The 72089-nt window shown below is 39.2% G+C and overlaps 3 protein-coding genes across 12 annotated transcripts; 1 reads left to right on the top strand and 2 right to left on the bottom strand.

Annotated features, from left to right (window-relative positions):
- Positions 1 to 19642: 19642 nt before the first annotated feature.
- LOC107778726 (membrane-anchored ubiquitin-fold protein 3-like) lies at positions 19643 to 24962 on the top strand. The gene is made up of 3 exons (XM_016599016.2): positions 19643 to 20284; positions 23314 to 23484; positions 24515 to 24962. The coding sequence occupies exons 1-3, from the start codon at positions 20155 to 20157 to the stop codon at positions 24568 to 24570; spliced, it is 357 nt and encodes a 118-aa protein (XP_016454502.1). The 5' UTR covers positions 19643 to 20154; the 3' UTR covers positions 24571 to 24962.
- Positions 20742 to 22045, bottom strand: LOC107778725 (uncharacterized). 2 transcript variants are annotated; one of them, XM_016599014.2, is made up of 2 exons: positions 21319 to 22045; positions 20742 to 20881 (listed from the first exon to the last, which is right to left on the bottom strand). In XM_016599014.2, exons 1-2 carry the CDS (start codon positions 21761 to 21763, stop codon positions 20871 to 20873), a joined length of 456 nt encoding a protein of 151 aa, XP_016454500.1. In that variant the 5' UTR covers positions 21764 to 22045; the 3' UTR covers positions 20742 to 20870. The 2 variants fall into 2 exon arrangements, with proteins under 2 accessions (XP_016454500.1, XP_016454499.1); XM_016599013.2 differs by lacking the exon at positions 20742 to 20881 and adding an exon at positions 21020 to 21202.
- Positions 24963 to 25381: 419 nt separating the features above from the next.
- LOC107778727 (uncharacterized) lies at positions 25382 to 38062 on the bottom strand. 9 transcript variants are annotated; one of them, XM_075232782.1, is made up of 13 exons: positions 37701 to 37937; positions 37163 to 37220; positions 36641 to 36717; positions 36388 to 36541; positions 35610 to 35810; positions 35356 to 35478; positions 34602 to 34639; positions 34403 to 34529; positions 28468 to 33910; positions 27408 to 27530; positions 27196 to 27294; positions 26841 to 26980; positions 25382 to 26048 (listed from the first exon to the last, which is right to left on the bottom strand). In XM_075232782.1, the coding sequence occupies exons 4-9, from the start codon at positions 36463 to 36465 to the stop codon at positions 29990 to 29992; spliced, it is 4488 nt and encodes a 1495-aa protein (XP_075088883.1). In that variant the 5' UTR covers positions 36466 to 36541; positions 36641 to 36717; positions 37163 to 37220; positions 37701 to 37937; the 3' UTR covers positions 25382 to 26048; positions 26841 to 26980; positions 27196 to 27294; positions 27408 to 27530; positions 28468 to 29989. The 9 variants fall into 9 exon arrangements, with proteins under 9 accessions (XP_075088883.1, XP_075088884.1, XP_016454505.2 ...); XM_075232783.1 differs by lacking the exons at positions 36641 to 36717; positions 37701 to 37937 and adding an exon at positions 38009 to 38062; XM_016599019.2 differs by lacking the exon at positions 36641 to 36717 and having other exon boundaries at positions 37701 to 37907.
- Between the last annotated feature and the right edge of the window lie 34027 nt (positions 38063 to 72089).

Here is a 72089-nt window from a genome sequence, read left to right on the forward strand (position 1 = left end):
CATTTGAGGGGATTCTGCAGTAAAATGAGAGGAGCCAGTGGGAAAGATGAGCTGTTAATGGTGTACTTTAGCCAGAGTCTGAGTGGCGCGACATTAGAGTGGTACACTCGTCAGGATCACAACAGATGGTATACCTTGGATGATTTGGCCCTAGAATTCGCTCGTCATTTCCAATACAACATTGAGATTATTCTAGACCGATTGTCTCTTACTAAGATTGAGAAGAAGCTTAGTGAAAGTTTCAGGGAATATGGTTTTCGCTGGAGAGAACAAGCGGCAAGAGTCAACCCTCCGATGGAGGAGAGCAAAATGGTGGAGTACTTTCTGCAGGCTTTGGAGCCTACTTATTTTTTCCATCTGATATCGGTCATAGGCAAGTCTTTCAATGAGGTAGTGAAGATGGGTGGCATGGTGGAAGAAGGACTCAAACCAAGCAAAATCATGAGCTACTCGGCCATCAAGGCAACTATCCAAGCCATTTAGAATGGTACTAGGGGAGTGATCGGAAAGAAGAAGAAAGAAGATGTGGCAACAGTTGATTCAGGATCGTGGTTTGGACCGAGGGGCCCGTCACACCATTATACCCAGCCCCCACCCCATCACCGAGCCTATACCCAAACCCCATATAATCTACCCCAGCATTACTTCCCATCACCAGACCCTTAGATTTCTATCCACCACGCCTAGTCATATACTCAACCTCCTGCCTACTCACAATGGCGTGCCCCAACCCCACAAAATACCTACCCAGATCCACAAAATGTTACCCACCCCCACGAGCCTACCGAAACCCTACCAGCCCAGGTTTTTGACCCAATCCAGCATTCAAAAACGAGAAGTTGTAGCGGAAGAAAACTTTCACCCCGTTGGGGGAGTCTTATATCGGTTTGTTCCAGAGATTGAGGCAGTTGGATATGATGAGGCCAATTAAGTCAAAATTGTCAAACCCTCCTCCAAAGAATCTTGATTACTCCTTGAGCTGTGCATATTGTTATGGTACTCCGGGTCATGATACGGAGAAGTGATGGCACTTGAAAAATGCTATCTAGGAGCTCATCGACATAAACCGGATTGAAGTCCAAACTTCAGAGGCACCCAACATCAATCAGAACCCATTGCCAACCCATGAGGAAATAAACATGATCAAGATAGTACACAAAGAGGGGGAACCCAAAGCCCTCATAATCCATTATGATGATTCGGTCTAGCGAGGTCAAGACAGTCAAAAAACTAACGATTGAAGGATCGGTGAACAAGTTGAGCATGACAAATAATGAGATATCTATGGTAGTTGAGAAAAGATCCCCAAGTGATGTTGTAGCAAAGCAAGAAAAGTCAAAAGTGGTTGTGCTAGGGTTGGCAAATAAACCTATCATAATTGTAGAGGGTGCCCGTACGGACCCTGTCATCATCAAGCCTGTAACCCAGTTGTCGATAATTAACAACAAGGCTATCCCATGGAACTATGAACGGGTGATAGTGACCTATAAGGGAAAGGAAGTGAAAGAAGAAGCCAATAAGGCCCAGGGATTAACTCGTTTAGGAGATGCTTTTCCTCAGAAGAGTTAAGGAAAGGTAAAACATCCAGAGATAATCCAGTTCTAGTAAAGAAAGCAGTCATTGAAGAAGAAGCGGAGGAGTTTTTGAGAAAAATGATAGGCACAAGATTACTCCATCATGGAGCAGCTAAGAAAGACGCCCGCTCAGATTTCCTTGCTATCATTGTTGATCCACTCAGATGAGCATCGTCGGTCCCTGAGGAAAATTTAGAATGAAGCTCATGTCCCCGACAAAATTTCAGTGAACCATTTGGAGAAGATCACCAACAAATATTTTAGGTAAACAGGATCACCTTCTCTGATGACGAGTTGCCTGTGGAAGGTACTGAACACAACAAATCTCTCTATCTTATGGTAAAATGTGAAGATTTTATGGTCACCAGGGTGTTAGTTCACAATGGTTCCAGTGCAAACATCTGCCCTCTCTCTACTCTGAACAAGTTGAAAGTTGATGATGAGAGGATTCACAAGAACAACATATGCGTTCGAGGTTTTGGCGGTGGAGGAAAAGACTCGGTTGGTGATATAGTGCTTGAATTAAAAATAGGACCGGTGGAATTCACCATGGAGTTCCAAGTACTGGACATAGCTGTCTCTTACAATTTGCTGTTAGATCGGCATTGGATACATGCTGCCAAAGCAGTCCCATCCACTTTGCACCATATGGTCAAGTTCGAGTGGGATAGATAGGAGATCGTCGTGCATGGCGAGGAGAATTTGTGTGCTCACAGTGATGCCTCCGTCCCGTTCATTGAGGCTGAAGATGACAAACGGCCTTGGGTCTATCAAGTTTTTGAAACAGCGCCGGTCGAGAAGGTTCCAGAAGGGAAATGTATTCCAAATCCAAAGATAGCCTCTGCATTCGTCATGGTGGCCTCTAAAATGCTGAAAAATGGCTTTGTGCCAGGTAAAGGTCTGGGTGCATCCCTACAGGGTATCATATTGATAGTGTGCCTCCTTGAAAATTTGGGTACGTTTGGTCTTGGATTCAAACCTACAGTGACAGATGTGAAAAGGGCTAAAAGGTTGAAAGAGAAGGTGTGGGCACTTCCGAAGCACATCCCGCATCTCTCTAGGTCTTTTGTCAAGCCCGGTGTAGGAAACACCCAGTGACGACAGTTCCAAGTTCTGTGATTGACATTAATGAAGAGTTAATTGAAAGGTTCCAAAGATTGTTTGATGATGTGAACATGGTAGAAGTTGGAGAAAGTTCTAGCAAAGCAGACATGCAGTTCGTCGGGTGGAATGTAAAGCTTAACAATTGGAAGGCTACTCATCTCCCTACTCGGAAGGAGTCTTGGTAGTTTGTTTTGTTTTCCTTTTTCCTTTCTATCTGGTCATTCCAGGGTTGTGACCCAGATTTTTATTTTTTGCTTGTTGATGTACAAACCCTGTTATCCTTTATTTTCAATGAAATGCAATTTCCTTTTTCCATCATTCCTGATAGTTCTCGTTTTTGTTTTTCTTTTCTTCTTTGTACAGTTCTTTTTATGCTGGTTTCAATGACATGACATGCATGAGGAATCTTCGGCCAAGTCTTAAAAGTCAATCTAATTCTGAATAATAATCCAAGAAATAGAGTATAATAATGAATCAGAGTATGATGAGGATGAGGCATTTGAGGAGATTAGTAAGGAACTAAATCATTTTGAAGAAAAACCCAAGCCTAATCTGAATAAAACGGAAGCAATCAATCTAGGAGATCCAGATAATGTAAGAGAAACTAAGATAAGTGTCTATCTTGAACCGCAAATCAGGGAAAAAATAATTAAGGCATTGTTGGAATATAAGGATATTTTTGCATGGTCGTATGATGATATGCCAGGCTTGATTACCGATTTGGTGGTCTATAAATTACCAGTTGATCCAGCATTCCCTCCCGTCAAGCAGAAGTTGAGAAAGTTCAAAACCGACATGAGTGTGAAGATTAAAGAAGAAGTCACAAAGTAGCTTGATGCAAAGGTCATTCGAGTCACACGGTATCCCATGTAGTTAGCCAATGTTGTGCATGTACCAAAGAAAGATGGTAAGACCAGAGTATGTATTGATTACCGTGGCCTCAACAAAGCAAGTCCAAAGGACAATTTCCCACTGCCAAATATCCACATTTTGATTGATAATTGTGCCAAGCATGAGACTGGGTCTTTTGTGAATTGCTATGCGGGGTATCATCAGATTTTAATGGATGAGGAAGATGCGGAAAAGACGGCATTCATCATGCTGTGGGAAACATATTGCTATCGGGTCATGCCATTCGGTTTGAAAAATGCTGGGGCAACTTACATAAGAGCAATGACTACCATATTCCATGACATGATACACAAGGAGATTGAGGTTTACGTGGATGATGTGATCATAAAATCCAGGAAGCAGTCTGACCACGTCAGAGATTTGAGAAAGTTTTTCCAGAGGCTCCATGGGTACAATCTCAAGCTCAAACCTGCAAAGTGTGCATTTGGTGTTCCATCTGGAAAATTGTTGGGGTTCATAGTCAGTCGGTGGGGCATTGAGTTGGATCCGTCAAAGATCAAAGCTATCCAGGTGTTACCACCGCCAAAGAACAAGACTGAGGTGATAAGTCTGCTAGGGAGGCTGAACTACATCAGCAAGTTTATTGCTCAATTCACGACAACTTGTGAGCCCATATTTAAATTGCTAAAGAATGATGATGCGGTCAAATGGACTGATAAGTTTCAGGAAGCATTTGATAAGATCAAAAAGTATTTGTCGAACCCCCCTGTGTTGGTCCCGCCGAAACTTGGGAGAGCTTTGATTCTTTATTTGATAGTCTTGGATAATTCATTTAGTTGTATGTTGGGTCACCATGACATCACGGGCAAGAAAGAGCAAGCCATCTATTATCTCAGCAAGAAGTTCATGTCTTATGAGGTTAAGTATACTCCCCTTGAGAGGACATGTTACGCCCTAACTTGGGTAGCACAGAAGTTGAAGCATTATTTGTCATCCTACACCACTTACCTCATTTCTCACCCGGATCCTCTAAAGTATATCTTTCAGAAGCCCATGCCCACAGGAAGGCTTGCAAAGTGGCAGCTTTTGCTCACAGAGTTTGACATCATATATATGACTCGGACGGCAATGAAAGCCCAAGCTTTGGCCGATCACTTGGCCGAAAACCCGATGGATGAAGAATATGAACCTTTGAGGACTTACTTTCCTAACGAAGAGGTAATACATATTAATGAGGTCGAGAAGGATGAAAAGCCCGGTTGGAAACTCTTCTTTGATGGGGCCGCTAACATGAAAGGCGCTGGAATAGGAGCTGTACTTATTTCTGAAACAGGACACCACTACCCTATCACTACTCAACTTTGTTTCTATTGTACCAACAACATGGCCGAGTATAAAGTGTGCATTCCGGGTTTAAGATTAGTTGTGGACATGGGAGTCTAGGAAGTGTTGGTTTTGAGAGATTCAGATCTGTTAGTGCACCAGATTTAGGGAGAATGGGAAACTCAAGATTTGAAGCTCATACCGTATCGACAATGTCTGCAAGATCTATGTCAGCGGTTTAGATTAGTGGAGTTCAGGCATATCCCTAGGATCCACAATGAGGTTGCTGACGCATTGGCTACTCTGGCATCAAGGTCACATCATCAAAATAAGGCTTATATTGACCCTTTGCATATTCAGGACCGCGATCAGCATGCTTACTGTAACATAGTGGAAGAAGAACTTGATAGTGAACCTTGGTTCCACGATATCAGGGAGTATATCAGGTTGGGAGTATATCCGGTACAAGCCATAGGGGATCAAAAGAGAACAATTCGACGTTTGGCAAGTGGGTTTTTCTTCAGTGGAGGAGTTTTGTACAAAAGAACTCCAGATCTTGGATTGCTGAAATGCGTAGATGCTAGACAAGCCACGACTATCATGACCGAAGTGCATTTTGGAGTCTGTAGGCCACATATGAGTGGGTATGTTCTAGCAAGGAAAATTCTCTGATCAGGTTATTATTGGCTCACCATGGAGCGAGATTGCATCAATTTTGTGCATAAGTGTCATCAATGCCAAGTACAGGGAGATTTGATTCATTCTCCGCCATCTGAATTGCACACAATGTCCACACCATGGCCCTTTGTTGCTTGGGGTATGGATGTCATCGGACCAATTGAGCCAGCAGCATCCAATGGGCACAGGTTCATTCTAGTGGCTATTGATTATTTCACTAAGTGGGTTGAAGCTAAAACTTTCAAATATGTGACCAAAAAGGCAGTGGTCGATTTTTTTCATTCAAATATCATTTGTCGGTTCAGAATCCCAAAGGTAATCATCACAGATAATGGTGTTAATCTTAACAGTCATCTGATGAAAGAGGTATGTCAACAATTTAAGATTACGCATCACAATTCCACCCGATACCGCCCCAAGGCGAATGGAGCAGTCGAGGCAGCCAACAAGAACATAAAGAAGATACTTCGGAAAATGGTGCAAGGTTTCAGGCAATGGCATGAGAAGTTGCCCTTTGCTCTGTTGGGTTATCGCACTTCAGTAGGTGCAACTCCTTATCTGTTGGTATATGGCACTGAAGCAGTGATACCTGCAGAAGTTGAAATCTCATCCCCTCGGATTGTTGCTGAGGCCGAAATTGATGATGATGAGTGGGTCAAAACCTGTTTGGAGCAATTGAGTTTGATTGATGAGAAAAGATTGGCAGTAGTGTGTCATGGCCAGTTGTATCAAAAGAGAAAAGAAAGAGCATACAACAAGAAGGTACGTCCGCAGAAATTTGAAGTGGGTCTGCAAGTATTGAAACACATCCTTCCATATCAAGCTGAAACGAAAGGCAAGTTCAACCCAAATTGGTAGGAGTCGTTCATTGTAACAAGAGTGTTGTCCAATGGTGCTTTATATTTAACAGATATAGAAGGAAAATGTGTGGATATGGCTATTAGTTTTGATGCAGTCAAAAGATATTATGTATGATTTCTTTGGTTTGTCTAATTGTTGTTTGTACTTGGCATATTTTGAAGATTGGAATGACGAAGGCATTTTATTCTGCTATCTAAACACTTTATCCTTTGATACCCCTTTGAGCCTTACTTATTTCCTTTCATACCCCTTTTTTGGAACAGTGGCAAAATTTAGAAACATGAACGCAAAAGGTAAGTAAATAAGAAAAAGAGAAAAGAGAAAGAGAAGAATGGAAAAGAGTGAAAAAAAAGAGAGGAAAAAGAAAAAAAAGGAGAAAAGAAAGAAAAAGAGAAAAGAAAAGGAAAAAGAGAGAAAGAAAAAGAGAAGAGGGAAGTAACAACAACAAAGCAATTCCTGTGACATGAACTACGTTCGACCTGAATTCTTTTAAGGATACGTAGGCAGCATCATAGTTCGGTCCCATCAAAATAAAAATTCAAAAGTCCCCCAAGCAAAGAAACTGGGGCAAAAGTTGTAGTTGTTGTAAGAGATCTGATTCCAAAAGTTGTAATTTTGAACTCATTCAAGCTGTTTTGAGCCTTTGTGAAATCCTTTCTTTCTAACCCTATCCAAAAGCCCAAATTACGGTCCAAAGAAATACCTTCCGATTAGCCTTCGAGAGATGTCAAGTCGAGCAAGTAGAGGTGTGATTCATATCAGGGGCAACACTTCGTTGTAAGTAGGAAAAATGAAAATGAGAGAGTCTTATTGGTGAAAACCCTCACGGGCACCATAAGGCGACGGAAAGCTGAGAGAAATTAAAAAAAAAGAGTCTTATTGGTGAAAATCCTCACAGGCACCGTAAGGTGATGGTGAGTTGAGAGATGAATAAATTAGAGAGGTTTGCTGGTGAAAACCCATTCAAGGCACCGCAAGCCGAACAAGGTTGTTGACTTCGCAAAAGAATCAGATTATGGGAGCCCCGGGCATAAATGTGAAGTCTAGAAGAGGATTGATGAATGGATTAGGATGACTAATCTGAAGTGCATGTCATGATCATTGATGCCAGCAGCCTCACTCAGATAAGTCCCCTTTTCTTTACTTCCTCAAACAGTCTTTTGTTTTGATTTCTCTTCTCTATTCATAACTCTAGAAGTCATTGTATTTCATTTCCTTTTGGGTCTACTCCTCTAAGGTTTTTTCAATGTTAGTCCTGCTAAGCAAAAAGAAAGGATTTCAAAGCTTACTACCAACTTCCGAATTGCACAAAGAAAAGTGCGGCCAAAGCATACCAGAAATAGCATGATGCAAAAGTGAAAAATAATGGGTTAACGAGAGTTCAAGCAGTCGAGTGGTTTGTGAATTTTGTGGAAGATACAGAGGTTCAAATGGGAAGGACAGAAATGTAAAACAGCGGGTTGGGTGTAGAACACTCGGATCATTCAGAGTCATGTGGTCGAAATTTAGTCAGAAAGGCAAACAATTCTTGGCCAGTTCAAGGCAGCCAGTCAAAGCAAAGCATGGCAGTGAAAGGGCCACCGTCAGCAGGAATGCCGCAAACTAACTACCACATTTTCAAACTGACAAGATTTTTCTTTGATTGAAACAGGGGCAGGAAATTTCATTTGTTCCGGAGAAACCCTCCGTGAGGGAAGTAGGTGCCAAACAGGTTCGGCATAAGTTTCAATACCCTCTTGGATAACAGGATTTAGTAAGTTTTGAGACCTTCGCAAATGACAAGGTCTGACGAGAGGTCTACTTTTGGAAGTATAATTCAGCATTTAAGTTCTTCACTTTTGAGATGAGGCTTGGTTTGAAATTTCGGGATAAAGGAATTTAGTTTAGAATTTATAACAAGAATCGGTTAACACTCACAGATGTTCCCAATATCAAATTGGGGCAGAAAAATTCTTTTGTTTTGTCTATTTTGTTGAAATCAGGTGCCCACTTGGAGAACAAGGGAAGACAACATGAGTTTTAAGAATAGAGGACAATTCAAGTTCAGCAATCAGGTCCCACCTAGAGAATAAGGGAAGACAGTTCAAAAGAAAAGCATTCTCCATAGAAAGCAGTTCAGGTTCAGTAATCAGGTGCCCACCTGGAGAACAAGGGAAAACGACACAAGTTCAAAGGAAAGCGGGTCAAGTTCAGCAATCAGGTGCCCACCTGGAGAATAAGGGAAGACGGCACAAGTTCAAAGGAAAGCGGGTCAAGCTCAGCAATCAGGCGCCCACCTGGAGAACAAGGGAGAACAACTCAAGTTTCAAAGGAAAACAATGCAAGTTTAGCAATCAGGTGCCCACATGGAGAGCAAGGGAAAATGGTGCAAGTTTCTAGGGAAAATAGTTCCAAGTAAGCAAGAGAAGATGGTTCGAGTGTCTGCAATCAGGCGCCCACCTCGAAAACAAGGGAAAACAATTTAAGTTTCAGAGGAAAGGAATACAACTCAAATGTTGGTAATCAGGCACCCACCTGGAGAACAAAGGGAAAGCAGCAATGATCAAAGGAAAACGGTTCAAGTTCAGCAATCAGGAGCCCACCTGGAGAACAAAGGAGAAGCAGTTCAAGTCTCAAGGAAAAACAGTACAAGTGTTCGCAATCAGGCGCCCACCTGGAGAACAAGGAGAAGTAGTTCAAGTCTCAAGGAAAAATATGCGCAAGTGTTGGGAATCAGGCACCCACTTGGAGAACAAGGGAAAACAGTTTAAGTTTCTAGGAAAAGCAGTGCAAGTTTTGAGGAAAAAATAATTCAGTGTTGGAAATCAGGCGCCCACCTGGAGAACAAGGGAAAGCAAGTCAAGTTTCAAATAAAAGCAGTGTAGGTGTTGGAAATCAGGCGCCACCTGGAGAACAAGAGAAAACATGTCAAATTTCAAGGAAAAGCAGTTCAAGTTTTGGCAACCAGGCGCCCACCTAGAGAGCAAGGAAATACAGTTAAAGTTTTGGCAATTAGGCGCCCACCTGGAGAGCAAGGGAATACAGTTAAGGTTTTGGCAATCAAGCACCCACCTGGAGAGCAAGGGAATACGGTTAAAAGTTTTAGCAATCAGGCGCCCACCTGAAGAGCAAGGGAATACAGTTAAAGTTTTGGCAATCAGGCGCCTACCTGGAGAACAAGGGAATACAGTTAAACTTTTGGCAAACAGGCGCCCACCTGGAGAGCAAGGAAATACAGTTCAGGTTTTGGCAATCAGGCGCCCACCTGGAGAGCAAGGGAATACAGTTAAACTTTTGGCAATCAGGCACCCACCTGGAGAGCAAGGGAGTACAGTTCAAGTTTTGGCAATCAGGCACCCACCTAGAGAACAAGGAAAGTAGTTCAAGTTTCAAAGGAAGATAGCACAAATTACAAGGGAAAATAGTTTAAAGTAAAAAAAGGGAATACAATTCAAGTTTTGGTAATCAGGCGCCCAACTGGAGAACAGGGGAATACAGTTCAAATGTTGGCAATCAGGTGCCACCTGGAAAATAAGGGAATTCACTTCAGAATTCAATTCAAGTCAGCAACAAAGGAAGATCACCTGGAGAGTACAAGTCAGCAGAGCAACAGAAACTGCAAGATCAAGTTTGAAGATAGGATTCTTGTAATTCATAGATCATAATTTAGTCTAGCTGATTTTATTTTGTCTTGGTTTAATAAGGAGTTCAGCAAGCAGTAGCAGTAGCAGTAGCAATAGCAGTAGCAGTAGCAGCAACAGTAAAATCACAGCTTCCTGGTCGTCCCAGCTACCGAAACCTCTCAAACTATACTGACTTGATTCCTTTATAGCCAAGGATATGTAGGCAACCTCGGAAGCAGGGTGCGGTCAGATCTTTCAAAAAATGCTTCTCATGGAGTATTCAAATGGGCAAAAATCTCTCGTATCCGCTCACTTTATCTTTGCACGAAAATTCTTCGTGTTTCCGAGCAAAGAGGGGCAGCTGTGAGCACGTGATTTTTGCCCTATAGAAATTACTCCCATAAAATACAATAAAAACAATTTTTTCCATTTTTTACAATTTTATAGGATTTTGTGGGAATTTGTGCTAATTGTTTGCATTTCTGTGCATGTTTATTTTTCGTTAAAATCAGGAAAATGCCAAAAATACCATGCATTACATTTAGGCTTCATTTTTACATTGTTAAGGTTAATTAGTGAATTATTTTGCTTTATTTAAAAATAAAAATCACAAAAATTGGATTACTTTTGCATTTTTAGCTTTTTAATTTTAGATTAGTAATTTCCTCTTTCAAACTAGGAGTAATTAATTTTTGTAAATATTAAAAAAGATAATTAGTTTAATTTTATAACTTAGATTAATTTAGGATTTAATTTAGGATTTTTATTAATTAAAGGAAGAAAAAGAAAACAAAAAGAAAAAAGAGAAGAAGAAAAGGAATTGGAAAAGGTTTAGTATAGTTTTGAAATTGGGCTGACTTATACACCAAACCTGCCCCAAATCCAGGCCCAAATTTAGCCTACCCGGTGCAACCCTTCCTATTAAACAAAACGACCCCGTTTCTATTCCCTTTATCACAACCGTTGGATCATTGTGATCCAACGGCTCGGAACTGGGTGTTTACTTAGCATATAACTGTCCTAAACGGTCTCCCCCCTCCCATTTCGAACCTCCTTCATTCTCCTCATCCAAACCCTAGAGAACCCTAGCCGCTACAAATTCCCAAACCCTCACCGGCCGGCGGCATGACCAAATCAACCCCAAAATTACATCATGCAATCCTCATCCCCCCTTCTTCCCAAATCCATCGTTAGTTTTCGTTAAGTCCTAGCCGAAATCATGTAATTTCAGATTTGAAACCCCAAAAAAGGGAAAACCCTAATTTCCTTGTTCTTCTCTGATTCTCGCACTTTCCCAACTCGTCTTGACCTAAATCTAACGTTAATAGATTGTTATCAACAAGAGCAATCGATTGATGGTATTTTAAGTCATTCGAAGGATATCGGATTTGGACAAAGTTTGCCAGAGTCCAGCCAAAATCCGTCAGTTCCCTTCAACTTCTTTATCTTTGTTCTTCTGAGTTAAACAAGACAAAATCTCATCTTTTTCGCCCTTTTTTAAGTAACAATTGGATTCACCACTGTTATTTCCATATTCCATTTGTTAGTTGTGTTTTCTTCAATGGTTCTATTTGCGTGATAAAGTAATTTTTAGTTCTTTTTTTAGCATAGTTAGGATTAATTATAATCTGGTTTAGGTTAGTCTAATTGAATTTAGTTGTTAGTTGACTGGTTCTGCTAGTTTAATTTGCACAATTTTATTTTGATTTTGAGTTTTGGGTTTGCCAAGGGGGCTTGATCAACCGAGGCCCAGGTTGCATTGGATTTGGGCCTGATTTTAGCCATCTAACCCTGATTTGGGTTTGTCTCAGGCCATTTGGCCATGACAATTAGCCTGCTTGTGTGTTTGCTTTAATTTGTAAATCAGTAGACATTTTTAGGGTTCAATTGGACAAAAGGAAGACTTCAGGGGTTTATTTGAATGGTGGGTAAATATAATAGGATAAAAACCCAGCTAGAAGGTTCTAGAATAGAGGGTAGCTGGCCTCATTTGGTTAAGCTTAAATGCTGAAACCAATGAGTAAAAGTCAGCTATCCAAGTTTGTTAAAAGATGCTTGTGGCTGAAGAAAATAATTCTCTCATCCTTTTTCAGCACATGGCAGTCTTTAGGGCTATATATAGAACCCTTTTTCCACTCCCAAAAACAGATGAAAAACCCTAGAAAAAATACAAAGTTTCTGCATTATATCCACTGAAATTTGGGTCGAACTGTTCTATGATTTTCCTTTGGTGAAGAACTTAGAAATTTGCGTGGAATTTATGGGTTACTAAGCTGAAATATGGCTGGTTTTTGAAGTTTTGGTTTCGATTATTACTGATGCTCCTTGTTGCTTAGCTTGATGTCGTTCATTCATCTTAACTGAGTTCAAGACTTTCTTTCTTTGTTGTTGTATCCACGTACCATCATAGGCCCTAAAAATGCAAAATAATGAAGAATAAACTATTTGATGTGAAGTTGGAAACTCTGGGATATTATGGTTTAATGTCCTATTTGTTTCTTTATTTGACATGTAGTTTCTTTCCATCTGTTTAAATCTATTTAGAACTGATGCTCTATATCATTCAGTCACAATGTTTAGGTTAAAAAATAGAATTGGTTTGGTGTTTCATGCGTGGTGAAATAATTTCGTTGTGCTGGAGATCTGTAATATCTAAGGACTGTCTACTTGAGATTATGTGTTAGCTGTATGAACGAATACTTTCGATTGAGTCATGTTAAGTGTTAATATTATTTAAAGCTAGGTTAGTATATGATGAGTACGTATTAGTATTTAATAGGTGCTGAATCATTTTATGCTTTGGTTAAGATTGGTTTGCATATGTAAATTGGCCATGTTGTTACTATTGATACCAAGCCATTAAAGGTTGGCTCATAATCTAAACATCCATGTACCTCTAATGGTGAAACTGATGTATTATTTTATTATAAGTGAGTTAGGAAAGAGCTAAGCCTAAAAGGGCCTTAATGGTGAAGGTTCTCTTATGTTAAAGGCTATTGGGCCAACCTTGCCCATATCAGGTGTCCGCTGGGAATTTTATTCGAAATGTGTTCTATTGTGGTCTTTGGGGACTCAATCTTGATCCATGTTAGGCTCATTAGCTTCAACTTTTTTAAAGTTTCTATATGCTGAACAATGAAAACGCTTTTTCTTTACTGAAAATTCATTTGGAAAGGGGTAGGCTCAACGCTGGCCCAATCAAACCAGCCAAATCAGTTAGGCCGATCTTCCATTTCTTCCGTTTGGTTTGTTCAAGCCCAATCCCCATTAGCCCATTTATTCCTGCCGATTCTGCAATAACTTGGGCTTGTTTATGAGCCCAGTTTTTCCCTTTTAATAATTTGTTGAGTCTAAGCACAAACCGAAATTGGCCCTAATTAATTAAAGGTCCAACATCCCCACTTTCTTACTAATAGTCATTTACTAAGTTCAAGTCATTTACAAATAAGGATATCCTTTAGGCGTAATTAAATAGATTGAGATGTGCCATTTTAACTAAATCACCTATGACCCTCACAAATATATTGATTATATATTAGAATGAATATTCGTAGAAAGGCCTTTACGCGCGTTTAAAATACCATCGTAATTGTGTATGCGTTCGCGTAACATAATTACGATTCTAAATATCAATTCGGGATATGTGTTCGCGCAACTTCGATCAAACTTTCTTAATATAAAAGTGTTGCTACTAGGCCGCTAATTTAACTTAGTTCATATCGTTCGAGGTGCGTTATCCACAATTTAATCATTCATAGCCCTCGTTTTAATATTATGACTTAGATGCAAAAATAACGAATGCTCGCAGTTGCTCTAGGCCCGTTTAATATATCATTGTGATTGTGGACACGTTCGCGTGACATGATTACGATTTCTAAAAACAAAACCAGAGTATGCATTCGCGTAACCTCGGCCAAACTTTCTTAATAGTAATAAAGCGTTATTAATTGTGGACACGTTCGCGTGACATGATTTCTGACGCACCAAACAAAATGGGTACACGTACGCGTGACCTGTTTTCAAGATAACTTCTTAATTAAAAAAAAGGGCAAATGCACATAGGTTCTAAAATAAGTAATTAGACAATTTGATTAAGCCAAGTATGATCAAAGCGACCGTGCTAAAACCACGGAACCCGGGAATGCCTAACACCTTCTCCCGGGTTAACAAAATTCCTTACCCGGATTTCTGTGTTCGCAGACCGTAAATAAGAGTCAACTTCCTCGATTTGGGATTCTAAACTGATGACTTGGGACACTATAAATTATCCCAAGTGGCGACTCTGATTTTTAAATAAAATATATAATCCAGTTTCGATTGTCACTTTAGTTGGAAAAACTCCCTTATACCTTTTGCGGGGTGTGAAAAGGAGGTGTGACATCCTCCTCCCCCCTTTTTCCTACGGGACTCTATTTTCTTTAAGAATTTAATTATTCTTTTCAAAATCTACACAAATCCAAAGGAACTAATGTGTTACTTTACGTTTTTATCCAAGAACAAGGTTGAAATTTGAGCTTGACAACTAAAAAGAAAATACTTTTTTTGTTGAAAAAGAAAGTATTATTTCTACAACATGAAAAGAATTTACTCATTGTTGAATGAAAGAAAATATTTTTTCTACATCATGAAAAGAAAATAATTATTTCGTTGTAATGAAAAAAAAATATTTTTTCTACATCATAAAAAAGTACTCTTTTTATTAAAATGAAAGAAAATATTTTTTTCTACATCACAAAAAGAAAGTACTCGTTTTGTTGGAAAAAAATACTTTTTCTATTTCAGGAAAAAAAATGTAATTTGTTGAAAAGGAAGAAAATACTTTTTCTACATCATGAAAAGAAAATATACGCTTTGTTGAAATGAAAGAAAATACCTTTTCTATGTCATGAAAAGAAAGTACTCGTTTTATTGAAAAAAAAATACTTTTTCTATCTCAGGAAAAGAAAATACTTTATTTGTTGAAATGAAAGGAAACACTTTTCTACATCATAAAAAGAAAATACTCATTTTGTTGAAATAAAAAAAAATACTTTTTCTACATCATGAAAAAAATGTATTTGTTTTGTTGAAATGAGAAAAAAAAATACTTTTTCTACATTATTAAAATAATATACTCATTTTGTTGAAATAAAAAAAAAGTATTCTATTTACAACATGAAAAGAAAGTATTTTTATTTAGGGTGGGTGGTGGGCGAGGTTAGGGTGGGTGGAGAGTAAGAGTTGGGTGGTAGGGGTGGTTTGAGGGTGGGATGGATGGGTGGGCAGGGATGGGTTGGTGGGGACGGAGAATAAGTGAAGAAGGTTGAAAAAAAGTTTTGAAAAATATTTTTCCTTCTTTTGATAGGGAAATATTTCTTCTAATTGAAGAAAAATGAGTTCATGGGGATAACATAGAAAAATTGAAAAATAGTAATAAACACTCCCTAAAGAGTATTGTGTAAAATTGTACATTTATCCCAAAAACATTAACTAATTGGTAGACTTCAATCAATTTGAATGTGTCAATGAGACGTAGTTTAAGTGATAAAAATTGATGAACCTAATTACATATGGATATAGACGTAGGCGGATCCAGGATTTAAAGTTTATGGGTTCCTAATGCAACCTCAAGTAAATATATAGTAAATAATTGAGTTCACACCCAATATTTATAGATTTTAGTGAATATTTTTAATACATATATATGGTATGTACAGAAGCTACTGGATTCCCAAAAATCTACACTTACTAATAGTCTGTTGGCCAAGCTGAAAAAATCTGCTTATTTTGAGAAGTATTTTTCCAAAAGTACTTTTCGAAAATGTACTTTTGGAAAGATATTCTATTTGTATCACTGTAAGTAATGTTGCTTAGATAACTAAGTTTTGAACTAGCACCAAATATGTTACTTAAAAATAATTACTATAAGGAACCGTTTGGTTGCAAGTCAAAGGTACACTCTGGGATGGTTAGACTTGTTCAAACCCCACTTTTAAATATTTAGCATTACACCAACAAAAGTTATAGTAGAGCGATGAGCACTCTTATAATCTTAATTGGAGGTTTCGAGTTCGAGCAATAACAGAGCCACTTTATAGCAAGGGGTGTCAATTGACTCCTTTTTGCTAAAAAAATGCATTGTATTGGTCGGTAATTTTTCTTAATATTCGTTTGATAGGAGGTATTAGGAAAAATAATGCAAGCATTAGCTTTGTGCATTACTAATACTTTGTCTGGTATATTTTTTCAACATGTGTATAACTAATACTTGCATTAGTTATACATTATACTTGGTATTATCCTATGTATAAGTAATGCATAGAAAAACATGACATTAGTAATACCAAGGCTATTAATGCATGCATTAGTATGGTTAAAGATAAAATTATCCGTAAAGCCCCTTAAAGCTAGATAATATGGAGGACATCTTTGTAAATAACTAGTTCTTAAAAATTATGCAATGCATTATAATTTTTAATACACCACACCAAATAATAGATAAGAAATAATATCTGCATAACTAATGCTTGCACTACTAACTCATGCATTACTAATCTCTGCATTACTAATACACCTTATTCCGTACTATTATTTTACACCCTACCAAACAACCCCATATTGTATAGGGTAAAATATGTCATGCCAGGTGGTCATTTAAAGGAATGACATGTGGAACCGAAGACAATTATCCCATTTAATACCGGAAGGAATGACATTCATAAAGAGACAATAAATATTCTCCGTCTGGTGGCATTAATGAGTATTCCACTGCATTAAGTACACTGTCCTTACAAGAAATTTGGCATTTATGCTCACCGTTATATCTTCATCAATGTCCCTCATAATTGACATTAAAGAATGGCACAATCCTAGGACCTCGTTCGCTAGCTATAAATAGCGAGCTCTGTTATCATTGTGAGAGACGAATTTTCTGGTAAACTGATACTACAATCTGTTCAAATTAAAGCTCTATACAATTTTATCTTCTTGTTTTTTGTTCTTATTACTGTTGCTCCCGGAGGCTTCGCTACGGAATTTTTATTTCTGTTATTTCATCTTCATATCAAGGCTAAGTGTTACATATATCTTCAATTATCTTATTATTCCAGGATCGAGTTAATTCATTTGTCTAGAAACCACGTATAATTTCAATTGTACTATTTTACAGGTAAATACATGCATTATTTGTTGACTCTCCATGATTTTTTTCGTATGTCTACTTTTATATTTTGACATCCCTTATCGAAAATCGTGGCTCCGGAGTTTGAGTCCTAAGTAATCCCTCCGTCTCATAATATGTGTCGTGATTCTCTTGTGCACACCCCTTAAGAAAGAATAGTTTTTGACTACTTTACCCTTATTAAATAATTTCTCAATTTATGTGTCATCTCTATCAATGACATTATCCATATTTTTTACTAAATGTGAATGCAATTGATTATTAATGATAAAAAAGTAAAAATATAATCATTTTGTCTTGAACTTCTAAAATGACAAATAATTTGAGACAACTATTTTTAGTAACCATGGATGGTAATATGAGATAGAGGGAGTAACGGTTAAGGTGGGAAGAAAAATTAATATTGCAACAAAACGAATCTCAATTTCAGTTGACATCAATACTAAAACCCAAAACAATATTGGGAGAAATTCAAAAATAGTCAGATTTATAAGTGGTCATTCAAAAATAGCCACAGTTTCAAAAGTAATCAAAATTTAGCCACTTTTCATGTAAAGATAAATCTGAACGAAAACACTGTTCAAAATCCGGAAAAATACTCCAGCATAATATACTGGAGTTTCCAGTATATTATATTGGAACTCCAGTCTAATATACTGGAGTTCCAGTATAATATACTGGTCCAGCATAATATGCTGGAAGTTCATACACGGGTGCACCGAACTCCAGTATATTATGCTGGACCGGTTTCTGTTGCAGCAAAATAGTGACTATTTTTCAATGACTTGACAAACGCTGATTATTTTTAAATGACTAGTCCGAAAACTGTCTAGACCGTGCTATTTTAACAACAATATTTATTGCTACAAAATTCAAAGGCTGCGGGCAAAAGTGGAACAACGTTGGAGGCAACTTGGTCAATCAAGATACTACGAACTAGTTGTCTAAGTACTATATTTACCAAACTTTTTTTTGGTAATTATATTTACCAAACTTTGTATTGAGTTGTTGAATCTAATTTGGAAGCTGTCAAATGCCGCCCAAGTATGCTAGTATACATTATCAATTTCATTTGAATATTCCTGATCAGTTAGTTTTACTTTTATTTCTAGTTAACTCCTCAATCTTTTGAGATGAGGAAACCATACCCTTTCATCTTTTAAATAAAAAACTCGAGAAAATTTTAAAGTTTAGAAATGTTTTATAAGTAAGTCCACATCATTTATAAACAATTTAGCATTTCATTGTGTTACCTTTTATTTGCCAAAATGAGTTTGAAACTACTTATTACATTGCAAGATTGATTATTAGATTCTATTGCTTTGTTATGATTAAAAAGTACAATAGTTTTTCATATTCTTTTAAAATCAAAATTGAATTCACATCTACGAATTTTATCAACTTTTTATGCGAAATCTTTAATACCAAATCACATACCACGTTTGAATTGAGTTCATTTAGGCAATTTGTGAACTAATGGATCATTTCTAGAGAAGTTTTAGAGATTTTCACCTAATTCAGATGCCAAAAGAAATCGAATTTATCCAATCTTTGAATATCTTTCAAAAAAATAGACAGGCAAGAAATATGAACCATAACTGAATAAGGAGAGTGAGAATTTTCATAAATTTCTAATAGTATAATAATCCATAATTTAATATGAGTGAACTTCAGAGACCATCATATAATCTATTATGACGTATCTTTGATCCAGTTAGATGCAGAGGGATATTGAATATTTGAGTAGAAGAGCCTTACCGATTGTTTTGTGCTAGTCTCAAAGGTGGATCACTAGAATATTAACAATTTAACATAGAGATATTAATGAGGCGAAAGGTTTTTTTATTTTGTTATTAATATTTGCTCTACTATTTTGCTCAAGAGTTGTAAGGAGTAAAATAAATTAAAAAGATACATTATTATCGGGCAATACTATATTTAATGTTCCACTTTTCAAAGAGTAGTTTGGTGCACAAAGTATCTCGCGTTCATATAAGATTTTGAAAAAGATCGCACCCTAGAGGGCTGTAATCTAGGCAGACTACCCTAATAATAATTAAAATTAAAATGATAATAAAAAGAAAGATATTTCCATTTTGACTTGCTATTTTATATAAAAAAAAAAAAATTGAGATATTCGGTTATTTTAAGTATATCATCAACTGGCTATACTTAATGATGGTGTCAAGTTAAATTACAATGCTTAGAACTATAATTAATTAAAAAAATCTTGTTATTACTGTGGTAAAATAATTATTGACAACATTTATGTATTCTTAATCTTACTAAAAAATAGGAGTATCATACCTTCCTACTCAAATGGTGTTCTTAATTCTTTGGAAATGTAAGAAATGCTTGGAGAAAGGGTTAGTAATGCAAAATCTAAAACCCAAAGGATCTGATGGTAATTAACCCATTTCTGGGATGCGTCGGCTTGTAAGTGAATTTTACTGGATGCCCAAAAGGGAACTGACGAAGTAAGAAGTTTCGCTTTCCAAATCATTAGTTAAATAATCTTACATTTTAAACTTTCCAATTTGATTCTTCTTCATTTTCTATCTTTCTTTCGACATCAATCAATTTATATATAGCACCAACGAAACAAAAAAGTTTCTCACTCTTTCAGCTGACGCCTTGGTTTTGATTCATTCATCTTCTTTTCACTCTATTCTTCATTTTCCAAATATTCATTTCTTGAAACTTTTTCCCATAAAATCTGCTCCTTTTCTGAAATCAATCACTTTGTTGCAATCTTTTTAGTGAATTGCTATTTGGGTTTTTTCTAGATTTTGAAAAAAGGGGGTGAATCAAAAAGTTTATTATTGATATTTTCTTGGATTTGGGTCTGGTTGTGAGAAGTTTGTAGTGGGTCTTGGCCAAAATTGAGTCTTTTAATAATCTAAGCATTTGATTTGTTGGATTTTCTTGGAATTTTTGACCTCATGATTGTTCTTTGAAGTGGGGATTATATTTGATCGTTGTGAGAGATTGATTTAGAGAGATGGCTGCAAAAGAGTTAATTGAGATCAAATTCAGGCTTGCTGATGGCAGTGATATTGGACCCAACAAGTATATGCCTAACACCAGAGTTGATACTCTTAAAGAAAAGATTATTGCACAGTGGCCCAAAGGTTGTAAATTTTCTTTAACTTTACTCATTATGTGAATTCAAAGCAGCTTGATTCAATTGAAGAATAAATAGTACTTTTTAAAAAATTAAATCCAGCTCCTTTTCTTTGGGTGCATAATTTGTTTGCTTGTTGGATATTTTGTTGTTTGAGTTAGCAATTTGAAATTTAGTGCTTCCATTTCAGAGTGAACATATTTTGTTCTATTGACAATAAGCAGTTTCTTGTCCTTATATTTTCTTGCTTTTATTCTATCTTGGACCAAGGGGGAAAGTTAGTGGTATGAATTACTTTGTGATTTTTTGAAATAGTCGGAGTTGATTGTTATATTGACTGGAGTTTTTGTCTCATGAAACTGTCCGTTTAAGGAAAGTTAAACCTTGTATTTTGGATCATAAGTGAAAGATTCTAAACAAGGGATATATGGAGTGGGACCATGGATTTTCTTTCGATTTACCATTTCTTTTGCTAAGAGAATGAATATACCTGATCACTCTTTATGTTCCGTCTTTTCATCCTTTGTGCCACCACGATCTTCTTATTGAATTTAGCTTGGAAAGTCAATGTTTCATGGACAAATAATACGCCATTACAGACCTGCTGCATATCCATTAAGGAAAAAGTAACGCACGTATGAGACCTCTATCCTTATATTGATCTTGAATATTTATAGCAGAGGCAATTGTCCCACGGTTGTTATATTGATCATCAGTTTATTCTGTTTTTGGTAATCTTACATACTTCTACCCCTTAGTTGCGTATTCTTGACTATTATTGGTTGAGTACATCTCCTGATTGTTTTGAGATATCCCTTCATTCCATGTGCCATTTTTATGTGAATATTCGTAACCTGTTTAATTCAGTTATAATTAATTCTGCAAGATTCTGGTGTCTGCCTTAATGTTTTGATATTTGTCACATCTGTTACACAAGAATGTGAAGTTTAATCAGTGGCAACTATAGTTGAATTATTGAAAGGAAATCTCTTTTAATTCACAACATTGATAAATAAGTTTACAATACATTAGGATTCTTACTTGTGGACTTCACCACCTCTTTTGCAAGAGTAGTTAGCTTCATTTTAGCAAATCTAACCTTCCGCTCATCAGACAAGTCATACCAGTCAAAATATTCCTCCATAGCTGATAGCCAATCAGCAAATATAGTTGGATTGAGCTTTCCATCAAAATCTGGTAAGTCCATTTTGACCTTCTTTCTGATGTTCCCCGTAGTACCTTGATTTTCATTGAGGGGTCTGTTTAGTAAAGGTCGACTCGATGGTGGTTGAGGCATCTGCAGAGGCCTTTTTGCCACAAATCTTTTTTCAGTTGGATTAGTTGGTGGGTCAAAATGTTGAGCATCTTCTCCGGCCTCTGGTCTTTCATGTGAAACAATTTGGACAGATTCCTTTTTTCCGTTCACTAATAAATCAGTTGGCGGCTTCGAGTTCTGCAACTCAAGCGCTCTCACATTATTTGACATGATGCCGACCCCTCAAATACCAAACAAAGAGAGTAGGTTCTTTTGGCCTGGATATGAACTGACAACGAGAGGGATGATAATATGGACAACAGTATACGCAGGGAAATTGAGGTTTTCCAACTTAGAAGCTGAGCAAAGATGCAGAAATGAATGAGAGAGAGAGAGAGAGATTAAATATGTTTCTGAAATATTGTGTTTTCTCCAACTTGAGAGTTAACATGCATTTTATAAGAACAATTACTTGGGCATCAAGCAAGGATGAAAGCAGGGAAGCAATTGTTTGTCAAACTTGCTTCCTCAGACTCCATAGACTTGCTGTCCAAGTTTTGACTATTGAAGCATTTAAAATACACACACATCATACTATATTTAAGCATGAAGATCAAAAGTTGAATGTGAAAGACTAAAATAATCCTAGAATATTGTTGGACTTTTATGTCCTTAAGATTTATATATTAATATTTAATAATACCTTCAATATTAATAAAAAACTATATAATCTATAAAAGTTAGTTTAGTAACATTAAATTTGCTTTGTCAAAAAATTTATTAAGGTTCATGTATCTAAATTTCTTCACTTTACAAAGTTAAGCTCTTTAACTTCCCACGCGTATAATACTCCCTCTGTTTACTTTTACTTGTCCACTATACTAAAAATATATTTTCACTTTTACTTGACCAAGAGAAAAATACTCTTTTTTTTTTTTACCATTATCATTAACTACTCATTCCCCAAATCAATTCCCAAGATTTTTGAAAATGCTATCATTATTATGGGTAAAAGTGTAAAATATATACGCGTGCAACGCACGTGCCTAGGAACTAGTAATACTGAAATACCTAGAAGACACTATAGACCTCTTACGGGATATACTTACAAGTAGGAGTAAGGGAAAAAAGCCAACCACACCCCTCTCACTGCACGGCTTTCTGCGTCTCACTGGTGAACCTTAGAACTTATGCACCAAAGTCACAAGTGGCGTACCCACTTTAAGTACATATATGCATACTACCTGCTAAGAAAATGAACTTAAACAACTTTAAGGTCTTAAGCTTTGCTATGACAATATTAGCTCTAGAATTTGGATTCGTCTTGTCATTTCCAGATCTTCTCTATCAGTATTTGCATTACGTGTTTGCCAATAATTGCAGATTGATGGAAGTTGAGGGATATCCTTCCGGTATCCCACCTTTTTTTTTAAATCCAAATGAGAAGTGTTTTACTTCTGTTATTTTAACTAAACCACAGGGCTCCGAATCTCCAATAACAATAAGGTGGAACGTTACCATTTGTTCATCTGTTACTGTTATGCCTTAGTTTTAAGACCTGTCTCAAAAAGCTACAAAAGGAGCACATAATATGATGACGGGTGTTTTTTCCTTCTCCCTTTTTTTTTATAGCAACATATTCCGTGCTTTTTAATCAGTTGCTCGAATGTTTTGTTTTATAAGAAACTTGAATCTGCAATCACAAATGTGCTGCTCTTAATTTAACTGCTTGTTTAGTCAGCTAGGATCCTCTTTGCTAACAGAAGATCTCAATTTGGCAGATAAAGATTATGGGCCAAAGACAATAAATGATGTGAAGCTTATTAATGCTGGAAGGATACTTGAGAACAATAAGACACTAGGTGAATCCAGACTTCCAGTTGCTGAAGTACCAGGAGGTGTCATCACTATGCATGTCGTTGTACGCCCTCCTATGAATGAAAAAAGCAGTGGTAAGTTACACTTTTTGTAATTATCAATACTCAGGTCAAGGTGACTGTATCAGATAGATGCTTTAATTGTATCATGTACTCGTTTGTGAAGTAGACGAATATAGTAGGACTGCCGTCACTAATCGCCTGTAGCTCGTGTCCCATTGAGGATACTCATAACAAAAGCATCAACTAGTATAACTGCCCAGATTGTCTTATCCTGTTTTTGACATTCCTTTGTCAAAATCTTTAGCTGTAACAGCTCAATCACATTTCCTGTTTTTTTCACATTCCTTAATCCAAATCTATTTTTGTTTCACTTGCAATAGAAGATATAAAATCATGATGCGCAAAGCAAATCCTATCTGAAAGTATCAAAAAGCTATTGACTAACAGTACTGCTATATATTTATTTACATCATAAAGAAGATAATACTCCCTCCCTCGTAATTTACTTGGCCCTTTTCCTTTGTCCGTCCCAAAAGATGACACTTTTTTAGAACTAGTTAATTTAACACTCATTTTTCCGTTGACATAGCTTGTTGCAAGTTCTGTTGGATACAGTAACAATTTGTTTGGCACGACAGTACTTCTGGTTTTCTTTGAATATTCTATGTCAAAAATCATAATTTCTTTATTAACCTCCGTGTCCTAAAGAATTGGGACAGAGAGTAAGTATTAGGTGATAAATTCTTTTAGCTTGTCTACGTGCTGAGGATGACAGCATTCAACTTCTCAACCTTGATTCACTTACAACCTCCCGCCGGGGGTTGGGGGGGTCCTCGGACTTCAGCGAAACCAGTTAACTAAATTGTCAATACACTTGGGGGTCATTCCCACGCGCAACCTGCATGAAGCTTTTTGAAAAGTACTTGAGAGCTTCTTGACTTGCATGGATTTGTTTTCCTGGTTTTATATTTCACATGTTTAGGAGAAAAATCTGTTCATTGTCTATGATCCATTTGTTTTTCAGCCTTCTTATGATTCTTTTTACACTCCTTTTTTCCCACACTGAAGCATACTGAATAAATTGTTTATGCATTTGTCACAGATAAACTGCAGGACGATTCCCTGAAGAAAGGTGGCTGTGGATGCACAATCTTGTGATCCATTTGACCAGATAACAAGAATTACTCCAGTTTAATAATATTCCATAGGTCATGGATTTTTCAGTAGCGGGACTTTTGGATGCTTTAAGAAGTATCTTGAACGTTACTGGAATCCAAGAAGATATGAAATGACAAAATTCGAAGATCAAATATCATTGAAGCTCTTTGTTTTTACCTTTTTTCCTTCTCTTTTCATTGTATTACCTTTAGATTTCAGCTTGGAAATCTAGAAGGCAAAAAGGGATTGGTGCCATTGCTGTGTAGGAACTTCTGTGGAAAGGATGTAAAAGTTTTACTTTCTTTTTCAGGTTGGGGTGGGGGGCAAACTTGTTACAAGAAGCACAAAAGAACTGTTGAAAATCATAGATGGTTTGATTTCATTTGATTCCACATTCAGGCATTTGTACCTTGTTACGCTATTTCTTCTGTTATCGAATCTCCATTGTCTATGGCATCAAATCGACTATGTCAATATATTGCTTGGAAAAACATGGAAAATGGAGATTCATATAGCCTATTCCAACTTGTTTGGAACTGACATAGTTGTTATTTCCATGTAGGATATGATTTAAAAACATGGACAGTGAAAATTCATATAGCCGACTCTAACATGTTTGGAACTGAGATGTAGTTATTGCTATTTCCACATATGGTCGTTACCTTATCACTAATAATTACGCCACACCCTTAGGTGTTAAAACTTAAAACCAAACTGGCCTTATGCTAACTGTTAGCTCTAGTAACAAGATGCAAGTCAAATTCCAGCTTACATTACCATGTGTAAGATGTATCACAGGGAGTTACCCACATTGGATGGGAAATCTTCACAATTATAGACAAAGCAGCTCAGTATGACAAATTTTGATGCCTCTTAAAGTAGAAGCAGCAGTGCTAATTACAGGATAATCTAATTTCTATACATAATATTACAGCCAAATACAGGTAAAAATGGGAAATGAGGCTATAATATATGAGATATCTGGATCTACACTTAACTTAGAAGGGTGACAAAATTTAACAGCCACATTTTAACATTTACATAGAAGCAAGGCAGCTTGCGGGATTGGTTCCTCAATATTTGGAGCTTATCTTGGCAAGCCAGTCCATAAAACTGAACCAACTTATAGCGCTAACATGAGACATGTTGGCATCCACTCACAGAGAGCTTATGAAGAAATGGATTCAAAGAGTGGCTATGATGGACTGTCTACTATGGACGATGAGGAACGATTTAGCTGCACAAGCTTCGTCTTAGATGATCTGACATTCTTGAGAGTCATCTTCAGTTTTTGTCTCTCGCCTTCAACCTCCGCAAACTGGAGGCTTAGCTGGGAGTATCGATCGTGCATCTCCCTAAGTTCATTCTCCATAGCTACATGCTTTTCTTTAATTTCCAACATTTCCTTGATCAACTCGTTAATGTCTCTGAAGCTTTTGAAGATTGCTTCGTCATCACTATGTTGTTTCAGAAACGAACTGAAGCATAGATAAACAGCAAACGGTCACTTCTATTGTAATTTATTCTAAGGATCAAATATCATCACATAGAGCACTGAAATCCAAGAAAACAGAACATTTTCATTGTAACAACAATAACGGCAAAACACTTCAAAAGAGTTACATCTCCAGTAGGCTTTCAAGTGAAACACATAAAACGGATGATTTGGCAGCTTTGGATGCTGCTCATTGCCATGCAAGCAGATTAAGAAAATAACTATGTTTAGTGTCTTAGTAGATAGACCTAGGAAATGCTTCAAGGAATTGCTGTAGAACATGATTTACAGATTTTATATATGCAGTTCAACATATGGATTATTGGAACTTCATTAGTAATTCTCAGTCCTATTTAGAAACTATGGAAGAAGTCTTCAGACAGCCATAATCTGATGTTAGCATAGAATTGCAGCAATGGATCTATCATAAATAGTAATCACAAGTGTTAGCACTGCAAGAATCAATTTAGCAACATGCAAAATTAAGCAGGGTAAAGTTGTCTCCGTGTGACCTATAAGTCACGGGTTCGAGGCCTGGAAGCAGCCACTAATGCTGGTATTAGAGTAAGACACCTCTTTGGGTGCGGCCCTTCCCCCGACCCTGCCTAAAATTAAGCAGGGAACACCGTGGCAGTTGTTATTTATTACGTTGATTGAGCAATGTGAAATCACGAATGGAAAGATGTACTAAAAAATTGAGTAAAAGAATGGCAGAATGAAGTATCTGCTAGGGCTAATTAAGCAGGCAATGATGAAAGTAATTGCAACATCCTACCTCTGGAACATGCTAGACTTATTTTTTGCTTTCAATGCTTCAGCAAGCTCAATTTCCAGCGCAAGTACCCTCTCTAGTGCATTACCAGTGCTAGCTATATCCTTGAATGTTGGGAACATGCTTCGGAGCTCTTCATTTGCCTTCCAGATTAAAAATCACGATAAACAGTGATCAGAGGCACAATGAAATATTCAACTATAATATATACAAGTTAAATTCTTCTTTTTTAGCCGTAAAAAAGGTCATTTTCATTGAAATCAGCACTAAGGTGCTATAATATTTTACATCTAAATGGCAAAAAGCAAAAGGTGTAGTTCCTTCTTAACTATAATATATACAAGTCACTTCAGTATACCTTGTGTAATTGCACGAGTTCGCTCTGAAAAACTTCCAAACCTGGATCAGAATGTTGATCCTCAGGAATGAGAGAGTTTTCACGTTTCATCCTTTCCAACTGCACCGCAAGTAAAAGAAAAAAAAAATTCTATTGGCACCACCAAGTATAATTTATAATCTGATTGTTGCCATCCCAGTTGGATCAATAAATTTGTAAGTTACAAAGAATACCTCTTCGTGTAAATGTTCCATGCTAGACCTCAAATTCCTGCTTCCAAACAGTTCATTGCTGAAATCTAAATGCCTTCCATTGCTTGGTGGCGAGTAACCTTCAACAGCTGTTAATGCAGCATCCTGGTAAAAGATGGAAAAAGAAAAAGCACTTCAAAAATCAAAGGATTCTATGGGATGAAATGCAAGAGCAGGGATTTACAGAATTAGATTGATTTAACCACTGAAGTCATTCAACTAGGAAAGTGTAGATTCACTAGATTAAAACTAGAAATCCTATAGGCATATAACTCGTCGGCCCACCAACATATACACCTAAACTCAAATATTAAACTATAAGGTCTTTCATCTTTCTTTCCTTCTTTAAATTTGTTTACAATTTTTACATGTCTTGGATAGATGGGCTATGTGACTTTCATCCATATGGAAGAAAAGTGTAATGCACATAGTTGAACAGAATCTCTTTATTTTATGTACCGCTGCCTTGCTATAACTCTTCCTATTCCTTCCAAGTACCCTAGGTCCTAGCTAGCATTGATCATGTCTTAATACCTTTTATTCCTTGACATGTTGGTTATGCTTTTATGCCTTGCAAAATCCTAGACGGTTTTCCAGCAAAGTTGAGGATAAGTCTCACATGCTTGGATAGCTGTTGAAGACTGCAAAAATCTATAAAATCATGGATGCTAGCTTGCAAATGCAAAGGAAACGATGGCTGTTTCTTCCTGTTCTTCGTTTCGTACATAGATAAAATGTAAATGAAATAAAAACATTTGAAAACTAACACTGGCTTTTTTACAGACTCACGCACACGACAAGGTGGGTTGGTGGGTTTATTTACTATATACTTGGTGGGTGTAGATAGCATAGGTATGTTTATTACCACATTTGTTGTGTGAACCCTGTAGCTTTCTGCTTTATGTAGCCCAAAAGAGCGTAAATAAATAAGATTTTCAGGAAAACATTCCACATCAACTACATACTTATCTTTTTTCAAAAGAAAAAAAGAACATTCTGTATCAACTACCACATCAGTTCTGGTTCTTATCAGAGAGCTTACTGGAGTGAGTAGAAGTTTCACTGGTGAGCTTGATTCTTCACTTCTACCATTCATAAATAAGGTTGTTTCCTTGACATTCTGGACATCAGATGAATCTCCTTGAGGCGTGGCATCCGGAGAAGGATTTACATTTGACTCATTAGGTGCAAGCTCAACTTTGTCCATCTGGCCATTTTCTCTCGTTGATACAATAGAAGATGTGACATTCTCCAGCTGCTCCATAGTCAAAGTAAGTTCAGCTGCAATTCTGGAGTTCTCTCTCACACGTTCTTGCAAAGATATTTCGAGTTTGTCTTTTTCCTCCTTGCAACACTCTAGACTTAGCAACGCACACTCCAATTCTGCCTTTATTCTGTCATGATCTTTGACTATTTCACGCTTGTCAGAAAGCACAGACTGTAATTCGGATTCCAACGCCAAGATTTTGAGAGCTAGGTCTTCATTCTTCTTCAAGTGCAAAGCTTCAGATCGCTTCCTGCTTTCAATTTCATCTAATGCATCCTGTAACTTCAAAAGCATATCTTCTCCATGCTTTTTGGAGATGGAAACTTGTTGTCTCAACTCTTGGAATTTTGATTCATATTGCTCTTTAATAAAGACTATTCGCAGCGACTCTTGCACAGCAACTGGTGGCCCTTCAGATTCTCTTTTCTCGCGAGCCCGGAGACATTCTGCATCAGCCTTATCCTTGAGCTCCTTCAAATGGATGGATAAATTTTTGAATTCTTCCGTCTTCAGGGCCTGCTCAGAGAGCTTGTGACTTAGCTCTTTACACTTGTGGGTAAGCTCATTACACTGTAACTGTAAGGTGACCATTTCATCTCTGTTGTTCTCCTGTAAAATCGCGTAGGGGTGCAGTTCATCTAATTTGCCTTGGAGCACAATCACCTTGATCTCCAGTTCCTCCTTGGAGAGTAACAAGCGATTAATTTCTTCTTCGGCATTTGCCAGCATGTACTTCAACTTCTCCACTTCTCGAACATGATAATTATTAGTCTCGAGGAGAGAATCCTCCAACATTGCCATCTCCTTCTTGTATTCCTCAAGCTTCACTGTGCTAACATTCTTGGCATCTGAAAGATCATTACTTTGAGCAATAGAAGCTTCAAAATCAGATCTAACAGCACAAAGAGTTCTTAGCAACTCCTTGTTTTCTTGAATCGAACAAGCCTCACTTGCAAGGCATTGATTCAACTTGGTCTGTAAATCATCGCATCTCCTCTGAAGCTCGGCAATGGACCCATCTGATGATTTAAGCTGCCGCACAAGCTCCAGATCCAGTGTTTCACAGTGGCTCATGGCAACTGTGAACTTAACATCAGAAACAATGGCATACTCTTGTATTTCTAGCATATGCCTTTTAAGATCAGAAACATTGGAAAGCTCTTCCTGAAGTTTTTCCATTTGCCCATTACGCTGCTGCAAAAGATGGTCAAGTCTAGATTTCTCCAGTCTTAACTCTGATGCAAGCTGCCTGAAATGCACCAGCTCGGCATTTTGCTTTCCCAAATCCAGTAACCTGTCATTTTTCTCGTTCAGTTGAGAGGTAAGATCTCGCACTGAGCCCTCTAAACCAGAAACACGTGACAAATCTTCCATGAAGCTTTGACACATGCTCATCACGCTGCTGCACAAGTTGGTCAAGTCTACATTTCTCCACTTCTAAATCTGCTGCCAGCTGCCTGAAATGCACCAACTCAGCATTTTGCTTTTCCAAATCCAGTAACCTGTCATTCTTCTCGTTCAATTGAGAAGTGAGATCTCGCACTGAGCCCTCTAATCCGGAAAAACATGACAAATCTTCATGAAGCTTTGCCACATGCTCATCACGCTGCTGCACAAGTTGGTCAAGTCTACATTTCTCCACTTCTAAATCTGCTGCCAGCTGCCTTAGATTCACCAGTTCAGCAATTTGCTTTTCCAAATCCACTAACCTGTCATTCTTCTCATTCAGTTGAGAAGTAAGATCTTGAACTGAGCTCTTTAAACCAGAAACACAGGACAACTCTTCCTGAAGCTTTGCCACCTTCTCATCACGCTGCTGCACAAGTTGGTCAAGTCTACACTTCTCCAATTCTAAATCTGCTGCCAGCTGCCTGAGATTCACCAGTTCAGCATTTTCCTTTTCCAAATCCAGTAACCTGTCATTCTTCTCATTCAGTTGAGAAGTAAGTTCTTGAACTGACACCTCTAAACCAGAAACACAGGACAACTCTTCCTGAAGCTTTGCCGCATGCTCCTCACACTGCTGCAGAAGCTGATCAAGTCTAGATTTTTCCACTTCTAAATCTGATGCCAGCTGCCGGAAATGCACCAGCTCAGCATTTTGCTTTTCCAAATCCAGTAGCCTGTCATCCTTCTCATTCAATTGGGAGGCAAGATCTCTCACAGAGCTCCTTAGACCAGAAACACAGGATAACTCTTCCTGAAGCTTTGCTGCATGCTCATCATGCTGCTGCAAAAGATGGCTAAGTCTACATTTCTCAACCTCTAACTCCGATGCCAGTTGCCTGAACTGCACCAGTTCAGCAATTTGCTTTTCCAAATCCAGTAACCTGTCATCCTTCTCGTTCAACAGCAAGCTAAGATTTTGTACTGAACCCTCTAGTTTATCCTTAAGACCTCTCTCGAGTTGCAATTCATCTTGCAGACTTCTCAAATTGTCTTTCAGATGACTAACTTCTGAAGTGAGCTTGGCAAATTCCTCAGCCTTGTCGTGTAGAGAGGTCATGAGATCCTCCTTCTCTTGTCTTAGTTCACAAATGGTTAACTCATTTTGCTCAAGCTCGTCAGCTACAGAGTCCAAGCCCAAGATCTCTTGAGCAATATGCCCGTTCTTCGATACCACATTTTGTAACTCGACCTCAAAGGCAGCAAGATCAACCAGAAGCTCTCTGTTCTGTTGCACATAATTTTCTTCAACTTCAGAGGTAAGGTGAAGTTTATTGGTCACAGATTCAAGCTCAACCTGAAGTTTCTCCACAAGGGCAGTTGATACATCAAATTTATCTACAATCCTCTGTATATCATTTTTAAACTTTTGCCTCATGGCAATTATTTCTGATCTACTAGCAGACAAGGATACCTCAGCAACTAATTTTTCACTTTCTAGATTTTGCTTCTCCTGCATAAGATGAAGAATCTTGCTACACGCGCTATGCTGAACCTCTTCCAGTTGCATGGTGAGACCTCTTATATCCCTGAACTCCAACTCACGGCAAGAGGAATTGCATAGAAGAGATAGTTCCTTCTCATAAGATACCAATATACCAGCCAACTTACCCTGCACAAAGCTAATATCTTCATGAAGATTTTCATTTGAGGAAGCCAAGTCCTCTGATTTGGCTCTGACAGTTAGCAAATCATCCTTCAGAAGTGAAATCTCATCTTGAAGCCTCCTGCTTTTCAACGTTTCCTGTTTCAATGAAGTGGAGAGTGCTTTATTTTCTTCTGCAGAAGCTTCATATCTTCTCTGAGTTGCTGTGTGTTGCACCATGATTGCTTCCCGTTCGATAACCTTCTCAGTGAGGAGACAGTTTGCCTTTGAAAGATTCACGAGTTCAGCTTCCAAAGATTGATTCTGCAGAGAAAGATCGCTGCATTTGAGGAAGCAACTTGCTTTCTCCTCATGCAAACTGTGAACATCTTCCAAAGCAGCCTGTAATCTTACCACCAACTGCTCCTTGCAGAGATTCAAAGCCTTCAACTGCTGAGCAAGTTCACCCATATCTTTCTTCATCATTCCAGCATTAGCATTTGCTTCAATCACAGTTTCAAGTAAAACCCTTGAGAATACGTCCAAGTGCAAGTTAACTGAATGCATTTCACCAAGTTCTTCTTCAACCTTCTTGTAAAGCTCCTCCTGCAAGCAGAGTGATCTTTTCAAGTCATCAGTAAGGACATCTCCACTGAGTGTTAGTTTCCTTGCACTTACATGTTGATCCTGAATTGGCAACTGCTCTGTATTATCATATTCTTCTAAATTCTGAACAACATCTGAATATCCAAGGAATTGTGGTTGCGAAGGTTCTGGAATTGCTTGCTTGATGATGTTCTCATTAGTCTCAAACATGGACACCACCTGTGAGGAAAGAAGCTCCAAATCCTTTTGCAGCTTATCTACTGCAATAGAATAATTCAAGCGGGCTCTTTTCAGAGCTGCTTCTGAAGTAGAAGCTCTTCTCTCGAGCTCCTTATTAAGTGTATCCAAATCACGTCTCTCATCAGCAAGCTGTAAAATACGTTGACTCATATCTTGTCGCATTAATTCCACTTCAGCTTTGCTACTTGAGATGGTATAAAGGCATGTCGAATGCTCATTCCTTAGACCCTGCAACTCTGCCAGCATTTGCTTCTGATTTTCCTCGAGTTCTTGAACAAGGGCTTCGTAGTAACACTCCATCTGATCCATTTTTCTCAGCAGATTTTCCCTTTCAACCTTTGCGTCATCCAATTCTCTTACCAGATCAAAAATTTTGGCTTTCATTGCATCAATAGCAACTGTGGAATCAGTTCCTTGAGTAACCAGTGGGGGTATGCCAATATGATGAAGCAAATTCTCTGGTGTACAAAGATCCAATTCCAACCCAAGCCCTGACAATGGCTGTTCAATATTGGGTAAATCTCTCACTGCAGTCTCCTTTATATCCACTGATGCTACTTTATTTAGCAATAACATCTCATCTCTTGCTCCTTGTTTAACCTCCTGTAGAATTTGAAGCAACGCCTCCAATTCCGAATGAAGAAACTTGTAGTCTCTTTCATAGAATCCAAGACAAACTTTATTTTGAAGTTCTTTGATTCTATCTTCAACCACTGAAATTCCTTTCATCCATCTTACCTGTATATCTTGAACTAAGCCAGAATCAGCAACACCACTTTCACTGCCACGATTTTGACAGCTTGATTTCAAAGCTCTTAGTCTTTCAATACAATCTTTGAAATTTAAACATTTTGATTTAAGGACAGAAACCTCTTTTGCCAACTCCACACTAGAGGATATCTCAGCAGTAAGTAGCTGAGAAAACTTTTCTGTTTCAGAACCCAATTTATTAGCTTGACTTTGAAGAGTGCTTACCTCAAGTTTAAGCTCAAAAACTGATGATTCTGCCAATTCCAGGCTTGCTCTAAGTCTATTATTCTCCTCATAAGCAATTGCCAGTTCATTATCCACTGAGCAGTCTGACACCCATCCATGAACCGAACTACTACTCTGTGCTGTTGCTTGATTATCAGATTTATTACCTTTCTCCGACAGCTGGCCTTGACTATCAGTTTCATGTGCACTTGATGAATCATGCTTTTCGGCATATAGACTCTCTGAAGTATTGGAAGAACCATCAAATCCCGTTGTCAAGTCAGTACATTCCTCGTTTAGTTCCACTTCCTCCTCAACAGAAGAGAGTTCTTTAGCCTCTGGTCTGAATCTGACCCTTGAACTAACCTACGCCAGAGCAAATGGAACCAGAATCAGGATATGAAAAAGCAGATCAAGAAATTTGCAAACTGAACGAAGAGAAAACCAAGGAAATCAAGTAACTTGAATGACCACAAATTTTGTTCTATTTTTCTACAACATTTGTTCAAATTGCAAAATTGGCACGGTCAACTAATAGGTTAAATGAAGCTGGTGGTAGCAACCAGTAATGCGTACTCCATATTTAGGAGTTCAGCACCCTTGTACAGTAATTCATGGCAACGATCTAGGGCAAGGAAACAAGAAAGAACATATAGGAAGTCACAGAAGCTGATTTGACCGACTGCAGTGCATTGGGAATTAACATTTTGGTGATTCAGAAACCTTCATAACATTTATATTATCAAAGACTCAAATCAAATTTTCACGTTGAGCTGATGGTAGTACCTATTTTAAAACTAGAACTGAGACTCTAGATCACTAAATGAAGTACAAAGGGAGAATTAAAAGTAATCAGACCTTATCAATGTGATCATGTCCAGTCTCTCCGGAAAATAGGACTTTCCCAGTACCAGAGTCATCATGCTTGTTATCATATCCTGACTGCAAACCTCTCTCCCTATGTTCCCTTTGCTGCTCAAATTCTCTGCAAGCAAATGCACCTTCTGTCACTTGCTCATAAGAAAAATCATACCACTTAGATGTTAAGATGTGCTACCTGAATCCCGTTTTAGAGGTTAGCAACTGAACTGTGACCTGGAGATATAACATGCAATTAAACAACAAATTAAACAGAAGTGATAAAAACAGATAACAAAATACTTATAAATGAGTAAATATAAATTCAGAACTGACATTGACAGAGAAAAGTAAACATTAAATAGAATTGTGAGGGGCAAGAATCGACTGGTAGATCAGATATCATACATTTGTGCTGATATAATATTATCCTAATCCTGCCCCCAGGGCCTAGCTCAAGTGGCAAAGGATGGTGGATTTGTGTCTTAGGTCACAGGTTCAAGCCCCCACCACCATGCAAAGCAAAGCCTGGTATTTAAGTGGAGAAGGGTAGAGGGGCGGGCCCATTATCCACCGAGTTTCGAAGGCTGCGGTTGGTCCAAAGGATCGGCCCCAGACGGATTTCTCGGTCGTCAAAAAGAAAAAAAATATTATTCTAATCCTAGAAAATTTAATATAACTGCAGCTGCATTAGTGACCTTGGTTTTGTCTAAGAGCAGTTCTGGAATTCTAGAAGATGGGAAATGGTGAAAACAAAAAAGGATGTCAGTGCAACTACAAAAAATTAAGAGTGATTATTAATTCAGGTATTAAACATGCCAATTGAGAATAACTTTCTTACATCAACCAAGAACAATTTATTATAGCACATCATTATGACTTAAAACACAACATCTAGACATATGCTGAAGGTGGTCAAGTAGAAGTGCCAGGAATAGCAATATTTGCCTCACATGTAATATTGTTCCTGCATTGCATCCTTGAAGAGGCAAAGCAACATCAGAAGGCTTCGATGCTTCAGCATAATCAGCAAGATTAATTGTTGCCTCGCCCAGGATACTAGATCGTGAAGAACCCTGAGAGTATTATCAGATTCAATGAGAAAACTATTAAAAGCATCAAAGAGGAAAATTAATCCACTCAGATAGTACAAAAAGACAAGTTTAAAGTAAAGCAATGTAGAAGCTAACAAAAAACAAAATTCTACCATGGCAACCACAAGTTTGTATAGCTTCTCATCCAATTGTTTGCTTTTGACATCTTGAAGAAGCCTTGTCGTTTCATAAATTGGATCACCCCATTTGCATGTTCCATTTCTTACAGCGGCTTTGGTCGTCTTTGCAATTGTTTTTCCAGAGTCCGCAGGGATAAAAGATATGAATAACTTGTCCCATCCAGTTTGTGGTATCTGTAACACCAAAAAGGCGAGCATTAGTCAATGCTTGCTCCATGGTAATGTATACCGGAGATTGGCTACTTCTGGTTTTAACCAAATCCATCACCATAAGTACAACACAGCACAGTGAACTTTGCATCAACTAATTGGTTTTTCGCAATGGTTACAATTTTCTTTATACGTGTTAAACATAAAATATTTTTCTAGCACATGCTTTTGTACCACTGACTAGGTAACTAATACTTCACTAAAAAGGTAATGATTGGGAGGACTTTGAAAATTCTGCATTAGCACAAGATTAGGCCAAAGTTATACATAGTGTAGAATGCCAGAGAAATCATGTTATTATTGCTATAATCCTAAGAAATTGGCAAAAGCCAAGGAGTTACATGTTGCAGGATGTATCTCTATCTTGTATTTAGGCATTATTGACCTTTGATTTCATATTGTCTTTAGCAAGCATTTAACTGCCAGAAGGACTAAAAGCAAACTACTTCTCAGCTACTGAAACAATGATCACATTCTATAAAAATGTGCATCTGGCCACCAGAAATTGCTAATTTTTGAAATAAAAAGAGTTCAATCTTACGTGAGTAGCATTAAATTGAAGCCGAAAGACCACTTTCACTTTATTCTTTTCAAGCTTCCACTTAGTGCTCCTCGACATTGTTGCATATCCAATCTAGCATCAGCTACAAACCATGATTTCCCCTCAGATCCAGGCAATATCAATCTCAGTTCCACTGAACAATTCATGAGAAGTAGTAGAGATGTCAGAAACGAAAGCAAAATCAATAATTCACCAAAAGAAGATACAAGAATTATTCATAAACCAATTGTACCTTGAAATGGCTTCTGAGCATATGATACTCCTTATTATAAACTAAATATTACAGTCTAGCTTCTACTCCCATAGTTTCTATTGGAATCGAGAAGCCATGACATATGAAAAACTCGACATAAGTTCTCACATTAAACCAAGCTACCTACTTAAAGCCACAAATTACACATTCATGCTACAAAAAGTAAGGCATAGTAAAGGCAACGAAGTCAAAAGCACGTGAACATTTGCCGTTATCGCACAGCTCAGGCACGGCCTACGGGGAGGTAAAATTTTAGGCAGGGAAGAAGCTAAAGTTAAAATTTAGGCTGAGAATGTGCTGATCATCTTAATTATAACAGGTTTCCAATATAATTAACTATAAGACACTAGCATTGATCCAAACAAGCAGTCAATTAAAAACTAAAGAGGTCTCAACTAAAGAAGAAATTCCACAAAAATAAAAATTGGATCTTGAAATTTGCAATTGGAATGCAGAAAGCCAAGTACATTTAGCTCAAGATTGAGCTAAACCCAGAAATACCTATTCCAGTTTTGCAGAGTGACTTAAAGATCCAGCAAGATTCTTCTGATCCACACCCCTAAATTCAAATAATGTGAATTCAAAAATCCAACTTTAAACCCCAAAAAATGCAACCAAGATATTCCTGGACCCAGGAACAAACAAAACCTTAAAAATTCCCAAAGTAAAAAAGATGAGATCTTTTTCAACAAGAAAAGAAAGAATGAGAAATGGGAATCTATTAGGAAACCTATATTACAGTACACCCCCAGAAGTCCAAGAAAACAGTAAAGTATTACTACTACACAACTATTTTTGTTTTTTCCCCTCAAATAGTGAAAAAAACAATTTTTTTTGTGTTAGTAGATTTCACTGCAGAAACAAACACTTCACAGTTACAGCAGAGAAAACCACACGTCACTTCATGAACAGTAATATTTCAATATTCAAAAGCTCAAACATCACATTCAACAAAAAAAATAAAAAAAAAAAAAAAAGAATCTTGAAGAAACAATGGTATTAGATAAGTGTGAAAAGGAGCTAAAGAATTGTGTGTCACCTAATTTTAAGATCTGGGGGGAGCTTAAAATGCAAGGGAAAAAGCACCTTGAGAATCTTTAGAAAGAAGAGAAGGAGGTGACAGAAAAGACAATGGCTGTTGCGTAAAATAGCAGTAAAATATAGGGGTTAAAATTTGAAATATAATGAAAATGAAGGGGTTTTAAGATTAAAGAAAGAGATATCCCGCCAAAGCCTAATCTTCAGTAATTAATTTTGGATTTATTTATCTAATTATAAAGGATTTAGAGGGTGCTATCTTTATTATCTTGGTCTGAAAAATTAAGGTATGTTAAAGTGCAAAATTACCCTTCGTTGACCTCTCCTTCAGCACCATCACTCTGGCACTTTTCTTCTTTTTCTTTTTCAGTCTGGCACTAATTGGAGTAGACAGAGAAAAAAATACAAAAAAGAAAGAGACTTCAACATTGACCGGTCATTATCATGTATTTTTATTCACTTTCCATATTTTAAAATCAGTCGAAGCTAGACTATAATAATTGTAATGTGCAATTCTAATTATAAGGAAAGAGATTTTTGTCATATTCTCTTAAACTAGTTTTACGTTATTTGTGATAGATCTTTTCCATTAAAATAAATCTCATTGAAATTGAGGATAACAAATTAAGAATCGTTTTCAAGTTTTAGTAAATAAAAAAACGTGTAAGCTAAATCTGGCTTTAAAATACTATATGGTTATTTTTATCCAATTTCACACGCAACGTGATTTGGTTATTCTAAATTCATTTATAGAAATTACCAAATGTAGTGATGTATTTACTACTTTCATATACATTCCCTTTGAAAAAATATCTTTATTTTCATGATCTTAAGAGTTGGTTTCATACATCATATCCCTTTAATGCAAACGCAATTCAAAATCGAGAGAAGTGTCTTTGCGGAGAAAAATATCTAGCAATAATAGGATAACTAAAACTACCTGAGAATTCCCCCCCCCCCCCCCTTATTTTCCTTAATTCTGAAACTAGTATTTTTATTTAATTTTTTGCAATCTAATAACCTTTTTTTATAACGACGTTGATCGGTTCAGCTTGTATGTACCTACACTATTTTCAGGAGCGTATTTGGACTTTTAATTTGATCGGTTTAATATTTAGGTTCTTGCAATTGAACTCATTATGCGTCTTAAATTGTGCGTTAGGAAAGGAATATATATAAATAAATAAAAATTAGTGATATATACACATATATTTCCATACATTATGTCGGAGACTCTGGGTTTAGATGAACTCAATATTTGTGCTCTACATCCGTCACTGACTATTTCACCTAGTACTTGTATAGGTCAAAATTCGATCGAGAAAATTCGGAAAGAGGTGATTATCGTGAGAATTGTAACTTATCATGGGCAGTTTGGCCGAGGGCGGTTAGTGGTTAACAAAAACAAGCCGTTGAGTGGCCCATCAGGGCCGAGGTCAAGCAGCAGGGACAAAAATAACGGCTAGTATGGCTTTGGAACTTTCAAAGGGAATATTCTATTGAATATTCTTTCTGTTGTACCTTTTAGGGTTCTTTGGGAATATCCCATATAAATAGTAGGAGAGATAAGGCAAAATGCATGTAATATTCCATTAGATAAGAACACTTTTGAAAAGTAAGCTCTCTAGATAAATACAAAGAACAAATTTCTGAGAGAGATGCAATCTTTATGTTCTATCCATTGTCATTTCCACCAGATCCGAGAAAGTGTATAATATTCTCTCATATCCTTGTCATTCATCATTGTCAGAGGAAAGAATCATTCACCTCTTTCATTATTGGGTGATTCTTCTTCATTATTTATATTTAGTGTCATTTATTGTTATTTATTGCTTATTCTCATCCCATTAAATAACAGCAACATTTATTATACATTGCATTTAATCCACTTCAACATGGTCCCACATTATCCACATAAAACTGATTTTAGATCTAGGGTTATTATTTTTAACAAGGATTAATCATTTATCCTTTTATTTAATTAGTTTAACAAAGAGTTTCATACTTTTTGGTCAAACGATACGTACTATCTTTCATCGACACATCTAGCTAGTCTGTCTACTACTCCCTCCCCTCTCCTCCAGTCCACAATAAATGATTTTTTTTTACCTTTAGCACACCCATTAAAGAAATACTAAATCCTAAAATAAAAAAGGAGTCTTTTAGGGATAAGTACATAAGGGTAAATTTGAAAAAACCAAGTGAATACATTCTTGATTATGTAAAAGGACACTTATTTTGTATCGAAATAAAAAGGTTAAAAAGTCATTTATTATAGACCGGAGGGAGTATAATTTAGGCAGATGAAAGAAACCACAAGCGTATTTTGTTTCCGCTGAAATTTGAACCTAAAATCTTATTATCCTCTTCCCATTTTATTGATTACTAAGTCACACACCGAAACCTAATACTTTAGATGGTGATGTTTAAAATTCATGCTCTCAAATTGGAATCAATCATAGATACAAATGTGCATATGTCCATGTGTGCACATCAATATCTATATCTATATATTAGACAGAAAAAAATTGTATAAAGCACTTCTTTTTGTAATTTTATTACTTGGATCTCCCAACCTAAAACATTAATTCAGCGTGATCCTAAGACAAGGCAAAAACATAGCCGTCCGTACTATGTGTTTTCTTAAAATTAGATATTTAGAATGAAGTAGAGAAAGCACACATAAATTTAAATTGTATTCAAATATATGGTCCGCCTAAAAGTAGGTGAGATATATTTTTGACAAATTAAATGTACATGGTCATGCAAGAAACTGGTACTATGTCTTTTTTGATAAAATAGTGCCCTTTGAAGGTTGCTTCTAATCTTTAATTTCAAGATAACACAAGTTAATTAAGATATAATACCTAGCTTAATTATCTTTTAAAAGAATTGTGTACCCTTGGTCATGATGAAAATATTGTGCGTCCCCTTGTATTATCGCATATTGTCCAATAAACTTATACTTTGAGGCATAATTAAGGGTGGACGTTATACGGGATCAGCCGAACTCTTTAATAATTATTTTTGACTCAACTATTTATATATACAGCAAAATAACTATAACACATATAAGCATATAATTAGAACATGTTTCTTCTAAATATACTGATTTTAGATTTTAAATTCGTCTATAGATTATATATACTCCATTAATACCAGAAGCTCATGTTGGTTAAAGATCTCGGTTTAATTAGTATCTTCAAGGGGAGGGGCTTGATGTTTTTATTTTACAACTTTAGAATTTGAAACATGAAAATAAAAAAAAATCCAATTTGAAAATGGATGATGTTACATGGAATATATAGATTTTTCTAACTACCATATATAGTGTCAGGAAATAATTTCGATAGACTTTTTCAATAATCAGAAAACCTATATCTTATGTAATTCAGATATTTTGCTAAACGAAGCACCAAAATGGAAGAGAGAAATTTCTTCTTATATTATATATCTTATCTAATGAGGAGTAAGATTCACTTAATCAGATTCCCGTTTTCTATTCTTCTATCATGTAATCAGATTCTGTAATATACTGTGATCTATTAACAGCTAAGATCTGATCACATTTATTAACAGCTAAGATCTGATCACAGTTATCACATGTGATTAATACTTGACATTTATTAATATGAAGTACTTGGCACTATTAAAAGTCTAATTACCAGCAGTTTTATGATACTCTAATATTTGTCAGTATGTAGAATACAATAGGAATTTGACATTATAGAAAAAGGTCTTATGAGCAGCTCTAGTGCTTTAAAATAAAAATGGTGGTAAGAGAAAGAAGCATAATTAGAACTCAATCACTACTTATCCACACCCACTCCACCAATAATCATTATTCTAACCAAAAAATTGTTAAGAAATTATTGTACAGTTTTGAAAGTGTTAGCTCAAATGTACTACACCTTTTGTTAGTAATCCACATTGGCTGAAGGCATGATTATAGGTTTTATTATATAAATTTGGAGAATTCTCTTCTAATATTGTGATCAAATAAATATCGTGATCAACTAACTTATGGAGTTTACTCTAATATGATTTGTGATGAATGATTGGTGAGAACATATTTATTATTCCAATAGACATTCTATATACGGTCAAAATCATATGCCCCCAATTTATAGGCTCGAGATTCCGTCCTAGGCCCGAGTCCGGGTGAGGTCGAGTTCGAAACCGGTGGACCAGACTCGAGCTCGAAGACAGAGTGCAATGCCCGGAGATAGGAGTTCGAGAAATATCGAGGCCAAGTGTGCTCGATCCCGAAATAGTACCATTATGGGTTTGTAACAACATGAGATAGATTCCTGCCATGTCCCCAAAATCATGGCGCAAATTCCGGAATAGGATTGTACAATTCTGTACCAGGCGGTTAGACAGATGTACCAAGAATATTCCTTATTGTAAATAGAAATATTCCTTATTTAGGGTTCCCCTATTATATAAAGAGGATCTCAATCATTTGTAACATCATCTATTCATTGAGAAAAGAATATACTCTCTACCTTTTTGCCTACTGTTCATTTGAATTGTCTTTAGCTTTACTACTCTTACTTTATTTTTCTTACTTAATTGTTTTTATTGCTCTAAGCCCACCTCGAGGTCACTAAGCTCGAGGTTACTGATGTCAAGTAATATTGGTTTGATTCACTTGCCTCTTTCATTTTTACTTCATATTTTCTGATTATTAATTGGTATTAAACTATATCACATATCTTTAAACCACAATCAAATTTAATTGTTACTTGTATTTTCGAGGTAAACAGTTTGGCGCCCACCGTGAGGCAAAAGATAATAGTGATTATTTCTTTACTGATTCTCGTTACACACGTTGCTTTTACACTTTTTCTTGTCAAGAATTTCTGATTCTCAGGCTGAAACATGTCTAGCACACAAAACACACTTGTTCATGACAACGGAGGTCTTGGAGAAAACAACAGTATAGGGGTCGGTGTATCACCAATAAACCTTGAGGAAGTGCCAAATATGGAGCCAATTGATATCAGTTCCAATAATGCTCTAAACGCGGAGTCAGGCACAAACCCCATAGGGAATGAATGCAGGGAAACCTGATCTGGTGGCCAAGGAGCACGAGGAATAGGAGATGGAGTAATTAGCCTTCAATTGATATTTGAAATGTTGCAAGCTCAGTAAATTGCCATGCTCAACTTCAAAGTCAGAATAAGACTCCGAGCGTAGCTGAATATGAAAATACTTGACATGTTGAACAAGAACCGGAGAGGTCGAACGGAAATAACTCGGGGACTGACCCCACAATTATGAGGATGCTCGAGAGCTTACTAAGAGGATCGAGTCCGGAGAAAAGAAAATTGAAGACAATGATAAGAATGTTAAAACTTAAAACTCCTGTGTAGAGCAGATACCGGGGCACCTCCAGTTTTGAAAGGTTTAGAAGCCCAAAAGTTCATACAAAAACCATTCCCTTAGAGCGCAGCTCTGATGCCCATCCCTAAAAAATTCTGCATGCCCGATATACCCAAGTATAACAGAACAACCGACCCCCAACGAGCATATTACTTCATACACTTGCGGAATCAAAGGAAATAATTTGAATGACGACGAGATCGAATTAGTCTTGTTGAAAATATTTGGAGAAACGTTGTCGAAAGGAGCTATGATTTGGTATAACAACTTAGCTCCCAACTCTATCGACTAGTTTGCTATGTTAGCAGCCTTTGTGAAAGCGCTCGTCAGGGCCATAAAGGTGGCCACGAGAAAATCGGACGTCTTCGAGATAAAACAGAGGAACGATGAGATATTAAGGGAATTCGTATTTAGGTTCCAGATGGAGTGAATGGAGTTACCACCGGTCTCGGATGACTGGGCGGTACAAGCTTTCATGCAGGGTTTGAATGAAAGGAGCTCGATTGTATCTCTACAATTAAAGTAAAGCTTGATCGAATATCCAGTTGTGACATGGTCGGATGTGCACAATCATTACCAGTCAAAAATCACGTTCGAGGACGACCAGTTGGGAGCCCCCTCGGGTTCAGTTCATCCTAACAGATTCGCAGCCAGGCCCCCGAGGGACACAGACTGGGTACAACATCAGGGGTATGGAAGATGGTGCCTCGAATGTGAAGGGGTCCGGGCTTGACATTGTCTTGAAGCCACCCAGGGTGATACCATTAAGCAATCTATCAAAATTCCAAGATTAACTAACAATGAGGTTGAGCATGAGGCCATGATTGCAGGTCTCGAGCTAGCTAAAAGTTTGGAGCAGAAGTCATCGAGGCCAAGTGCGATTCTCTATTGGTTGTAAACCAAGTGAACAAAGGTTTCGAGGTTCGAGAGGATAGAATGCAATGATACTTAGATAAGCTACAAGTAACTCTGCACCGCTTCAAGGAGTGGACTTTGGATTATGTGCCTCGAGAACAAAATGGGGCTGATTTTAATACCCAAACCAGCTGAAAAATTACCCAAAACTCATCCAAATTAACCCAAGCCCAAATAACCATACTTGGTCCACCCCCATCTTAACCCAAACGACTCTGTTTCATTTTGGTGTGATCATAGGCGTTGGATTTTATCAATCCAACGGCTCGGAACTATTTACCCCTAAGTATTTAACTGTCCGAAGACAGACACCCCCTGTTAGACCCCTTCATTCCCATCTCATCTCTCTCACAATGCCTAACCCTAGCCGCCCCCAAATGCCCAAACACCACCGGCCGGCGGCGCCGTCCCATCCTATATCTATCACCAATTTCTCCAAAATCCCTACCCATTTTCTCCAATTTTGGATCTAAACTCTGAAAGAAAAGACCAAACCCTAAACTGTCCTTTTCTCTTTGATTTTTGGGGTTTCAGGCTTGATTTGAGTCAAATATTATGCTAATCGATTGTTCTTGACAAGAACAATCGATTAGCGTTAGTTTTGGCTTATTTCGAGACCACCGGATTCTGACCAAGTCAGCGCTGACCGACCAAGCTTCGTCAAATACCATTGTTCGTTGTTTTGCTCTATTGGTTCAAGCTTTTTCGACCAAAATCAGTTCGTTTATGTTTCTTCTCTTCTTTTCTTTTAGTTGGTTATTTTTCCTTTTTTAGGTATCAGTCTTGCTTGTTTCAATTGTTGGTTTGTTTGAATTTCAGTAAAACAAGTTTATTTAGTTATCGTTTTAATTAAATATAGTTCAATGCATTTAGGATAATTAAGTCAGGTTGGTTTAAATTAAGGGTTTGCTACTTTTACTGATTTAGCCGCATGATTTAGGTTCTCCTTTTCTTTCTTTAAATTGCTGGTTCAAGTTTTTCTTAAATAGGTTTTAATAACTTTCCTTTAAAACTCATGCTAGTATTAGGTTTAAATTTTTCTTCTGCATTTGTTCATTTATGATTCTGTCCATATCAAATGAATTTAGGTTTAAGGGTTGGTTGCTCAATAATCTGTTCCTTTAATCTTTGCTTGTGTGTTAACTTCTGGCTTGTGGTGTTGGTTTTGATTTGCCAACAAATAGGAACCCTAGGGACTTAATTGAACAAAAAAAAGTTTAGGTAAAAACTGCAATACGCAGGCTTTAGAAGGGCAATATGGGGTTTTCTAATTAGGAAAATATCAGAATGTTCTAGAATATGGCAGCTATCCCCATTCTTAGCATGAAAATACTGGTAATGGATAAGAAAAGGACAACCAGCTGTATAAAAGATGCTGTATCTTTCTGCAGTATAGGGAATTTGGTCAGAATATTCTTTTCTTGGAGGTTCTTTGGGCACTCTATATAAAGAAAGCCTTCCCTCACTCTCTCTCACACAATTTCAGCATTATTCCTTACCCTAAAAGTTCTGAAAAGTAGAGTTTAGCATCATTTTTCTGCCTAAAAGTTCTAGAAAAACATCAGAATTTCAGACTCTGAAAAATACAAAAAAAGTTCTCTGCATTATTTGGTTGAGAATGGTTTTAGATTTGTTCCTTGGGTTTCCTCTCTTAGTAAAAGCCTCAAAGTTTTGAAGGATTTCTATTTTTCTGGGTTTAAAGTTGGTTTAAGAAGTTGAATATTGCTGTTTGAGCTGTTGATTTCTTCCTACTTCATTGCTTGCTGAACTCCTCATCCCCTTTTGCTATCTTTCAACATCTAGGTACTCCTTAAACTTGAGTTGATAGTGTGAATCACAAGCATGGTGTTAGTGTAGTCTGTATGTATTCATGAAGTCATGTACATGCTATTTAAATGTGTGTTTGTAATATGAATGTCATTTATAGATTTCATGTTTCAACTTTCTTTTTCTTTATGTAGTTTCTTTCATCTCCTTCCACTGTTCTTTTTAACAATTTTGTATTTAGTTTGTTCTAAGATTCTGGATGTACTATGACATTGGTAAACTGATTAGGGATTTTCATGCTTGTGTAGTAATTTAGTTGAAAAGGCTTGATGATGAATGTTAATATGTTCTCTCCAGTTTTTGCCCTCTATTTCAAAGAAGTTCAATGAGTCAAAGTGTAAAATCTAGGTTTTGTTATTAACTTAGAAACATGTTCATCATGAAGGGTTTGTATGGCTAGAGTTATGTAACTAGTTAGTAGGTAATGGCAATTTCATTGAATGTTGTTAATCAGCCAAGATTTGTAATATGTATTCAGCAGCTTGATTGTCAATTGTATTCATAAGGCCAGCAGGTTTTTAGTAATAGATTGGGCCACAAATGGGCCCAGGCGTGTGGCCTAGTTAAGATTATCCTTGGTTGGTCCTAGGCCCTTGTCTCGCATATTGGACTCAATTTCTATAATCAAATAGCCTAACGGGCCTCCTGCTGGCCTAGCTCACCTTAGAAACGATAAAAATGCCATGTCTATTTAGTTTGTTTCAGCAATTTGCCTTAAAACTTTCTATTTTAGCATGACAAACATGAATATAGAAAGCTTGATTGTGTAAAACTGGGCCTGGCATTTGTTGGCCCATTTCGGGTCAAGTGACTGCCTGCCATGGTTTTTTACTTCTAGGTTCGATTTTTATTCCACTTTTCTTTTAAATAATTGTGAGCCTAAAGTCAGCATTGATTTGGTTTAGACAATAAAGGGCCTAGCTTCTCATTCTAGCAATAATGGCCTGGGTTTGTCCGCTGACCCAGAATCCCTCTAGATAATTAAGTGCCTAATATATTGACCAAAACATGCTTATAACTGGTTGTGTTAGACTGAGTTTTAATTGTGCTGAGCTTAAACTTTGTTAGGCCTAATTGAGCATTTTTTCTTAAAAATAATTCAAAGTGTGCCATACACAAATAAAATCCCTAACCCATGGCCCTCACTTTAATCTTAACCTAGCATTAAACAATCCAAATACTCGTAGTTTGCTTTAGACTCGACATAGACTATTATTGCGATTATGTATACGTTCGCGTAACATAATTACGAATTTAATTCTAAAAAAATAAATCGAGGGATGCGTTTGCGCGACTTCAATTAAACTTTCTTAATAAATAAACAAAGCATTATTAATTTTGGACACGTTCGCGTGACATGATTTTTGACGCGCCAAAGGAAAAGAGTATATGTACGCGTAACTCAATTCTTTAAATACGAATAATCAAGTAATTAAAAGCGGTAAAAAGATAAATGCACATAGGTCTTAAAATGAGTAGTTAAACAATTTAAGCCAAGTATAAATTGCTAAGCGACTGTGCTAGAACCAAGGAACCCGGGAATGCCTAACACCTTCTCCCGGGTTAACAGAATTCCTTATTTAGAATTTCTAGTTTGCAGACTTTTAAATAAAGTCGAAATTTCCTCGATTTGGGATTTTAAAATAAACTGGTGGCTTGGGATACCAAATAAACTATTCCAAATGGCGACTCTGATAAATTAATTAATCCTATTTCGGTTAATGTCACTTTAATTGGAAAAACTTCCATATACCCATCCGGGTGGTAGAAAAGGAGGTGTGACAGCTCTGGCGACTATGCTGGGGAATACTAACCCAGAACTTCCGGTTCAGGGTTCAAAAATTCGAGCTTGTTAATGTAATTTTATTTGGCTTTATTGTTGATATTACTGTATTTTGTGGACTTAATGTGCTAATTGTCATTTACCGCTTTGATATTATTTGGACTGTATTTAAAATGTCTTCTTACGACTCCCTTATAAGTCTTCTAAAAAACGGTGCTCACGTTCGCGTGACCCACTTTTCTGTTAGAGTTATACCAAATAGAACGGGGCTAGGCAAGCAACAAGGCCGGGCAGACTTTCGTGCTCCCGGTACGATTCCCCCTCCTCGACTCGAGTTTGTCCACTCCGGTAAGCTGGGTCTAGAACACAAACCCAGGTTTTAAACCTAGAATAACGCAACCTCATGCCGGATCCCTAGTAGGAACGATTATTTGCATCACGTGCATTTGACCTTTAGGACTCAACACAGGGGTTGGGTCCGTCTAGGACAGGGTTACCCAAAATAAAGACCATTCTGATGCATCATATGTGCTATGTGAATACTTATTTGTTTCAGCTTACATCTTGATCGGCTAGAAAAAGGAAATAAAGAGAAAAACCTAGAGTGAGGTAGGATAGAGAATTTACCCAGTTCTAAAACATCCCAGTATTTGAAAATGTCTTGAAACTCTGCCAATTTTTTTTTTTGAAAAGAAAAAGAGGAAAGGAAAATGTATATAAAAAAAGTGAGTCAAATATCATGTTTTATTTTGACCGAACTATGCATGTCTGATTCTCACCGGATATGGGATACGTAGGCGACCCACATAAGGTTCAGCCTCATTTTTTTTACAAAAAAATAATCGAGTAAAGTGTAGTTTAGGGCTTTGATCAAAAGAATAAGCCAGCCCAGCTTCGGTTGTATTTTTAGTTTTTCTTACCGGAATAGCCTTAGATTACCTTTCAATTGTTGAAAGGCTATTTTTAGGAAGAACGGGCAAGTCTGTCTGTAAGGTATCTTTTTCCATAAAAATACTTTCCCCCAGCCTTAAAATTTGTTTGGAATTGCGAAGGGGCCACATTTGCAAAAACGACCATTTTTGCTAAAGTAGCATAAAAGGGGTCTTTATCCGTTGATTTTCTTTAGAAAATGAAAACTTGTTTTGCAAAAAAAGTCCACAAGAGTCAACCCTAACCTTAACTCTCCGCAAGTACAAATGAATACTGTCCAGAACTCGTCACAATTGAATACTGTCCAGGACCCCTCTCAAATGAATATTGTCTATGATCCGTCAAAAATAAATGGTGTTTAGAACCAGTCACAATCTGTCATAGAACGGGGTCAGTTGCAGCTTCACATGTAGTGGAATGATTTAGACAAAGATGGCCAGGATTGGGTGAAAAAGCAGTTGGGTTCCCTGATAGACATCATGAGCATCAAATCCCGAGAGGATTTTATCAAAGCCTTGGTAACCTTTTGGGATCCTGTCCACAACGTGTTCCATTTCTTCGATTTCGAGCTCACCCCTACTCTGGAGGAAATGGCCGGATACATTGACTTTGGCCAAGACTTGAGGAAGTAACAACTCATATTCCCAAGGGCTCCCTCTGTGCACAAGTTCTTCGATCTTCTGAATATTAGTAAACAAATGAAGAAGGCTCATGTAAGCAAAGGATGTTGTTCTTTCTACTTCTTATAATTCAGGTTCGGGCATTCAACTGGTTTTGAAACACATGAAAAAGGGATAAACAACAAACAAGATAAGAGCACCTGGCAAATTCATCGTCGGATCGCTTTTATCATGGCATTTTTGGGGATCATGGTCTTTCCAAATGCGGAAGGGACAATAGACACTCGCATGGCCAGAATTGCACAACTCCTCACTACCAAGGAAGATCACACACTTGTTCCGTTAGTTCTGGAAGACATTTATCGAGTATTGACATTGTGTAAAATCGGGGCTCAATTCTTCGAGGGCTGCAACATTCTTCTTCAAATATGGTTGATCGAACATCTCTGCCGTCACCCCAAGTTCATGAGTTACGGTGCAGACGGGAACAACTTCATAAAGAGTCATGAGGAGAGGGTAAAAGATTACAAAACTCCAGAAGGTTTTGAGGCTTGGGTTTCCCACTTAAGGACTTTAATGGCAAGTCAAATTGAATGGACTCTAGGGTGGCTTCCAGTTACAAAAGTCATATACGTGACAGCTTCAAAAGGCTACTTGATGATGATGAGCCCGATGAGTACCCAACCATATGCACCGCAAAGAGTTCTAAGGCAACTGGGAAGGTATCAAGTGGTACCCGAAGATGTAGATTTGAGTACCCAAGTGATTGAGCTACACCTAGAAGCAACACTGCCTGAGGCTTTAGTCCAACGGGATTGGAATGGTTGCCGATATCTGGTACTGGATCTTGTGAGAGGGGAAGTGGATCCGAATTATGCTGTGTGGTTTGAAAGAAGGTTTTGTGCAAATGATGAGCTAGATCCAGAGCCCGAGCCCGAGCCTGAAAGGCCCGCCACATTTCAAGCTTTTGATGATAAAATTCGGGAAAGGTTGGCTTGGGGAGAGAAGGAGAAAAAATATCAAGCCACCATTCACGCTTTGCAAGAAGAATTGAGAAACGTTGTATTCAATAATGATCTACAGGCACAAGAAGCTGAAGGTGAAAGAAGAAGGTTGGTCCAAGAAAATGAAGCTCTCCGGGCCCAAGTTCGAAAAATAAGAATAACAGCTGATAACCCGGGCAGAAGTAGAAAAGATGAAAGGCTCATCTACAACCTTACGCAAAAAGTACGTGACTTTGAGGATGATTTGCAAAAGACTGAGTCTGAGCTAGTGAAAGTACGAACAAAGTTGGCCAAAAATGCAGAAGAGCGGGCAACTTTCGTTCGACAATTGAAGGAGAGATATGACAGAGGGGTTATGGGTTGGAAAAAGGAGCTTAATAGCCTTGGGGTGAGATAACTTAACAAGCCAAGAGCTTCAAAGCCGAGAGAGAACATTGCTATGCTTTGATGGTACAGCTAGAGGGAGACCTACAACATTTGCAAGAACAGAATCATACGGCCACCCAGGTTTTGGAGGCTAGGTCTCAGCAGATTGGGTGGTTGTTGCAAGAAAAGGGCATCATCAGGGAAAGGGTTAGAAGAATCGCCGACTACATTGGGATGAAGTGCAACGAGTGCGAGGACATGACTAGGTCCATGTTCTTTGCCACGGTCATGATCTTTGTTCGCCAGATAATGGATGATCTCTATCGCCTCCAGGATGACCTGGCACATAGGCCAGCAGCAAGACCAGTTGGTATTCCTAGGGCATGATTGGAGGTATTGATGTACTCCTGATTGTTTTCTCTTTTTCGAGTCTGTATTTTCATTCCTAAAGTCTGTTTCGAGGTTGTTTTAGTTTTCTATTCTCAAGTATGTAGGATCGAGTCTTTGTAATAGTGAAAAATTAGAAGCCTTGTTTTAATGAAATTTGCAAAACCCAAAAAAATGTTTTATTTATTTCGCATTTATTCCTTGAACTACGTGATGATCTGATTCACACGGTATCATGATACGCAGGCAATCCTCATCAGATCCGGTCATGATTTTTGTAAATAACTCTAATAAAAAAGAAATGTGGAAAGAGAAAACCAAAGAGAAAAACCAAAAAACAAGGAAAGGGGAATAAGAGGGAAAATAAGAATGCAAAAGAGAGCAAGAGAAAGATCGGGGAGATAAACAAAAGCTGGAATGAGACATGCAATCGTTGCAAAACATGTAAAAACACGTTTAATTGTATAGGTGCATCACACCCCCAATGTGTGATTCCCTATGTGTTAATTGCATCAAACTAACCGGTTTGTTGTCTACTGTTGAGTATAGGTTCTATTTTTAAGGGGTTGGTTTGTGGTAACCTGGCTTCACACCCATACTTTATAAGATCTAAGGGTAATGTAGAAATGTCATCAGAAGGTCATCCACCAACAATTCTCATCTCAGAGGATAGCTTGCTATCGGTTATCCCAACCTCAGATTCAGCGGAAGCTAAAGAGAATAGGGCAATGAGCCTCCGCGTGTTGGAAATATGGGGCGCCTGGTCCAATGGTAGAGAGCTTCCAAGTGCCATACCCGGTTTCCCCGATCTACTTCCCAAAGCAAGTGGAAATTCCAACATCCCAATAAATTACCCAAATACCCCTCTTGGATACCCCACAATCTCAGTTCACTTCACCGGAACACCTTCTGAGGTTCGCCTCCAAGTGGTTTCGGGAGTCACCTCCAATATATTTACCGCACCACCAACCTCGGCTGCGGTGCAACCGACTTTGCCCAGGCCAAGCTTTGATCCATCATCATTCACTTTCTAAGTACCATATTTTTCACTATAACCTACTCATTTAACCACCAATTCTTACCCTCAACAACCCCGATACGAGTTTACCGCGGGATAGGAGAATGCTACAAAGTACTCCGAGCAAGAGGAAATTACCCGGAAAATGAGGAGCATGGAACATAGCCTAAAAAATATACAAGTTTTGAGTGGACAAAAGAGCATATCCTACATTGATCTATGTATGTTCCCGCATATGCATTTGCCCCTCGGCTTCAAGACCCCCAAGTTCGAAAAGTATGACGAGCACAGAGATCCCACAACCCACCTCAAGAGGTATTGTAATCAATTAAGAGGGGCAGGCGGAAATGAAGAACTCCTAAAGGCTTATTTCGGAGAGAGTCTAGTTGGCATTGCATCTGAGTGGTACATGGATCAAGACATATATCGTTTTCACATATAGGATGATCTGGCCCGAAATTTTGTCAGACAATTTCAGTACAACATAGACATATCTCCCGATAGGAATTCCCTGTTAAATTTCAAAAAGAAGTCATCGGAAAGTTTCTAAGAATATGCTATTAAATGGAGCGAGCAAGCACCCAGAGTCAAGCCCCCGATGGATGAAATTGAAATGGTCAGTGTTTTTCTACAAGCCTAGGAGGCTCACTACTTTGAGAATATGATGTCTGCGATGGGAAATCCGTTTGCTGAGGCTATCAGGATTGGTGAGATGGTTGAAAATGGTCTGAAAACAGGTCGTATATTGAGCCAATCTACCATAAGAGCTACATCCCAAGCAATCTGATCGCTGCCAACTCCGCACTACTACAAAGTAGGAAGAGAGGGTCGCAATAGCTTTTACCCGATATAAGGGTCAGGATCGAATTCCTTAGGGAGCTAGGAAGGGAGTTGAGTATTTGTCTAGACTAGAGTCGTGCAATTGTTCCAAATGTCACTTCCAAACATCTTTTTGATTTTTCTTTAACAAACTAATATTATCAACTACTAATTAGAACTAAATTATGCTAATGAGAAAATTGCTAGAGTTGTATCTAATGGGTAGAAAGGCACTAGGGTAGTCACTTTCACCTAGGTGGATAATTGACGGGTAAATTCTTCTAAAGTTCGATTGACATGATTGGGGAAATATGCTATACCTTTGCACAATTTTACCCACTCTGACACCTCTCGGTAGAGAGAGTGATTTTCCCCGATTGACTCTCTCGAGACCAAATGGGTAGGCAAATTAGCTCAAGCAACTAGGGTTCAAGTCGGGTAATTACTCTCTCGAGGTTTAACCCTTTAATTGGGACTATCAATTCTCTTGAGTTCATCCCCATTCCTTGTTGGGTCAATTTTGGAGATTTAGGCTCTCTTTCTCAAGAAGAATCAAGTCAACTTAACACAAATCAGTGTTTGCAACCACCAATTCATAGATTAAACCATAAAATTGTCCCAAATATCAAACACCCATAGTCAATCTAACCCTAGATGGCAACACCCATCAATTACCCATACTAGGGTTGAGCCACAACCCTAGCTAATGGGTTTAGCTACTCATGCTTGAAAAGAAAATAGAGAAATAGATGAAGAACAAGACATATTAATTAAAAGCTAATGTAAACACAAAGAATCTATCGTTAAATCTAAGTTGAGATGCCAAAAATGGCTACACAATAGCTTCTCACGAGCGCAGCCTTGTTCAGAAAATAGCTGATACCCTAAAAAATAGAAAAATGTTCTATTTATACTAAGTTGAAAAAATTGGACAAAAATGCCCCTGCGGGGTTAGTGCAGACCGTACAGAATGGACCGCGGCCGCACCAGGCTCTTGGAATTGAAGTCTTGGCTCTTTGAACTCAGGCTTCGTGGACTGCGCATAATGGACCGCGGCCGCGGAGGTCTCTAATGCGATGTGCACAAACATGACCGCGGACCGCGCTGGCTTGATCCTTGTCAAATTACATCTCTCTTATCTTCTCTTTCGCGGATCGCACATAATGGCAATGCGGCCGAGGAACCTTCAGTGCGGACCATGCAAGATCTAATGCGGCCGCACTACCTTGAAGCTCGATTTGCCAGCTCTCTGAATCCCCTAGTGCGGACCGCACAAAGTGTAGTGCGACCGCACTAGGCCTTTTTGTCCTGAGTTTGCCTTGTCTTTGGTACCTGAGCATGTTTCACTCCTTTTGAGCCGGTCTTTAACATTTTGTCACTTTGTCGATCAAACCTACAATCAAGCACAACTTATGAGCCTTTTGGGTCTATTGTGTAAGAATTTATAATCAAAGCGTAAGCAGGAAGAAGCATAAAACACGTCAAAATTCCTAGCTATCAACTCCCCCAAACTTAAGATTTTGCTTGTCCTGAAGCAAACAAAATAAGACCCACCACTTAATGGAAAATCCAAGTATTTTCAGCTACCCTAAAGTAACCTCAATAAGCATCAATTGGGACTAATAATTGCCCTCAATGCGAATGAATCATTAACAACATTTAACCTTTGATAAACCATGGATCAAGTGTGACACAAGAGCATCAAGAGTTGACTCAGTACATCAAATAACTCTATCAGTTACTTTGGTCATTGTGGAACCCAAACTCACATATCCTCAACTCTCCCTAAGCAAACCTCACCTTTTAGAGTATTAGCACACAAACCAAGGTCAATGGGAATTCACTCATCTCTCTCAAGGAAAGGTCACAAGTCCGGCTCTAAGTAACATATGCTTGCCCCTCATGTAAGTATCCACTAATGCAAGCTTCATTAAACTCAAGATCATATAGGGCTTTCGTGGAGTCATTGTGAAGGCTTTTGGTTCAGGGTAGGACATGTTTAGATCTAAGTGGGTTCCATCTTCCCTTAAGCACCTCTTTTGATTCATTTGGCACAATTCTCTTGACTCTTTGAGTCATCTTACTTCTTTCTAAGGGGTTAGAGAGACACATTGTCACTCTTTCTCATGCAATTCAAAACATTTCTCCTTTTCAACTTTCCACACCTTTTTCTCTTTTGTTTTTCTTGAATCCCTTTTTATTCTTTTTCACATTGGGCTTTATTTTTGTCTTTTTCTTTTCTTTCTTTTTCATTGCCTTTCCTTTTCTTCGCTTTTGTGCCTTTTACCACTTTGTTCCCTTCCTCGTCTCTCCCCCCATACTTATACTTTTGCCATTTGCTCAAGGAAAGAACGGGTGCCAAGAGAGGGTATCTTTTAGAACGGGTATAGGCTTGTATCACGATTTCTGAAAAAAAAGGTTTAAGACTCAAAAGGGTTTATTAGGGATCATATCATTGGTAGGCTATGGAATTGTTCGACTATCATTTGGATCAAGGAGAGCCTATAATCACTTCTCAAGTCAAATTTCACCTAAGATTTTGACTCAACAAACATTCAGGGCAAGTTCTAGACCAATGGCTCGGGACTTGGACTCGCAATTCGATTTCTCACCACACAAGCTAAAGCATTGATAAAGACATAGAGTTAGGGGCCCACAACAACCTTAGACACGATTTGAGCACACAGTGGTCCCGAAAGACCACTTGATGATTGTTGGTCAACATAAGAGTCTCAAGGTCACGACTTTCACCATCCTAAACACAACATTTTGTCTTTGACCATGGGATCAAAGGCAAATGCGCTAGGCCCAAGTGAAGCTTTGCTTGAGGTACCCTTAACTATAAAATACCAAAAACAAAAACAAAAACGGATTCAAACCCTTAAGAAGGTTGTCACGCCATCCATCATCGGGAAGAGCCACCCGATTCACACAATACTCCACTTTTGGAAAGAACCGTGGCATTAAGAAAATCAAAGGCTTATTGAAAGCGTAAAAAACAAAACAAAAAACTATAAATATAATTAAGAAGCTAAAAACGAAAATTTTTACGAAAATAGAACGAATATATACAACAGGGGCTTTGAATATACAAAGGGGAATGAATATATACAATGATGTAACTTTATATACAGACCAAATAAAAGATAAAAAGTGCGATAAAAGTAACTAAATGTAAAGTTATATATAGACCCAAATGAAAATAAAAAAGGCATAAACTAAATCAGTATATTTGTACAGTCATCCAAAGATAAAGGGTACACCCCCTCAAATAAAAGCTGGCATTGTCCCCAATGCCAACTAAATCAGATAAGCACCAAAAATAAAATAGAGGAAGGATATGAAGACTCCCTAAGCCGTATCCGTTTGCATCGGATCATAGGCGGTCCCTGAGTCCTCTGTATGTTCGGGAACCTCAGACTGGTTCCTGGTATCCTGCTGCTTAACTACTGGGACCTGGACCAGGACCTGGACAGGCTGTGTATCAGATACATCCTATGGTTGACTGGAGGAAGCCTCCGGTGGATCCGCCAACTGGATGATGGCATGATCTGCGCTCGGGATCATCCTCCTCCTCTTCGGAGGTCGCTATGGCTGCTCCTATTGTGGCTTTGCTACTGGCACTGCTGCTAGAGTTGGGTCCTCAAACAATAAGTCTAAAAGCAGCTGGTCTGCCTTCAGTCTATCCACATCCGCCCGTAGCTCCTTCACGAACTCCTTGGAGGCCGTGTCTTGCGCAGCTTCTTGTGCTCCTTGGCAAGCTCCTTCAGAGCCTTGCCATGTGAATCCACTGCCTTTGGCAAATCAGCCTGGGTACTGAGGATATTCTCCTAGTTTTCAATTATCTTCTTCAAGGCATCCTCTATAGACTGTGGAACTTGTGCTGGCTGAGGGGCCGACTGAGCTGCAATGGTGGAGGTCAAGGTAGACAACTTGGATGACGCAATATACATCCAGTTGTTTAAACTCTAAAGCATCTGGCTCAGCTGGTGGGTAGTGATAGGATGGGCCCGAGTAGATAGAATCTCTGAGCCTGCTGATGTGGAAGGGCCTGGAGGAATATCTGAAGTGGAGGGTCTGGGAGGCATCTTAGTAGAGGTAGAAGCAGGATCAATAGGGGCCTTTACCACAACTGGCTCTTCAGACTGGCAAGTTGGGGCGGAAGTGGGTGCCTTGTAGCTCTTGTCCTTGGGTTTGTCTGGTCCCCTCAAGCTATACCATGAGAATGGAGTTGTAGCCTTGACCTTGATGTCAAACTGCCTCTTTTCTACCTTCAAATCTCTGAAGTACATGGTCAGGGTGTTGGGGAAAGGGTAGTTCTTATCGGTCTCAGTACCCATAATCGAGATGATGCGAGACATCACATTTCCCACATTTATGGGATACCCTGCCATGATGGAAGCAACTAGAACAGCCCGGTGGAGAGGTAGAGTCTGATCGTGGGAAGTGGGGTCTAATCGGCTGCACACAAACGTCTCCCAACCCCTAGCCTCAAAGTTTAGGGTCCTCTGTAATATTTTGACCCCAATAGTCAACCACTCCGGAATGATACCTGGGATTACCAAGTACTGAGCTAACCATGTACGGACCTCCTCGCCCATCTCCAGCTTTGTCATATAGAGAGACTCATCTTCCTCATTGAAGCCCAAATATTCATTTAGCGACTTCCCGTCGAACAACCCCTTTTTGTTTCGAACCTTGGTCACTTTGGAGCCCTTGACAATGTGGGCCACATTATAGTAAAACTCCTTGACCAAGTGCTCATTTGCCTCCCTGCAGTCATCTATAAAGTTCTCCCACCCCACTCTTGTTCTAAACTGTCTATGCACATCGGGGTTTAAGGGTAGAAGATCTCTATCTACGAAACTCCTCTCCAAAATCAGTTTTCGCACCGGCCACCACTCCCTGAATTTGTGGTATGCTACTTGGCTTACAAACCTATCCTCCCAGACTGTGGGTTTCCTAGTACGGGCAATCCCCCCGACCAGAGGCTCACCACCCTCAGGTACCTCCTCATCTCCCTCATCACCTCCGCCTGCACTCTCCCCGGATAATGAAGTTGTGGGGGAAGTGGAGTACTTGCCACTGCCGGCTGCTGAGCCCTCAGACGACTCAGTGGAGACATGATCTGCTGCTTGGGTAGTGGGTGTGGGTGGAGGAGTATCATCAGTCAATCTCATTCTCCGAGGCCAGTCAGGGACATATTCGGGCATAAAGTCAGAGGAAATATCCTGGGAAGGCATATACTCACTTCCCGACTGGTCACAAGCTCTATCAACAGCTTTAATTGCTTTCCATATCTTTTTAATACTTTCTATCACTTGGGGAGTGCGTCGGATCATCTTCTTGCCCTTGACTCCCCGGGAGGATTCACCTCTCTCGGGTTGTTTTGAGCCTCTTCCGCTTTGTTTTACCATTGTCTGCAAAAAAAACATCTAACTTTGTTAGTATCAGCAAAGACAGTGAGACATTAGTGCAGTAAGAATTGCAAAACATAATAACACAATTGCAGAAATAGTTGCAGAACATGGCCTGTGCAGACCACATAAAAAGGAGTGAGGCCGCATTGAGACCACCACGGAACGCACAGAAGCGACCGCGGTATGCACAGGGGTAGGACTCAAAATACCCCCTCTGAATCTAACCACCGCAGACTGCACAAAGTAGTACCGCGGCAGTGGTGGGCCAGTGCGGACCGCACAAAATGCAATGCGGCCACACTGGGCTTAAGTTCACCTTGCATAAGTTCATCACCGCGGTCCACACCAAGCGGTAATGCGGTCCACACTAGGGCACCGGGGACCGCACAAACTTGACCGCGGTCCGTGAAGGGTGCCCAGTTATGGCACTAAGTTAGGGTTCGAGATGTAGCTACTAAGTTCAAATTTACACCTAGTTAGGGTCCCTACTCAATTTACCCACTACATTATACTCAAGAAGTCCACCAGAATCATCATTTGAATTGAACTAACCTAAAAACTGAAGAAATACGGGAGGAGAAACTACCAACTAATAGAAATAAAGCTAAAATGAAATTAAACAATTAAACTAAAAAGAGTTGGGTGAAATGTTACCGGGTATTAAAATAGTATGAATCAAGGAAATGCAAATACGCAGGTATGATCAAAGGAAGAAAGATGAACGGTGCTTTAGGTCTTTGAGAGTTAAAAATGCGAAAAGTGTAAAAGGGGATCCCTGGGTTCTATTTATAGAACGACCGCTGGGACCCATTCTCATCTACCAGTTCGGCCGCACAAAATGGACCGCGGTCCGTGCTGGGTTTGTTCAGAAAAAGTTTGAGAAGGCAAACTCTGTAGTCCGCACAAAACAGACCGCGGCCGCAGAGGTCCACCGCAGTCCGCACGAAATGTAATGCGCCCGTGGTGGCAAACTTCAGAGAGTCCTCACATTGGCTCACGCCAGTGTGGTCCGCACAAAGTGTAGTGCGGCTGCACTGGCAACTTCAGAGACTTGTTCAATTTTTCCATCATGTCTTACACTGCATCAACATAACCCTGCAATATCTCACAACCAATTAGCAAAAAAATCAATCCTACACTACAAAGAAAATCAAAGAAAATAAGAAGAAAAAGACATGGGTTGCCTCCCAAGAAGCGCATGATTTAACGTCGTGGCACGACACATATTACTACCACATTACTTGAGATGAAAAAGCGCCACCACGTGGCTGTCATCAAACTTTCCAAGATAATGCTTGACCCGGTGCCCATTAACTCTAAAGACTTCACCATTTTTGTTTTTCAAATCAAGAGCACCAAAAGGGGTCACAAACACAACTTCAAACGGTCCACTCCATTTGGATTTGAGCTTTCCCGGAAACAGATGTATCTGAGAGTTGAACAAGAGAACCAAATCACCTACGTTGAACTCCTTTCCACGAGCATATTTGTCATGAAGACACTTCATCTTGTCCTTATACAAGGAGGAACTGGAGTAGGCATAGAATCTAAATTCATCATGTTCATTGAGTTGTTCAACACGAAGATTAGCTGCAACATCCTATTCAAGGTTCAAATTCCTTAAAGCCCACATGGCCTTGTGCTCTAACTCAACCGAGAGATGGTATGCTTTCCCAAACACCAACCGATATGGAGACATACTAATCGGGGTTTTGTAAGCCGTCTGATAAGACCATCAAGCGTCATCCAACTTCTTCGACCAATCGGTCCTATTTGCATTGACCATCTTTGACAAAATACTTTTGATTTCTCTATTGGAGACTTCCACTTGACCACTAGCTTGAGGATGATAAGGGGTCAAAACCTTATGATTGACACCGTACTTGGAAAGCAATGTGTCGAATGCTTTATTGCAAAAGTGAGATCCCCCATCACTAATAATCGCACGAGGAGTGCCAAACCTTGTGAAGATGCTCTTTTTAAGAAATGCAACAACACTCTCGACTTCATTGTTAGGCAAAGCCACGACTTCAACCCATTTTGAGACATAGTCAACTGCCACAAGAATGTAAGTATTTCCACAAGAGCTAACAAATGGACCCATGAAATCGATGCCCCAAACATCAAAGATATCCACTTCAAGAATGGTATTGAGAGGCATCTCATCCCTTTTTGAAATTCCGGCCGCTCTTTGGCAATCTACACACCTCTTTGCAAAATCACCCGCTCTTTGAACAAGGTGGGCCAATAGAATCTATAACTAAGAACTTTCGAGGCGGTCCTCACCTCACCATGATGACCACCATACGGTGAAGAATGGCAAGCCTCTAAGATACTCAATTGTTCTTCCTTCGGGACACATCTACGAATCACACCATCCGTGCAAATCTTGAAAAAGTATGGCTTATCCTAATAGAAATCCAAACTATCCTGCTTGAGCTTCTTCCTTTGGTTAGAAGAGAGCTTACATGGGATTACTCCAGTCACAAGGTAATTGGAAATATCGGCAAACCATGACATATCATTCATTGACACCGCAAGGAGTTGTTCGTCGGGAAATGAATCATTGATCTCAAGGCCATCACAAGGCCTCCCCTCCTCCTCCAAATGGGACAAGTGGTATGCCACTTGATTCTCACTACCTTTCCGGTCCACAATTTCTAGATCAAACTCTTGAAGTAGTAACACCTATCTCATCAATATTGCCTTGGAGTCTTTCTTTGTCATCAAGTACCTAAGGGCGACATGATCGGTGTGCACTATAACTTTGGCCCCCATAAGATATGGTCGAAACTTTTCCATTGCAAACACTATAGCCAACAACTCTTTCTCGGTGACTGTATAGTTCCTTTGAGACTCATTCATGGTCTTGCTTGCATAATACACTGGATGAAACATCTTGTTAACCCTTTGACCCAAAACAGCCCCAACCGCAACGTCGCTTGCGTCACACATGAGCTCGAAAGGCAAGCTCCAATTTGGTGCGGTAATGATAGGGGTAGTGGTCAACTTAAGCTTGAGAAGCTCGAATGCTTGCATACATCCCTCATCAAATACAAACTTTGCATCCTTTTCTAGCAACTTGCACAAGGGGTGTACCACTTTTGAAAAATCTTTTATAAACCTCCAGTAAAAACCCGCGTGCCCAAGAAAACTCCTCACCCCTTTGACAGAAATGGGGGGGGGGGGAGCCTTGAAATCACCTCTATCTTGGCTTTGTCAACTTTAATCCCTCGCTTTGAAATTTTGTGACCCAATACTATACCCTCTTCAACCATGAAATAACATTTTTCCCAATTGAGCACGAGGTTTGTGTCTTCATACCGGGCCAACACTCTATCCAAATTACCCAAACACTCTTCAAAGGAATCACCAACCACACTGAAATCATCCATGAAGACCTCCAATATATATTCTACCATGTCCGTGAAAATAACCATCATGCATCTTTGGAATGTCGCCGGAGCATTACACAATTCGAACGACATCTGAGAGAAAGCGAAGGTTCCATACGGACAAGTAAAGGTGGTCTTCTCTTGGTCCTCCGGGGCAATTAAGATTTAATTATACCCCGGTTACCTATCCAAAAAGCAATAAAAAGCACGCCCAGCAAGACAATCTAACATTTGGTCAAGGAATGGCAATGGGAAATGGTCCTTTCGGGTCACCTTATTTAGCTTCCGGTAGTCCATGCAAACCCTCCAACCTGTGACTGTCCGAGTAGGAATAAGTTCATTGTTGTCATTGGTCACCACAGTCATACCACCCTTCTTCGGTACACATTGCACCGGAGAAGTCCATGAGCTATCAGAAATGGGGTACACAACCCCGACATCCAACCATTTGATCACCTCTTTCTTCACCACTTCTTACATAGCCTCGTTCAATCTTCTTTGATGCTCCAAGGAAGGCTTTGCATCATCCTCCAAGATAATTTTGTGCATACAGAATACGGGGATTATTCTCCAAATGTCAGGTAGAGTCCATCCAATTGCCCTTTTCCGCTTTTGAAGAACCGCCAAAGTGGCCTTAACCTGCATGTTAGTAAGGCAAGAAGAAAGAGTAACTGGTAAAGTAGAATTTGAGCCCAAGAATTCATACCTGAGGTATAGAGGAAGTGATTTCAACTCCAACATCGGTGGCTCCTCAATTGATGGCTTTGTTGGTGGAGTTTTTCGATTTTCAAGATCCAAAAGATAATTTTCTCGGCTCATAAGAATAAGAGCCCATCCCATGTAGGGCATTCACGCACTCCACTCTACTAGCATCATCATTGACCTCCATGTTTAAGAGCACTGCTTTGAGAGGATCCTCCACGTTGATTATAACACTGTTATCATCCACAATCACAGCTGTGACAAGGTCTACTAATGAGCACACCTCGGTGCTATTGGGTTGCTTCATAGATTTGCAAACATGGAAAATGACCATTTCATCTCCCACTCGGAAAGTGAGCTCACCCGCTTCAACATCAACCAATGCCTTACCTGTTGTAAGGAAAGGTCTGCCCAAGATAATAGGAACCTCATAGTCCACTTCATAATCCAAAATGACAAGTCGGCCGACAAAATGAATTTGTCCACCCGGACAAGCACATCATCAATAATGCCCAAAGGTCGCTTCATCGATCGATCCGCCATTTGAAGTCTCATTGAAGTTGGCCTAGGTTGCCTGATACCCAAAGTTTTGAAAACCGAGTAGGGCATTAAATTGATACTAGCTCCCAATTCACATAGAGCCTTGGCAAAATCTGCAATCCCAATGGTGCAAGGAATGGTGAAAGCACCAGGATCTTCAAGCTTCGGGGCCATTGAATGCACTATAACACTAACTTGGTGAGTCATCTTTATAGTTTCACAATCTATTGAATTCTTCTTTGTAACCAAGTCTTTCATGAATTTTGCATAACCCGAAATTTGTTCAAGTGCCTCCACCAAAGGCACATTAATAGATAAGCTCTTCATCATGTCAATGAACTTTTTAAACTGATTATTATTCTTCTGCTTCGCGAGCCTTTGAGGATAAGGTGGAGGTGGCCGTGGCAAAGGAGCCTTGGCTTTTGGCACAACCAGCTCCGGCATGTCAATTATTTGTTCCCTAGACGGGTTCACATCATTTTGGGTTTTCACCTCGACTTCTTGAATATCAATCCTCATTTTATTGTTCACATTTTCATCAACCACATCTTCAACCACCAAAGAGGCTTCGTCATCTTGCAACTCAACATCATCATCCACAACTTGCTTTTGCTTAGAGGCATTCACATCACCGCCTCTCCCACTTTTTGTTTTGACCGTCATAACATGATTGTTCCCACCCTTTGGGTTCACTACCATATCACTTGGTAGAGTACCCTTTGGGCGAGTATTCAATGACTGAGAGATTTGGCCTAATTGCACCTCCAAGTTTCGGATAGAGGTGTTGTGAGAAGCTAACTGTGCATCCGAATCCGCATTCCTCTTCATCATCTGCTCGAACATCATTTCAATTCTACCCATATCATTACTACAAGAACTAGGACCTTGAGAAGGGGACAAGGGTGGATTGTTCGGTTGTTGGTACATTGGGGGCCTTTGAAAGCCTTGCCCCCGGTTGCCTTGGTTTCCATTGTTGTTCCACCCGCCTTGATTGTTGTTGTTGCCCCAATTGTTGTTATTTCCATTCCAATTGCCTTGATTGTTGTTTTGATTACCCCAATTGTTGTTTTGGTTGTTGTTGTTCCAATTGCCACCACTTTGTTGTTGATTGCCCCAATTTCCTTGGGTCACCATTGTTGGTTTGAAGAGTTGCCTCTATTGCCTTGATAGTTGTTGACATATTGTACCTCTTCACTTTGGTCATCATAACCATCATTTTGACACTCATCATATTCATCAACAAATTGCTCAGAATTTCCTTAATTTTGTTGCCTCTTTTGTCTTCTCTTGTTGACAAGCATACTAACACCCTCCATGGCATTCACTTGGCGAGGATTATGAACTTGTTGTAACTGTGCCTTATCCAATTGGTTCATAGTAGTAGTAAGCTCAGCTATCGCTTGCCCGTGATCATGTAATTCCTTGTGCAAATGGATAATCGTAAGGTCACCTTGAGTCATATTTGCTCTACTCTGCCATGCTGAAGAAGTGTCCGCCATTTCCTCAAGTACATCACATGCCTCATCATAAGAAATCTTCATAAAATTTCCCCCGGCCAATTGGTTCACAATGCATTGATTTGTAGTATTTATGAGTAAGCTCAGCTATCGCTTGCCCGTGATCATGTAATTCCTTATGCAAATGGATAATTGTAAGGTCACCTTGAGTCACATTTGCTCTACTCTGCCATGCTGAAGAAGTGTCCGCCATTTCCTCAAGTACATCACATGCCTCATCATAAGAAAGCTTCATAAAATTTCCCCCGGCCAATTGGTTCACAATGCATTGATTTGTAGTATTTATGCCTCGGTAGAAGGTTTGTTGGATCATGGCCTCGGTTATATCATTATTTGGGAATTCCTTCATCATCATCCTATACCGCTCCTAAATAAACTCGGCCGTGCAATCTCAAAACTCCACAATATTTCATCTCGAAGTGCCGCCATATGACTAGGAGAGAAGAATTTGGCAATAAACTTATCCTCCAACTCATCCCAAGTTGTGATAGAATGGTTGGGGAGTCTCTCGAGCCAATCCAATGCCTTTCCCCAAAGTGAGAACGGGAAAAGTCTCAATCTCAACGCATCCTCAGACACATTCATCTGTTTGCTCCCTCAGCATGTATCTACGAACCCCTTGAGATGTTTGTACGCATTTTGATTTGTAGCGCCCGTGAAGTACCCACGCTGCTCAAGTAAGGTCAACATCATATTGGTTATCTAAAAGTTGCCCGCCTGGATTTGGGGTGGGACAATAGCACTCTGGGAGCTACTCTTGGAGGGACTGGGGGAGGGTTTGGAATATTGTCATTTGGATTAGCATTGGCATTCCGGCCTCTCCGTTGACCTTGAGGTGCAAGAGGCACCTCATCTTACTAAAGATCATCTACCTCCTCCCCCACTATCACATTTCTAAGAGGGTGATTAGCATTGTTTAAAGCCATGTTGGTACCTGAGTAATGACACAAACAAGTAAGTAATAAAGAAGGAAAGAAGAACAATACACAAAACTAACTAAATAGATTGCCAAAACCGTTAGCTCCCCGGCAACGACGACAAAAAGTTGATCGCTGCCAACTCCGCACTACTACAAAGTAGGAAGAGAGGGTCGCAATAGCTTTTACCCGATATGAGGGTCGGGATCGAATTCCTCAGGGAGCTAGGAAGGGAGTTGAGTATCTGTCTAGACTAGAGTCGTGTAATTGTTCCAAATGTCACTTCCAAACATCTTTTGATTTTTCTTTAACAAACTAATATTATCAACTACTAATTAGAATTAAATTATGCTAATGAGAAAATTGCTAGAGTTGTATCTAATGGGTAGAAATGCACTAGGGTAGTGACTTTCACCTAGGTGGCTAATTGACGGGTAAATGCTTCTAAAGTTTGATTGACATGATTGGGGAAATATGCTATAACCTTTGCACAATTTTACCCACTCTCACACCTCTTGGTAGAGAGAGTGATTTTGCCCAATTGACTCTCTCGAGACCAAATGGGTAGGGAAATTAGCTCAAGCAACTAGGGTTTAAGTCGGGTAATTACTCTCTCGAGGTTTAACCCTTTAATTGGGACTATCAATTCTCTTGAGTCCATCCCCATTCCTTGTTGGGTCAATTTTGGAGACTTAGGCTCTCTTTCTCAAGAAGAACCAAGTCAACTTAGCACAAACCAATGTTTGCAACCACCAATTCATAGATTAAACCATAAAATTGTCCCAAATAGCAAACACCCATAGCCAATCAAACCCTAGATGGCAACACCCATCAATTACCAACACTAGGGTTGAGCCACAACCCTAGATAATGGGTTTAGCTACTCATGCTTGAAGAAGAAAATAGACAAATAGATGAAAAACAAGACATATTAATTAAAAGCTAATGTAAATACAGAGAATCTATCGTTAAATCTAAGTTGAGATGCCAAAAATGGCTACACAATAGCTTCTCACGAGCGCAGCCTTGTTCAGAAAATAGCTGATACCCTAAAAAATAGAAAAATATTCTATTTATACGAAGTTGGAAAAACTGGACAAAAATGCCCCTGCGGGGTCAGTGAGGATCGCACAGAATGGATCGCGGCCGCACTAGGCTCTTGGACTTGAAGTCTTGGCTCTCTGAACTCAGGCTCCGCTGACCGCGCAGAATGAACCGCGGTCGCAGAGGTCTCTAATGCGGTCCGCACAAACATGATTGCGGACCGCGCTGGCTTGATCCTTGTCAAATTACATCTCTCCGATCTTCTCTTTCGCGGACCGCACATAATGGCAATGCGGCCGCAGAACCTTCAATATGGACAGCGCAAGATCGAATGCGGTTGCACTGCCTTGAAGCTAGATTTGCCAGATCTCTGAATCCCCTAGTGCGGATCGCACAAAGTGTAGTGCGGCCACACTAGGCCTTTTTGTCCTGAGTTTGCCTTGTCTTTGGTACTTGAGCAGGTTTCACTCCTTTTGAGTCGATCTTTGACATTTTGTCACTTTGTCGATCAAACCTGCAATCAAGCACAACTTATGAGCCTTTTGGATCTATTTTGTATGAATTTATAATCAAAGCGTAAGTAGGAAGGAGCATAAAACACGTCAATATTCCTAGTTATCACAATCCAAAGCGGGTCAGGAGGTGTGTAGCAAATAGAAAGATGAAAGAAGAGGTGGCGATGATGGCTTCAAGTCTGAGAAACCCCCGTCCACCCAGAGGTTACTTCCCTCCAAGCACCCCACAACATTATTATCCTCATTAGGATATGGCTTATGCTATGGCTCCTCAGCCGTACACAGTAATGAACACTCAACCATACGCTCGGTCAAGCTCCATTTCCTAGAAATAACCCTCCTCACCAAGCTCCATATAACCCCCGTCCCCCTCAAAATAATTTCCCATACAATGCATGTGCTCGGGAGCCACCCAGAAGAACAAACTTCACGCCTATTGGTGAATCATACTCTAGCCTTTTCCCTAAACTAGTCCAAATGGATTTGTTGCAACCCGTACCCCAAACCAGGCAAAACCCAGAGTTGCCCTCCTACTGACCTGGTACTCGATGTGCTTACCATTTGGGAGCGGAAGGGCATGACACTGAAGACTGTTGGACTCTCAAAAGGGCAATTGAAAACTTAATAGAACAAAAGAGAGTAGTGCTGAAAGATGAAGAGGTCCCCAATGTGACCAACAACCCATTGCCGGCCCACAACAACGGGCTAGTTATTGGGATGATTTGTGAAGATAAAGAGTTTGACCCAGCCCTGAAAGCCATCATTGCCATAGCCGATGTTGAAAAAAGGCCAAGGGCGGTTGCAAAGTAAGGCAAGGTGGAGAAAAAGAGCAACTCCGCCCCTCAAAATGCAGAAAAGAAAATAGGGGCAGTACCCCATAAAGACGCCATTCATTATGTTCCCCGAGCTCACAGGAAAGAACAATTGGCGTTGAGTCCTCCTAAGAGGTTTGAGCTGAACAAGGGACCCAAGATGTATGTACCCAAGGGGACTTATGTGGTGCGGGGACCAGTAATTCCACCAAATTTGAGTGAGCCCGTGATCATTAGCCGCGCACTACAAAGGCCTATGAAAGACCCCACTGCAGTCCCTTGGAACTACAACAGAGCAATTGTGACATACAAAGGGAAAGAAATTGCATGGGAATTAAATGAAACCAACCCATCTAGGAGGTACCTCAATCTGGAAGAAGTGAACAATGCCAAGCAGAAGTGCTTCCCGTTCAAAAAGCCAGTTAGTGCCGAAGAAGCAGAGGAGTTTTTCCGAAAAAAGAAAGATGCAGACTACGAGATAATTGACCAACTCTGAAAGTCTCCCGCTCAGGTCTCGCTTTTGTCTCTACTGATAAGCTCAACTGAGCACCAGAAAGTGTTGATAAAGATCCTCAATGAAGCTAATGTTCTGATTGAAACCATTGTCGAACAACTGGAAATGATGGCAGAAAGATTCTTCGCAGTTATTCAAATTTCCTTTAGCAAGAATGATCTGCCCCCGAAAGGGTCCACCCACAATAAAGCCCTCCATTTGGCAGTTAAATATGAGGGGTATCATGTGAAAAGAGTCATGCTGGATGGCAGATCCGGAGTTGATATCTGCCTTCTCTCAACTTTGTAAAGAATGGAGATTGGGACTAAGAGAATCAGGCCTAACAATGTCTGTGTGCGTGCCTTTGATGGCATTAAGAGAGACACCATAGGCGAGATCAATTTGATTTTGGCTATCGGTCTTGTGGATTTCGAGGTGACATTTCAGGTCCTGGACATGGATACCTTCTATAATTTTCTCTTAGGAAGGCCTTGGATCCATACTGCGGGGGGCGTACCTTCTACCCTTCATCAAATGGTGAAGTTTGAACACGAAGATCAGGAAATTGTGGTTCATAGAGAATACGAGCAGTCAATTTACCGGGACCCGTTAGTCCCATGTCTCGAAGCTAGGGAAGGTAGCGAGCATATAGTTTATCAAGCTTTCGAGGTGGTGGTCGCAGATCAATGTGAGGAGGGAAGCCCGTGTCCTTAGCCTTTTCTGTCAAATGCGTTCATCATGGTTGCTACTGAAATGATCAAACATGGTTATAAACCTGGGAAGGGACTCGGGGCATCATTGCAAGGTATCACAGAACCTATCACTTTAGCTGCCAGCGAGAAGTTCTTCGGTGTGGGTTTTCACACCCCAAAAACTAATGTGACATGGGAAAATGAACGAAAGAGCAATGGTTGGGTTCTACCTCAGCCAGTCCCACATCTCTACAAAATATTCATCAAGCCCAAGTACACCGAAGAAGAAGAAGATGAGGCCTTCACGGCCGAGGAACTTGAGGACATATGTGGAGCCATGAGGCAAATGTTATATGAAGCCCATATGGTTCAGCCGAGAGAAGGATCGAGCACTGCTGAGATGCAATTCATGGGGCGCGATGCCAAGCTGCAAAATTGCAAGGCTACTCCGTTCCCAGTCAGACAGGAATCCCGGTAGTCCAGTCTTGCCACCTTTTCTGCATTCCAAGTTATTCCAGGGTGTAATTCGAATGTTTCTTTTAGTTTATTGTCTTTAAAATTCCAATGTAAACCCTGCTATCTTCAAAATTCAATGAAATGAAATCAATATTTCATCGTCTATGAATTTCTTTCTTTATTCTTTCTGATTATTGTTACTTTTCTTATTTCTTCCTTTTAGTTCTAATATTGCGGACTTAAATAACATGACATGCTTGCGGACTTCATGCCCAGATCATAACATGCTGTCTGATTGTGAAATAATGAATCAAGAACCGGAATATGATGAAGAAGAGGCTTTTAGGGAAATAAACCGAGAATTGGAACAATTCGAGAATAAACCTAAGCCAAACTTAAATGAAACTGAGCTGGTTAATTTGGGTAGTTCTAAAGAGGTCCAAAAAACCATGATAAGCATTCATACGGATGAAAGAACCAGTGATGCATTGATCCAACTTTTGTTCGAATTCAAAGATGTGTTTGCTTGGTCCTATGATGATATGCCAGGTCTAAGTGTTGATTTGGTGGTCCACAAGTTACCGACTTACCCTGATTATCCCCCTGTCCAGCAAAAACAAAGGAAGTTCAAAACTGATATCAGTGACAAGATCAAAGAAGAAGTCACCAAACAGTTGAAGGCGAGGGTGATCCGAGTGGTCCGATACACCACATGGTTAGCTAATATGGTTCCCGTGCCAAATAAAGATGGGAAAACTCGAGTGTGCGTTGACTATCGAGATCTGAATAAAGCAAGACCCAAAGACAACTCCCCTTTGCCAAACATCCACATCCTTGTTGACAATTGTTCCAAACATGAGATACAATCTTTCGTGGATTGTTATGCTAGATATCATCAGGTCTTGATGGATGAAGAAGACGCGGAAAAGACAGCCTTCACCACACCCCGGGGCACCTATTGTCATAGGATCATGCCTATTGGTTTGAAGAACGCCGGGGCAACCTATATGAGGGCCATGACTGCCATCTTTCACGACATGATACACCAAGAAATCGAGGTGTATGTGGATGATGTGATCATCAAATCCGAACACAGGACGACCATGTTTGGGACCTGAGAAAGTTCTTTGAGTGGCTGAATAAGTATGACTTGAAGCTAAATCCGGCTAAATGTGCATTTGGGGTTCCGTCTGGCAAACTCTTGGGATTTATAGTCAGTCGGAGGGGCATCGAGCTAGATCCAACAAAGATAAAATCTATTCGGAATTTGCTTCCTCCAAGGACCAAGAAGGAAGTTATGAGCCTCCTAGGAAGGTTGAATTACATCAGCCGTTTCATTGCTCAGTTAACATCCACACATGAGCCCATGTTTAAGCTGTTAAAGAAAGATGCAACAATTAAATGGACAGATGAGTGTCAAGAAGCCTTCGACAAAATCAAAGAATATATGTCGAATCCGCCAGTCTTGGTCCCACCTGAACCTGGGAGGCCTTTATTTTTGTATTTGACAGTCTTGGAGAATTCCTTTGGATGTGTCCTCGGGCAACATGATGTGACCGGGAAGAAGGAGCAGGCAATATACTATCTGAGCAAGAAATCCACTAGCTACGAAGCCAAATACACTTTGTTGGAAAGGACTTGTTGTGCCCTAACTTGGGTCGCTCAGAAGCTAAGGCATTACCTGTTGGCCTACACCACTTATCTTATCACCAGTCTGGACCCTTTGAAGTATATATTCCAAAAGTAGATGCCCACAGAGAGGTTAGAAAAATGGCAAATCTTGCTCACTGAATTTGACATAGTCTATGTCACTCGCACGACAATAAAATCCCAGGCTTTAGCAGATCACCTAGCTGAAAACCCTATTGATGATGAATATCAGCTTTTGAGTACTTACTTCCCGGATGAGGAGGTGAATTCAGTTGAGGTAACAGCAGAAGACACCAATGCTTGGAAAATGTTCTTCGATGGAGTTGTGAATGCAAAAGGTGTTGGGATTGGGGCAATTTTGATCTCACCCACTGGTCAACACTATCCAGCCACAACCTGGCTTTGGTTTTTCTGCACAAACAACACTGCCAAGTATGAAGCCTGCATTAAGGGTATGAATATGGAAATCGACCAAGATGTGGAAGAATTGATAATCATGGGAGATTCAGATCTGATTATCCGACAAGCTCAGGGAGAATGGGAAACTCGGGATGTCAAGATTATCCCATCTTAGCAAGCGGTTCAAGTCAGTCGAGTTTAGGTACATTCCTCATTTTCATAATGAGTTAGCCAATTTACTCGCCACTTTAGCCTCGATGTTGCCATATCCAGGAAATGTCCATATTGACCCATTGGAAATCCAACTCTGAAAAAGGCATGGTACTGCAATACGGCTCAAGTGGAACCAAATGTTCAGCCATGATATCATGATATCAAGAGATTTCTGAAAATGAAAGAATATCTCAAAAAAGCCAAAGGAGACCAAAAGAGAACCATTAGAAGGCTTGCCAGCAGTTTCTTCTTGAGTGGCGAGGTCTTGTGCAAAAAGACTCCAGATCTCAACTTGTTAAGATGTGTGGATGCCGAAGAGGCAGGAAGAATCATGCATGAAGTGCACGCGGGAGTGTGTCGAGCCCATATGAATGGATACGTCCCGGCAAAGAAGATCCTTCGAGCAGGCTATTACTGGATGACTATGGAAAAAGATTGCTTCGGTTTTGTCCGAAAATGTCATCAGTGTCAGGTGCACGGTGAACTGATTCATGCACCGCCTACAGAACTACATCCGATGTTAGCACTGTGGCCGTTCGTTGCTTGAGGTATGGATGTCATTGGGCCA

Source organism: Nicotiana tabacum, chromosome 16 (assembly GCF_000715075.1).
Source record: "Nicotiana tabacum cultivar K326 chromosome 16, ASM71507v2, whole genome shotgun sequence".
Classification (NCBI taxonomy): Eukaryota; Viridiplantae; Streptophyta; class Magnoliopsida; order Solanales; family Solanaceae; genus Nicotiana; species Nicotiana tabacum.

Coding starts and splice junctions, on each gene's coding strand:
- LOC107778726 (XM_016599016.2), top strand. CDS start 20,155: ATGGCTGCAAAAGAGTTAATTGAGATCAAATTCAGGCTTGCTGATGGC. Junction 20,285..23,313: donor TATTGCACAGTGGCCCAAAG/GTTGTAAATTTT, acceptor TCAATTTGGCAG/ATAAAGATTATGGGCCAAAG. Junction 23,485..24,514: donor TATGAATGAAAAAAGCAGTG/GTAAGTTACACT, acceptor CATTTGTCACAG/ATAAACTGCAGGACGATTCC.
- LOC107778725 (XM_016599013.2), bottom strand. CDS start 21,763: ATGTCAAATAATGTGAGAGCGCTTGAGTTGCAGAACTCGAAGCCGCCA. Junction 21,203..21,318: donor AGAGGTGGTGAAGTCCACAA/GTAAGAATCCTA, acceptor CTTGTGTAACAG/ATGTGACAAATATCAAAACA.
- LOC107778727 (XM_075232783.1), bottom strand. CDS start 36,465: ATGTCGAGGAGCACTAAGTGGAAGCTTGAAAAGAATAAAGTGAAAGTG. Junction 35,811..36,387: donor TTCAATTTAATGCTACTCAC/GTAAGATTGAAC, acceptor TTGGTGTTACAG/ATACCACAAACTGGATGGGA. Junction 34,530..34,601: donor ACCTCTAAAACGGGATTCAG/GTAGCACATCTT, acceptor ATTTGCTTGCAG/AGAATTTGAGCAGCAAAGGG.